The 72,089-nt window shown below is 42.7% G+C and overlaps 2 protein-coding genes across 5 annotated transcripts in view; one reads left to right on the top strand and one right to left on the bottom strand.

Annotated features, from left to right (window-relative positions):
• Nucleotides 1-6,300, top strand: part of RIMS3 (regulating synaptic membrane exocytosis 3) — a 159,685-nt gene extending 153,385 nt beyond the window's left edge. The window contains exons 6-7 of the mRNA XM_088460590.1: nucleotides 4,631-4,770; nucleotides 6,088-6,300. Coding sequence (XP_088316716.1) covers nucleotides 4,631-4,770; nucleotides 6,088-6,300 — 353 coding nt within the window. The remainder of the gene's footprint in view (nucleotides 1-4,630; nucleotides 4,771-6,087) is intronic.
• A 10,496-nt stretch (nucleotides 6,301-16,796) lies between these two features.
• On the bottom strand, nucleotides 16,797-46,161 carry SMAP2 (small ArfGAP2). 4 transcript variants are annotated; one of them, XM_088462704.1, is made up of 10 exons: nucleotides 45,971-46,161; nucleotides 28,928-29,061; nucleotides 28,727-28,812; nucleotides 28,009-28,087; nucleotides 26,739-26,822; nucleotides 24,211-24,292; nucleotides 22,804-22,910; nucleotides 20,897-21,059; nucleotides 20,374-20,693; nucleotides 16,797-20,147 (listed from the first exon to the last, which is right to left on the bottom strand). In XM_088462704.1, the coding sequence occupies exons 1-10, from the start codon at nucleotides 46,071-46,073 to the stop codon at nucleotides 20,031-20,033; spliced, it is 1,275 nt and encodes a 424-aa protein (XP_088318830.1). In that variant the 5' UTR covers nucleotides 46,074-46,161; the 3' UTR covers nucleotides 16,797-20,030. The 4 variants fall into 4 exon arrangements, with proteins under 4 accessions (XP_088318830.1, XP_088318838.1, XP_088318848.1 ...); XM_088462712.1 differs by having other exon boundaries at nucleotides 24,211-24,289; XM_088462722.1 differs by lacking the exon at nucleotides 26,739-26,822.
• Nucleotides 46,162-72,089: the final 25,928 nt, after the last annotated feature.

Below are 72,089 nucleotides of genomic sequence, written 5' to 3'. Positions count from 1 at the left end.
ACCGCGGGTTTACGATCGCCCCCCCCCGGGTGTACGATCTGGCCCGACCCCCCTCCTTCTGGCCGGCGCATCTCCTTACCCCGGCTCACCTGTTTTCGACCGGTGAATCCGGGTCACATGTTTGCAGTGCCCCAGAGCTCTTAGCTCCGTGGCTCGGCAGTACAGACACAGTAGGGAGGGATCTGAATAGATCCTTCTGCTGTGGCTGCCTTGTAAATCTTCGCAGGCTGCCGTGTAAACAGCAGCCTGTGAAGATTATTGGGGCTGAACGCCAAGTAAGTGAAAATGTTAATTTTCACATGCTTTAGTGAAAAATAAGCGATGATGAATAGGCCCCTGACACTGTTTGCTCGCCCATATGTTGGATTCTTGGTCATTGAGGTACTGTAGTAATTCCCACATGCGACTCACTATAGCATGCTCCTGCCAGCTTCAGCGAGTTTCCCTACCTTTGCCTGTTATCTCATCTTCCCTGTCTGTAGTGTTCCAGTAATTATCATTAGAGGGGGGACTACTGGTATCCACATTATAGGATATTTGCCTACTTTTGAAAAAGCATTTCAGGGAGATTGTGAAAGCAGCACCTATGAGCGCAGCGGTAAAGTAGACGTGTACTGCTATATCTGAGGGGTGTGCCATAAATTGGATTTACATTCAAATGTAAATGAGCCCCAGAGCAGTTAGTAATATCTACTTGTCGTTGAAAACACACTGATACTTTTAAAAAAAATGCATGTGGCCATAGGGATCATTGTGCCTTATACCCAATGCAGGGAAATTATACTGATGATCCCATTTGATTGTACATATCTCTAGGGATTTTTTAATATAACAGCTTCTTAATGGGAGTAAGGTACAATCAGGGAGATTGCTGGGCTCTTCAGGGAGATTACTACTATGTCAGGGAGTCTCCCTGACAATCAGGGAGAGTTGGCAAGTATGCTATATAGTGATAATCAGCTCTGGCTTTGTAGCTGAGCGGTTGGTTGTATAAAACAATTATAATTTGCATTAGCAGTGCTGGTCCAATCTGAAGAGAGCAAACACACATCCTCACCATTTCTATAAACACATTAAACATTTTACTTAATCAAAACATACCTACTTCCCCACACTCACTGGTTCAAAGAAATGTTATTCTAAATGTACAATAAATATATTCTGCTTTTCTGTTCTTAATCCAACATAGTCCCGTACTGACTGATTTTACCACCCAAACATGTAGATAAAGAAATGTTGAAAACAAAAAAAAACCCTAAGTGAAAAAACCCCATCCACAGCCCTAAATAAACAACATGGAGATTCTTGTTGACTTCCAATCTGAATGGTTGGACCAGCCAATCAGTCAAAAAGGTGGGAAGTGTTGGAAACCTCATGTATCTGATGGACAGTCCAACCATTTAGACGAGGAATCTAGGAGACAGTTTTATTCTCATAGTGCCTCTACTGACCCTGAATTTTGGCCTTTGAATGCTGGGTATAAATCTCAGGCACAATTACAATTAGGACAAGAAAAGACAGACCTGGCGGTGCAGCGTTTGCAACCCTCAAACAAAGAATATATCAAATTGTTAATGCCATAACATGTGAGCAATTACAAACCACCCTCTAGAAATCCTGCATTTGGCCCTGCCTGCACTTGTTCTCTTTTCAGCAAGGATGACTAACAGAAATTTAGAGGGCTGTTGTATCAATTACCTGATATTATCATCATCTTTTATTTATATGGCGCCACAAGGGTTTCACAGCGCCTTACAAAGTACGTAAACAAATGAGCACACAAGACAAGTACATAAACAAATGAGCACACAAGAAAAACAGTTATCAACTGTACAAACAATGCAGGACAAATACACGATTTATACATTGCTGCATAACACTTAAATAAGCAGAATGGCGTCAGTAACCAAGGGTTAGGTGCTGTTGTAAATTAAAGCAAGAGTAAGAGAGGGAGAAGCACATGAGGGAAGAGGGCCTTGCTCATGAGAGCTTACATTCTAAAGGGGAGAGGGCAGACAAACAGGGGTGACACAGATGGGTTGGATTGTGAGGAAGGAACATGGAGTAGTGGATTAGGATGAGAGCTGGAAAGCTTTGAGGAAGAAAGGGGTCTTGAGAGCCCATTTCAAGGTTAGGAGCCATAAAGCAAAGTTAACATGGAATTTTGAGTTAAGGCCAGGGGGACGAGGAAAGTCAGCTAATCGAGGAATTTGGAAAAGGCAACTGATATGAGCATTGAATGCAAATAATGAAGTGGAGAGTTTAGTAGGTAAGAGATGGTGGGAGTGACCAGATGATAGAAGTACCCCAACACCAACACTGTGGCAACCTCCAAGCCAGGGAGTGTGAGGCTCCCAAAGGAGATAGCTGCAGGAGAAGTGGTGTCAGATGGGTAAGTCCAGGATTTGGTGATGACTAGGAGATTGAAGGCATTGAATATGAAGCCATAATGGACAGGGACCAGTTAATTATAGCCAGGACTGGCATTCCAGAGGAGACAGGAGAGGGGGACAGAGTTGGGAGGAGAGAGGAGATTGTTAGGGTTGCAGTAGTGTGGGGTTGAGATTGATTTAGAGTAGGGGGATAAGGAGAGTGTGGGTATGTGGTGGGCTTCTGAGTGAGTAAGGTTGACTGCAGGTGGTGGGCAAGGTGGAAGTTTAGTGTGGTGTGGGTTGCGAAAAAGAGATGTAACTTGGAGAAAAGGGAGGGTACAGGGCTTATGAGTTATGGGAGATGCAGTGTAGAGTACTAGATGGGATGAAGGGAGATAGAGGAGAGGAGGGAGGGAGAGGAGAAAGTGGAGGAGACTATGGAGGGAGAAAAGAAATGGGAACTGGTGGTATAGAGGAAAGTATTATGTAGCTTCTGAGTGAGAGGGGGGGTATAGGAAAAGAGATACATTGCGTACTGTAGATGAGGGATGGGGGGGAAGAAAACAGCAGAAGTAGTGAGATACAGGAATAGTACAGTGAAAATGTATGAAGATCAGATAAAAGGAAGAACAGTGTTAGTAGATGTAAAGGCACAACTACAAGAGTATATAATAAACAAAATGAGTTTAGAGCTGTTAAAGTTGCAGGACTCTAAATTACGGATAAAGCATTCTTACAGATGAGGTGGTGTTTAAAAATGGTAGATACTACAGTGGTGTATAGATAAATTGGCAGTGGTATAGGAATAATATAAACAGTGTAGGGTCAAAAAACATACATTCAAATTTTAAAATGCAGCAACCCAGTTGTTTGCAATGTTCACTGAAGCAGGCTCTTGGCAAAAGGTGTGTTCAGGTTATAATGAAAGCTGGTGGCTGAGTTGCAGGGTATCCAGAAGCTCAGAATATCCTTTTCAATTGTTTTCAAGCTGTAAAGAGTTCTTTTTTAAATGTTGTCCTCCTGTTTAACTCTTGTCTAACTCTTTAAATTATGCTGTGCATATAATACCACTTAGAAAAAAAACCACTTTGAAATAAAAACCTACGCAGCCTTGTAACTGGGTATATAGATATCTGTTATTGCCCTTTCACTAAACAATAGGCAAACTATTATGAAACAAAAATAGATCTTTAGTAATTTAATTTCTCTTTATGCTTCTCACTTCATCCTCTGGTCTCTCTCAGTGGACATCAGCTCCCACCCATTGCAATGAATACTCCTTGGAGCTTGTGTTCTCCTATCTTTTGTTCCATCTCTAAATCTGGCCATACACTGCACGATATTCATGCAAACCATCTGATAAAACGTGTATGCTCCAGACTGATAATAGTTTGCAGCCTGAAAACAGATGAAAATGGTAGTTTGGTTATCAAATCTGTACGAGCCACACGACCATTATTCAGCTTATTCCTGGTAGTGAATGGAAATTGTCTCCATCCATGTGCACTGCCAACCCAAAAACATAAAATAAAAGCTTAGGACTGCCTGAGCAGTCCACTGTTAAAAAGGTGCGTCTTGATCCTGCCGCACCAAACGAACACCTGAATGCCTATGACTAGGGGCGGGGTATATATGGAGGTGGACCTGACGCATCCTAGGAGCTAAAGCTTTAACTGTTCGGTGCCTGGATCTCTCCAACCATAATATCCCCATGGTATCCCTGTGGATCCCTAAAGAAGAAATGGTGGTTTGGTTATCAAATCTGTACGAGCAACACAACCATTATTCAGCTAATTCCAGGTAGTGAATGGAGATCATCTCCATACATTGTGCAGTGTATGGAGGCGCTCTGAGTATCAGCCCATCCCTCCTCCTCATCTGTGTCCACTATTATGCAGTCTATGACCACTTAACTTCTCCAACATGTTATTCCTGCGCTAGAACAACCTACTTTCCTTCTGCCTCCCCTTACTTCCTGCACCCACCCTACACTGTAATCCATGTGCACAATGACACCAAAATGCTCTTGACTCAAACTTCTGCTCAGCTTGACTTCACGCTCTTTGCTGTCACCTATAACTGATAGTATTGCTAAGCCAGTTTACACACGCACAGCATTCTGGGGCTCCCTTGCAGTGTCAGTGGGCACAGGGCTCAATAAGCTACACAGGGTTTCTCAGCTCTTATGTTGGTAGTTACACCTTTAGCATAGAGTATTATAGAGTCCTTGATTGTTTGTTACTGTCTCCTATGCACAGCTCCATACATCAAAGCCTACCTAATAGAGAATGGAGCTTGTCTGTCCAAGAAGAAGACTAGAACAGCTAAGAAAACATGGGACCCAGTGTATCAACAAGTTCTCCTATTTGATGAAGGACCTCAAGGGAAGGTATTGCAGGTAAGTAATCATTTGTGGCTTTTTTTGGAGGGAGGGGGAGAGATAAATGTGCAATGGTTATGTCTGGTACTAAAATACAATATTATCTGGTGCCATTTATTGCATAACCACAAAAGCACCAAAAGACAACACAGTATCCTATGATTAAGGAACAAAGTGCCTAAATATAGAATTGCATTAATTAAGGATTATTTAGTAAAATATTTTCCAAATGAATTAACTATGACAGTTCAAAGAACATTAACCATATGGAGACAATTCCCTGTAAAAAAGAAATCAGAATAATTTGCAGCATCACTAAAAGAATAATGAAGGTAAGTCATTAACAAGACACTGGAACCTACATAATGAAAATCACTAACCTGGAATTGTATAGCATTCCTTAGTTAATCTTCTATATCCAGAAATAGGTGTTGCAACAGAATCACTTCTACAGACATATAGGATAAAAAGAAAGGGCCTATTTAGTGTAAGTGGTCAATTCTCATATGGGGGCAGATGTACTAAAATGACAAAATTGAGCGCTGTAGAAAAAAAAAAAAAAAAAAGTGTTAGCTAAAAGGCATAATAATCACAGTACTAAAAACAATTAATGTTTATAGTCTTTTCAGACTAGTTGTAGGAGTTGGTGACTCAAGCAATAATCAGTCCCGATAATATTCGCACTTAGAGTCACCAACTCCTACAATTAGTCTGAAAAGACTATAAACATTGTTTTTAGTACCGTGATTATTAGGCCTTTTATCTAACACTTTTTTTGCAGCGCTCAATTTTATCATTTTGTATTGAACCCTTTCCATTTGAGCTGCTAGACCATAAGCGCAAGACACTCTTCCTATTTTTATTGGCAGATGTACTAAGCTTTGGAGAGATATAAAGTGGATGGAGATAAACTACCAACGAATCAGCTCCTGTCAGTTTCATACACAGACTGTTACATGGCAGTTAGGAGCTGCCATGTTAGTCTGGTACATTATTGCTCTCCATTTGATCACGCTCCAAGTCTCAGTACTGTACATCTCCATGGTCTCTCTCTCTCAATTTTCTGCATACACATAAGCTCCTTTAGATTTCCGTAGCCGTCACAAAAGGAGCAAATAATTATAGGGAACATGTTTCTTCTTCCTGGTTACTCTCCAGACCAATATATAATAATTACTGGCACTATTTTAGTTGATGGATGCATTTATGTCTCTTGTTTCATCCAAAGTCACATTTCCAGCCCTCAGTCAGGCCCAAGCATGCATTACAATACACGACTAATTTCAGGATACATGTGAGATTGCTTAGCTATTAACATGAATGTGTTTTCCATAGGTGATTGTGTGGGGAGACTATGGCAGAATGGACCACAAATGCTTCATGGGGATGGCACAGATCCTACTTGAAGAGCTTGATCTAAGTTCCTGTGTCACAGGGTGGTACAAACTCTTTCCCACTTCTTCACTGGCAGATTCCAGCATTGGTCCTCTCACCCGTCGACTATCACAGTCCTCACTGGAAAGTTCCACCAGTCCATCCTGCACTTAACATGTGGAGGAAGAAAGTTATGTTACAATGTTCCCTCCTTTTCCTGAAGCAAAATCAATCACGTTCCTCATTAGAGCACCAAACATACACTACAAATCGGGTTGCAGACTCCGCGTGTCTGTTCAGGGCTCTAGAAAAGGGAGGGAGTTATCAGGGAGGACCCCGTGCACAATAAGTATAATCCTTCCAATTAAACGCTTCAGCAAAAGGAAAAAAAATATATTTATGTCTTTCACTTATAGACTGTTATAATATATTTAATAAAAAATATACTAGAGGTTAACCAAACAAAGACACTCCAAGCAGAATATACACCACTATGTTATTATTGTCACCTTGAAAGGGCTGCAAGGCTGACAAATTAGCTGCCTTGACAACCTTTACCCTGCTGGAGTAAATGTATACCAATGCAGAAGTCATGTATGACAAAACTAAAATGAAGCACACTGAATAGCACATCAATGCCAAATTGTATTCAATTCCCAGAGTTATAGCACTCCCTTCCATTTGCGGGTATCTGCTCCCTGTTCTCCAAAGCAGTGCCCTACCCTTCCCAAGGGGTCATACACCTTTTCATTTCATACCACCTAGGCTCCTGAGGCAGGAAGAGAACTGGTGATATCATAATATTTCATACAAAACTATATATACAATCGAGACTGAATGCATTTACATATATCTATATTGCAGAATGATATTTTTTCAGGTATGTTTTTTTTTACTTTTTTGTTTAAAATGGAATGTAGCATTTCAACGTGCAATTTTATTTCTGAGGTTGAACAAAAAGAATTGCAGAAAGACGACTAACTACTTCTCTTCTATGCGTTCTTTTTGAAGCACGGATAAGCATATTTTTTTATATATACACATAACTGCATGTAGCTTTTTCTGTAATAACACAATGCATCTAACTCATACATGTATTATCTTTTGTTTTTTTTCAAGTGCATTAATGACTTATTTTTTAGCTGTGCTACACTTCTAAACACATTAGTGTCAGGAAGATTTACGGACTTCTTTTGCACAAAGATATTGTTTGTTGCAAACAATTGTGGACCATCTAGGAATGTAGAGTTTTATGTGCCAATATGTCTGATAGTGCATTTGTAAGACTCACAGTGCTGACGGAAAGTGGAGACAGCATTATCTTTTTGTCAGTGGGATATCAGTTATTCTACATATGCATAATTGCAGCATTATACATAATGTATGTATATATATATATATTCTATATTATATAATGGACAGCGTCCAGCTGTGACAGAGTAGGAGCTGCAATTATCATAAAATGTCACAGGTGTGGAGTCCAGGAGCAAACATGTAGCAACAGATCTTACTTCTTAAACAGTGTCTACTGTAACAACTCAGGGCTGCAATCTCTAGTGGACAAACAGATGGAGAGAAGGTCCCGATTCTTCTCTATCATTGGGATTAGAGTCATTTATGTCTGAAGTAGTATATATCCCTTCACTACAACCACAACACAAAGCCTGCAGGATGTGGTTTTCACAAAGACAGCGGAATGGAGTCCTATGTAAGCCTTCAAAGACCAATACATGGACTGATAGGGAAACTACATAAGCATTGCAAGGACTCAGCAAGGTTGAGCATGCAAGGCAAAAATGTATTCGAGAAAAGATAGCCACACCACTACATAGTAAGTATAGAACTCTAGAACCTAGTTTTTTTCTGACAACCAATGCAAAAAACACTAGTGTCAACAGCATATATAATATTGGGTAGGCATCATACACTAGTGGCTGAATGAATCCATAATGGTACATTATTCATTTTAATTGAAGTACCTTTGTTGGAACAACATATCGGTAGTGGCAGACATCAGAAGAATCTACACAAATGATTATACATAAAAATGTAAAATCTTAATTACTTTGCACTTTAGTTTTATTTAAGGATTTCCTAAGGCTTTATACATCCTGTGAAATTAAGACAAGAGAAAAGGCACAATGGCATATGTGGAAATAACATACATAGTGATTTATGTATAGCATAATAGTAGCAGGAATCCTACATACCTATAATAGCAGAAAAAATAAAGACTGACTGCTCAACTGCCAGACTACAGAGCAGTCCTGTCATTCCTTTACTATAAAGACATTAGTGCTGCAGCATTATCACTAGTATGGAGAATGATGAAGACAATCTATGCTTGTTCTGCTGTGGTCATTGTGTCCAGTTTATCGTGTCTGTGGGGATTATTTACTAACAAAGAGCAAATGTGCAGAGTCAATGTCAACCAAGCATTTGGTTTTATTGTCTAATGCAGTAAATTAATGCACTAGATTAACACACTAGAGTTACCATGTGCACTTTTGCGGTTAGTTAACAACATCCTGTATGTTATAAAATGTGTTTGTTTCACTGTAGTTCGCACAATGTTACTGTTAGTTGTATAGGGAAAGTCTCTTTAAAAAACACGACTCTCCTGTTAGCATTACATGTGTACTACTAGCTAGTTTGTTTATATAGATTTGCCATCATCTATCACTGGTTCAGCTGTCATTTGTACGTAAGGTGTAGACATGTTCTCTCTTCTAGAAACTCTACAACTATTTATACCACACTCTCGTGCTTAATTCTTTTTCCAAGTCCCAATGTGACAGATGTTCACCTCAAAAGAGCAAAATCTATGTCAGGCACATTCCCTTGTATAGGTATGATCTGTATTTCTTGTGGTACACTGTAATGTTGCAACATACCAAATGTTTTTTTTTAAATACCACAGATGCTATAAGCTATAGGCAATTTCTAAGTAAATGTCCTCTCCTCCTGGAAAGTATTCTGCACCAGTAAACCTTCATGAAGTATTGGAGAGCTTAGAGAAGATATATCAGCCCAAAAGAGAAAAACATATTTATAGATCTAATTTCACTACATAAAACAATATTCTAAAATCTCAATAGATAAGTAAATTATCAATAACTTTTTAATAAAGTTAGCAGATGCATTGTTCCATTGAAATCTCTAGCTGGTACTTTACTTTTGTAGGACAACAAATCACAAAATCTTCACCGATTATTATAGATCTATCCATTGCTGACATCTCCAATAGCGCTCATCAGGGTAAGCACAATATGAATTCTCCTAATAAGAGCTTACAAACGGATGTGGATAAAGACAAATATGCAGGAAATTTGTTTTCTGTTCATAACATGTTATGCTACAGGTTGAGTCTCCCATATCCAAATATTCCGAAATACTGATTTTTTTTTTTTGGCATCACTCAGATAATGAAACCTTTGATTTATTGATGGTTCAATGCTTTGTCGATGGCACAAATGATTAAAAATAATGTATAAAATGACCTACAGGCTGTGTATATATGAAACATATATGAATTTCATGTATGTACACAAACTTTGCTTGAGCCACAAAATTATTGAAAATATTGTATAAAATTACCTGCAGGCTGTGTTTATAAGGTGTACATAACACATATGTATTCTGTGTGTATATCGGGGTCCCATTCCCAAGATATTTCATTATTAAATGCAAATATTCCAAAATACGGAAAATTCCGTTATCCAAAATACCACGAGTCCAAAGCATTTTAGATATGGGAGACTCAACCTGTACAGGTTGAGTCTCCCATATCCAAAATGCTTGGGACCAGGGGTATTTTGGAATATTTGCATATCATAATGAAATATCTTGGGAATGGGACCCCGATATACACACAGAATACATATGTGTTATGTACACCTTATAAACACAGCCTGCAGGTAATTTTATACAATATTTTCAATAATTTTGTGGCTCAAGCAAAGTTTGTGTACAGAAATGAAATTCATTTATGTTTCATATACACCTTATACACACAGCCTGAAGGTAATTTTATACAATATTTTTAATAATTTGTGCCTTAGACAAAGTTTCTGTACATTGAACCATCAAAAATCAAAGGTTTCATTATCTCAGTCATGCCAAAATTATTCCGTATTTCAGAATATGTGGATATGGGAGACTCAACCTGCACTATACTTTTCTAGGCAATTCTAGAAGAAAAATGTGATTGTACAAAAGTCAAAGAAAAATCATTTTCTCTACATATTTGAACACAGTCTTAACTTATGAAAGCCAAATGTTAAAATAAATTATTGACATTTGTCTACCTAAAGGCATGTGTAAATAAAATCAGACCAAGACTAGTTCATAAATAAAATACACATAATTAAATATTATTTATAGTATAAACTACCCTTAGCAGCAATAACTACTTTTCTTCAACTTTAGTTTTTTTTTTTTTATCAGTCTTCTTGCAGTTATTTTGACTTTTTCCAGGTGTAGTGCACTTTTGAAAAAACATTTAATACACAACTAGCTTCTAAATCTCTTTGCAAGTTCTTGCATGGTTTATCTAGACAAATAACTAAACAGCAGTTTGTCAGTTGGAGGTGTTTTATGTTTTTATCTGCATTTCTGTTTTGGTAACACCGCTTCGGTTTTGAGGGAGTACATTTGAAACACTAGATTTACTGATTCCAGTGCTTTCTTTCTGGCTCATACATTTAAAATTACAAAAAATGTACATTGTCAATTAATTTGCACAGACCTGTAATTCAGGTGTTCACAGTATTGCACAAATGTAGCTAACTATTCTGTTTTTCTTCCTTTACACAGAGAAAGATTTATATTAGTATAAAAGACACTAATATAAGAGAAACATTGCCTATATGTAAACAGCAAAGTTGGATCATAGCAGCAAGAAAACAAACATTTTAAATGAATGCCCTTCATTTTACTGTACCTCACACCAAATCTGCTGCCCCAGATGGGCACAATCCTGATATCACAGTATACTTACAGTATGTCCTAAAAACGGAGAATGCTCTGTAGGTATAAATACACCTGATAAGGCTGAAACAATATGGCTTCAGTGCACGGCCGATTAGGAGGTTGATTTCTCAATCCTTCTAAAGAGAACAAATGGAGGTGTTACCCACAACAGCCAAACAGATTATCTCTCTCATTTATCTAGTTCATTCTATTAAATGATAGCTAGAGTCTGATCGTTGCTAAAGTAATCTGTTAACATCTCCACTTGTCCATGTTTGGTCTTCCATTTACTTTACTGTACAATGATGCTAGGGCACCATAAAAAAGAAAAAAAAAGAAAAATCCAAGAATCATAGGCATGCTTTATTGCTGCATTGGATTATACGCATATGCTATATCAAGTAATTTCTATTGACTGTTTTACAGTTTATGCGGGCATTTTTCAAATGTCACAGCTTTGCATCACTTACAAAAAAATAGAATAAAACCAGATACTGTTATCCTATGATAAAAGTAATAACAATGATCAGACTGTTCTATTGTGTGTTTTCCTTCTGTTTTTTGTCATGTTTTAAAATGCAGCTTGCTACAGTTTGTGCGTTTTTCCAAACATTGAGTCTGTAGGATGGGATTTAAAAATGCATAATAGGTTTATAACCCAAGATAGCAAAACAAGGGTATGACAAATTAATTTAAAAAAATGTCATAGCATGCACTGTTTTTTATTTACCCATTTAATGAATACCCACCTGTGAAAAGTAGTGCTATGAACCAGATTGTTTACAAAAGTCGTACATTTTAAGCAGAGTAATTATACAGAATACTTCAATATAGATCACAAACATAGTAAATTAAATTGTGAACATTTATATTTATTTTTTTATTTACAGGCTTATGTGAATGATTATTCTTATATCTAGCAAGATTAAATAGCAACGGATGAGAATTCAGACCTTTGCAAAGTGACGATAAGTGCAACCAGTTTTAATAGGGAAAAAAAATAAAAAATTTAGATCAACTGTTCTTGTTCACGTTGCAAAAACAAGCGCAGTATCGCATCCCATAAGTGTTGCATTTAGAAGCACAGTAAATCTAAGACTTTCCTTAACTATTGCCCTAATTTTGCAGGAAAGCCATCCCAAGATCAATAGGACTTTTTTGAACTTACTGAGTAAAGTGTCCCCATAAATTATGCTGGGTACACACTTTAAGCAGCCCAGCGGCTGACCAAGTACCCAATTTGGTAAGCTATGCGCACTTATCAATGGGCCGCTCGATATGTCTGGCCAGACATCACACCTGCGTGGGCATTTAAATGTGCATGGCAAGTTGTGATGTCGGTGGTTCCTTCGGCCAGTGTATGGGTGTACGCTGGGTCACCCGCAACACACTGGCAGATGTACCGATATATCGTCATCGGTTATGCTGCAGGGCCGACCTGATCTCTTTATACACGGACATATGCACTGTCATTAGTTGGCTGTACGAACGACATATCGCATAGTGTGTATGTACAATTGGAGGCACCCACTTTGTGAGCTAAATCAGTTATTATGAGAAAGCTGCCTATTCACTAAGAATTAGCGACATCTCTGTGGCTTTTGATGGACACTGTGCTGCTTCACACTCACCTTAATGTTTAGTTTTTTCATGGTAAATACAAATTTTAAATATTTGTTTATAAGAGCATAGATACATGAGGGATTTTTATTGTGCAGTTGGTACATAGGAAATATTTTGAATCCCTGGGCCTGCCCCAAGAAATTAGGGACAGTTGGCATTTGTGGCCTGGATGTCAGTAATCCTAGTGGACAGACTGAAAATCATTGCAACTACTTGCTTAAAATAAAGAGAAAAAAAAGGCAAGCAAAAACACATTTCCTATCAGAACTCAGTAGCCTGTCCATATCTAAACAGCTTAAGAATAGACTTGTGTTGGAATTATAGAAGAATAAAGCACCTAACCCTGCTGATCTTGGTGGCATTTGCAGTCTGTTGTAGCAGGACCACCGTAAATTAGATGAAGGTATTACAGGTGCACTTGCGATGGTCCGTAACTCCCACAGCAGGAGCCCAGCTGATGGTAGCAGCACATATTGTTTTGGATTCTCATTAAAACTTCCATATAGGCTTGGTAACTAATGCCTTGCAATTAAATTGAATGCAGGGAATAGAAAAGTAGCAATGTCTACTGCTTTTCACAGGTGCCTCATACAATATGAAACTCAGCAAAAAAAAAAAAAAAATAGTTATGCAGTTTTTTTTTACTTTGTCAGCAAAAGACATGGGAAAGAAAGGAAAGGAGGAGGTGGGTGACCCGAACAGAGAAGTATTGAAAAGGTTTATGGACAACTACTGCTTATTCTTCTTCAGAAAAGACAATTTACTATAACAAGTTGTGAGGCTGGACAAAAACCTGAGGTGTTGGACAGAATTGTTAATGCTAGTTTCCGACACTTGCTCAAAAAAATGTTCCTGAAGTAGAAAAGTATATAGATTTTTTTCTTGCTTAGGTTAACGAAATTAGTAGAGTCAAATCGGCATAATTGAAACATTTTAATAAGACATTTTTGAATTTACATACTCGTATATACCCTGCTGCCTTACAGAATTGACAGTGTATAAATCACTCAATAGCCAAATACAGCTTTAAAATATTAACTGCTGCCAGAAACAATATAGCGATATGAATTTATTAATATAAAGACAGACTATGGCAGTTTACTTTCATACGTTGCACCAGCAGTTTGCACAGAACAGTATGTTTTAGGACAAATTAACAAGGAAAACTAAAAACTTTAGTTAGCACAAGCAGTTCTAGCCGCCAAACAGGCTGAAACCGGTCTCACCCACGTCACAAACCAGCGCCTTAACAAGAATAGTAACACAGTAGCAAGAAGAGTTGATGCAGTCAATAAGGTAACAAGAAAAATGACAATCCCTGGATAAAATGAAAAAGGATAAAAAAATAAATAAAAAATGATTCATATAGCTCTGAATGACACGTACTGCCTCTTCTACATACAGAAGTGCCCTCCTTTCTGGCTCACTGTTGAATGTCTGTAACGCTTTAAAGCTTTGAATGTGGTATCACAAGGTTTGATACCCGCTTCTATTTGTAACGCTTTGTGTATGGCAAAAAAAATAAAAAATACATGTATATTTAAAAGAAAAAAAGACCAAGTATGTGATGGATAATGTTTGTACTACAGCAAATGAAAAATTGATTGTTTATGATTAAAAATGGGAAACCTGCATTTTCTACTTGTGCCCTGTAATGTTTTATAGATGTGGTCTTTCCTGTCAAATCCTAGTATTTTTGTGGTTTTCAAGCAGCAGGACTGATGACAAAAAAAAAATGCACGATTCTTTTTGTAAAATATTCTCGGCAATTTTTGAAAGAGGAAATATAATGTGAGCACATTTGGATGGTCAGCTTGTAACGCATGTATTCTGGTAACCAGAGATTAATAAACCTAATTTAAACAAAATTACTTGTCTCATGTCAGATGTGGCCTGCTATGTATACTCATTGTTTGTTGCAACTCAAAATTGGAATAAAGAACATAAAAAAATGTCTTTAAAAGGTTTTCAAAAGTCCAAGCATAATACATTATTAAAATTGGGTTAAAGATTGATTGTTTTTTTCTTAATAACAATTAATATATTTTAAAAATACCAATTAACTTAATTACTCCAACCCCAGTCATATTATTATCACTCTTCCACTCCACGCGTCCTACATAGAGCAGAAGAGTGTTTGCCGTGCAGCTCCCAGAACAGCCTGAATTTTTTGCGGCGTGGTTTCAACAGATGGCAGAAACATTTTATTTATTCTGGAACATGTTGATATGAATCACGTAGTTGCTTCAGATTTGGCGGCTGTACATTCCAATTGTGATTCTCCTGTTCCACCTCATCCCAGAAGTGTTCTACTGGATTGAAATGTGAGGATTGTGGGGAGTCATTTCAGTAAATTGAATTGTCAGGTTTGTGGGACCAGCTCTAAATGACATGCACATTGTGAAATGTTGGTCATCCTGCTGGATTTAGGCAATAGACTGTGGCCATTAAGGGATGCACATGGTCAGCAATAATACTCAGATAGGCTGCTCAGTTGGTTTTAAGGGTTCTAATGTGTGCTAATATCACTACACCACCACCAGGATGATCCAGACAGGCAGAATAAATCCATGTTGGTTACACCAAACTCTGACCTTACCATCTGCACATTGCAGCAAAAAGACAGATGTCAGACCAGATGATGTCTTCCGACTCTTCAACTGTGCTTTTGTTGGTTCTGTGCCCTCTGCAGCCCCAGTTTCTTGTTCTTAGCTGAATGTTATGGAACCCTTTGGGGCATATCCAATACCTAATTGGATATGCCCCAAAGGGTTCCATAACATTCAGCTAAGAACAAGAAACTGGGGCTGCAGAGGGTACAAGACCAACAAAAGCACAGTTGAAGAGTCGGAAGACATCATCTGCACCTAGCGAGTTCACCAAAAATCTTGCATCTGCATATCCATATTTTAAGGAAAAATTGTCAGCACTTGCTCTGGAACCCTTTGGACACCCCACCCCCCAGTGACTAAGTAGGCAATTGGAAGTTTCCAAATAGCTTAATTAGTCTCTAATTCCTCCTCCTCCGTCTCTTCTTCAGTGCCATAGATAGCTTCCATGGACCGGGCACAGGACAGGTGCTACTAACCTTGCATCCCACTACCGTTCGCGCAGCACCCGCACACCCTACCCCTAAACCCTGCACCCGCTTCCTGTACACCCTACACTAAAGCCAACATGCTCCCGTTCAACGCACACAGCATCGGCACCTGTTCGCAGGCTGAGTGGGAAAAAAAAAAAAAACACACACACCTCCCAGTGGACTCTGCCCACAAAAAACCTTGCCACCAATTTTTTTATTAAATTGGATACTGCAGGTATCGGGAGCGTGCATACGCGCAATAGTCAAAAATTAGTTGCAAGATCCACAAAAGTTTTTGAGGGCAAAACCTTGCGGCCAACTGGATATACCCCTAAGTGGTCTTCTGCTGCTGTAGCCCATCCAGTTCAAGGATCAACATGCTTTTCATTCAGATATGCTCTTCTGCATACTACTGTTGTAAGGCAATGTTATTTCAGTTACTGTTCCCTTCCTGTCAGCTTGAACCAAGTCTGGCCATTCTCATCCAACAACTCTCATTAAGGTCACTGGTTGTTTATTGCTTTGTGCACAATTTTCTGTAAACTCAAGAGACCTTTGTGTGCGAAAACCATCAGTTTCTGATATACTCACACTACCCATTCTGGTGTTTGGTCTGAATATTAACTGAACCCATTTGACAGTGTCTGCATGCTTTTATGCACTGACTTACTGCCACATGATTGGCTAATTAGAAATTTGCATTAACAAGCCTAATAAAAGGGAGGACCACTGAGTGTATAGACACTGCTAGACTTCACAGATAATTTTTTCACCGACTTCCCGTGGTATATGTGTACGTAGTTATGTAGATTTAAAATAGGAGGTGCTGGCAATGACTAATGTAAAAACAGATTTAACCAACTTTCTGTGTTGCATGCAAGGTTATTAGCAAAGCTTGCACAATGAATAAAAAGGAAAAAAAACAGGAGGGCCCCCCCCAGAATTCCCCTACCCCACGCCCGAAAACAAACAAACAAAAAAAACAGAATTCTGCCATTGTTTAATGACCATTTTAATTCGGAATGTACATATACACAGATGTGTAGCTGCCTCTGTAAATGATTTTCACATTTTAGGTGAGCAAGAATCAAATACACAAGAAACCATCATTTTACAATACATTGTTAGAAAAAAAAGCAGCAGACATTAAAAAAAAAAAAAAATTCCAGAGATTAACAGAACAAAAAAAAATATATATATATATTTATAGATCTGTAAGATTATCTGCATTAGATGTGTTTATAACTTAGATGCTCCTGATAATATTGAAAGGTTAAATAAAAATGACCAAAAATAAAATACCAAACACACAAACACAGGTTAGCAAACAACTTAAAAAAAAACAAAAAAAACCTGTTGTTACATGTGTTAAAGCTACAGAAAGTGCAAATATTTCACATTCAGAATATGTATTTATTTCCCAGCACATATGGTACATGAAGTCCTTTAGTTTGAAGGAATTTGGTTCAGCTGATTAGCTAACAATACAAATAATACAAGAACATTAATCATCTAGATGCCCTGCATGCTAAAAACCCTGCTTACCCAGGAAACTGCCATACCAACAGCACCGTGGCTGTCTATTCTACGGTTACAATCCTGCAAACCTTCTGGTCCGTTTTTAAGAAAATAAATGAAAAACTTGAATCTCTGTGTAATATGTGGTTGGGGAATGAGAATCAAGTAATGATAGAGGCAGTTGGATGTCAGGGACACTTCGATCAAGTAAAAAAAAAAAAAGGTCCCACGACTGATTCCACATCAAATGTTGCTTATCAAGATGTAACAGGATCATGTTTGTCCTGTGGATCTTTTCTGTAACACTAAGTGAATAGATCCTTAAAAACGAAAACAGAATCAAAATCAAGCTCAGACACATGCACACAAACACACACACAGTTTCAGTCCCAAAGTGGTCGTGGCTGACAAGTGTAATGCCAGCCATAAGTGCAGTGATTTGTATGGAATGAACAGGAAAAGCCGGCCTCTAATCAATGTGACATCAGACCACTTATGAGATAGGAATAAAATGCAGATATGCCAGTGAGCTACAGCTGCTAGTCTACCAGCACTAGGGCAGAATATGAAAATGCTGTTACACAGGCTCAGGAAGCCTTACCCTTTACAGTCTGTCACCATTGATTGCTACTAGAGTAAGGACCATAAAGCAAAAATGCATATAATGAAGTTGAACTAGCAAAATAACTGGGCATTTACCATGCACTCAGATTAGTAATTATGCATGTAAAATGTGACTAGATGAAAATGAAATAAGCATAGCAAATAACATCGCTGTACATCTTCGAGGGGGCAGCTTCACTAAACTTCAAATAGATTTGAGGGTTCCAAGCATGTATTTGTAAAACTATTATTAGTACATAGCACTGCAAACATTTCTGTTCAATGCATAAGAGGCTTATGCATGACCACATGCACAATGGATATTTTTGAATCTGTCAGTCTACTATAGGTTTCAACACGCTGGATAAGAGAATCTGAGAAGATAGCTTCATATACAGAACGCATGTCCAAGATCCAGATAAGACTGGGCGCCAGCTCTGTGACCCAAACACACATTTTATCTGCACACAGCCATCCGTCACATCATGTAATACAACATACGGGAAGGCTGGCATTTCCATTTACCAGAAAGGACCAGTGAGCCACCCTTGAGGGTTCGGCACTTCACTTTTAAATAGGATATTTAATATCTCTATTTAGAGTGCCGTGATAGCAACAGGTTCAAGCTATTGTGGGCACACTTTAAAACTCCCTACAGAAAAGGCTACGAACAGCACCAAATCCCATTAGAACATTACAGTCAGATTAAAATAATAAAAAAAAAAAAAAAACATTCTTTAAACAACTGAAATAAGGCATCACCCATATATGAATGATAACGTAAACAGGGTGAATGAATATCATTTGCATGACAGCTTCCCCCCATATTTTTTCTTACATTTAATAAAGTTAGATAATATGGCCCATGCACCAACAAATGTTATTTTAGAAGTATATACTATTTATTCTATATTATACAAATCCTTTAGCCTAAACTTTTCCCTACCACAAGTTAGATCCCTCTTCAAAGTACATCACACATTCCATATCAGAGAGATAAAAGTTACCAGCTAAAATAAAACATATCACTACTTCCATTACGCTCAGCAGCAGAATAATTAAAATCTGAATGTAAAAATATGGGGCTATGAAAGTGGAGTAAGCAGAAAATCCCCTTATTACATTAGACTAACTCTGGTTTCCATATAAATTAGTTAGTTAGTATAGCTTTAAAGAATTCTAAAAATAATACCATGTTTAAAAAAAATTGTCAAAATAAAATACTCAAAAAAACGTTTCATTAAATGCAAGAAATCTACTCCAAAATGGGGTAGTGTGTTAATATTGGATGCAACTGGCATTCTACAATAAGCAACTAGCATTATAGAATAAGGAATAATTTAAGGAGTGTGGTGGAAAAACAAAGCAAAATTCTGAAAACAAAATCTGTAATTAATTTTCTTAAAATGTGTGGCCAATTTTACACTAAATTAATATTTGGGGAGATATTATTCCACTTTCAAAGGTAAAAGCAACAGAGTATAAATAAAAAAAACAAAGGCATTTGATGGAAAATAAAAACTAAACACCTTCTTCATCAATATGTGATCTGACCTGACAAACATATGCATGCAGCCCTGCATAGAGCAGCTATGTTAGTACATTTCCAGACTTCATTCCAGGAGAACAGACATGGGTGACATCTACTTCCAGTTGTGTTACAGGGACAGAGGACATTTAGACTTGCCTGCAGATCTACAGAGCTTGCTGGTGCAGAATTGTAATAAAGGTCTCTAACACTGCGCACATTGCATTGAGCTGGTTTCAGTATCACTGGTGCACATACACCAGCTTATTGACATTTGAATGCATTGCACCCTTGTTATTCATTTTCATACAGCACTACTTAATGCATGGCTCGACTTGGGGAAATGTTTGTAGAAATTTTCAGAAGCACTCAGCATTGCCTTATACTTCAGGGTACTGGCAATGGTAGGATCAAGGACAATTTGTTTACCTGTATAACTAGATTCAGGCTGATAGGAATATTAGTGGATAGCTCTTTAGAAAAAAGGTAAATGAATATGCTTGTATACCGCCAATTAGGGACCAGCTGGGCTGGAGAAAGGAGTGGAGTAAGTTCAGAGTGAGCAGAGAATGCCCATTTTCATTTCCACATCGGTGAGCTGAGGGTCTGGTTAGGTGCCTGGTTGGCAGTAGGCTGTCCATATCCTGCCATGCCTCCCACACCGAAAAAGGTCATCCCTGCCATTTGTTGGGAAACCTGGAGAAAAAAAAAAGAAAAAAAAAAAAAGGAAAGAAAAGATCAGAAGTATGCATTCATTGTGATGAGATATCTAAAGTACACAAAAAAAACAATGAAACAAATAAAAATAATCAAATAAATGATAAAAGTGTCTAAAATTTCAAACAAAGAATTAAATAAAGTGGGTAGCAGTGAAAGCTTTGACTACCATTGTATCTCATGACTACTTCCCTATATATATTACCTGAGTAACATTCCACTGTAGTTGCTGTCCTGGCTGCATCCCATACATTGGTTGTGCCACAGCACCCATGCCAGTTACATATCCTGCATGCTGCGCCATCATTCCATTTGGAACACCCATGACTGCTGCCTGCATTCCGCCTACATACCCAGCTGGAACAGCCATGGGGGCAACCATTCCTGTGTGGGATGGCTGGGTTATGATCCCCATTGGTGATGCCATCATACCACCCATAACACTACCAGGAGTTGAAACTGCTGCTGGAAAGCCAGTGTAAGCATTTGGGTAGGCCATTTGTGCTGGTGCCATGAAGAGGGCTCCTGCAAAAATAATTGAAGTGTAGGTTAGAGAAACCGTTACAATTATGAATGCTTTTCTATGTCATTGTAAAACTATGCCGCTTCGATGCAAACAAAATATTATATCCAGATTTGGCCAAGTTCTTTAATTTTAAAGGTAAAGCTATCCACAAATACCTAGTAATCAGTATTACAGTCGGCCAGGCCACTCCTCACATTCTTACCTTGAGCTGGAATCTGAGGAGTCTGAGGCCCATACAGAGATAGGATTGAGTCCTTGGAAAGTTGCTTCTTTGCGCCTTCTTCCGTTTTCCCTCCCGACTCTGGGAATAGGTTGAGATTCTCTGGGACAGATCCTGAACTGGTCACTGGCATGGTGCTGACACCCTGGGGGACATGATAAACAGAACCCACAGCTGAGCAGTTAGGCCTCCAGAACTTTGTTAATAAGACATCTTACTAATTCTGAAAGCAGTGTGTGAACTGCAAAAGGCTCTCCCAGCATTACCATATATTCTACAAAATGCTATTAATCCAAGTTTATTGCTATCATTTTCTACCACAGCTTGGTTATTGGGGTAACAGCATTAATATTAATGGCGATATTTTATTTTACATGACCAATATGACAAAAGGGGTCAAGAAATTCTCTAAGCAGAATGCCTCATTGCCACATGATTTTCTTAACAACTTATAAATCATGTATTATTTTGCTTAAACATACAAGCAGCCTAGTCTTTATTTATGATCAATATTTGCTCTATTATACCGAGCGCTTCTTTCTACACATTTGTTTATTTTAGCTATTTCTTTCTATAAAGGGAATTCTCACACCAGGATACTCATGCCATGAGCCCCTTTCTCCATCATCTTTTCCAATAAATACAAAACGGGTACTAATTCAGAATTAAAATACATTTATTTTTATTTAAATAACTCGCCTCCTAAAAAAGCTCCCTGTTGCATACTCCAAAATTTGCAGGACTTCAGCCAGTAGCATGACAGGGTTAACATTGTTTCTCCACAATCCTCTGTTTGCTTATAATGCATGCGTAGTCCAGGGTTAACTGCCCACGCATTGGCATATCTATAATGGGAACAGGGTGTGCATGGCACACTGGTCCTTGGGTCCAGGGGACCACACCGCACAGTAGACTCTGGCACAAGAGCTGTCACAGCTGGCTAAGATTTGGCAAGCAGCTAGGTTTCTCTGGACCGGTTTCTGACAAACCACACACAGCAAGGGGAGTATATTTGTAACTCTCTATTTGAGAGAAAAAGTTAAAGCGGCAGACTTCAGGGATAAATCACTTAATTTAGTTTTAGGACTTTGGAAATCGGCATACCAGGATTATCCTCTGTTTATTGATTTGTACATGATTTTTTTTTTTTACTGGCCCCAGTGCTGTATTTTTATAGCTTAATTCTGGGCATTTCAGCATGTCTTATACATCAGAAAAGTTTATTTTTTTTATTTTTCTTATCCTGGGATACTATACAATGGCTTTAGGTATAATGGTCTCTGATGAAAGAGCACAGCAGAGGTGCGTGATACATTAGGGCAATGCAAATAAACAACACTGCCTGATTATATAGGACACAGCTAAATCCAGAAATAAGACAATATTTATGACAAGTGGATTTATAGCAGCCACTAAGTTAAAACCATTGGATGCTTAAAACACCCTTCAGCTGGTGTGACTGGACTGTGCCATATAACCTGTACTCTACACAGAAGCACTGCAGGTTCACAGGCTACAGTCACCATTTCCCCTGCATGATGTACACAATGTCACTATGCTGGGATAGTGAGATTAGCATCACGCAGCACAGTGTAACAATATCATATGTTAGACAGGCAAATGACTCTCTTAATAACATTTACCTTCAAACAACTAACGCGAAACAGAATACTGGCACATAGGCTGCTACAGAGGACACTAATAACCATCTGCTCTCGTCCTAGCTAACAATCTTTAAAAAAGGTTAAAGACCATATACGTCTAGTGCCCTCCAGGGAACCACTTGGAATACTTTATAATGGCTTAATGCCATTGCTGAAATCAGAACAGACAGTCCTGGAAGTAGATAGTAAAGTAGCATACTGCACAAAACTGTGTGTGAGGTTTACCTGGCTGGATTTGGAGCCAGACAAAGATGTGGAGCCAAATAAGTCCAATTCCTTCTCCAAGCTGGTGTTGGACTTACCATTGGGAACAGCAGTGGCCACTGGGGTATCTGAAAGAACAAACAAACAACACAGGAAAAGAGGTAAAATTATTAATGAGTAGAATGTTCTTTGCAAGCACGAATTATTGATGTTTCAAGCACGAGCTTGGCTCCAGTCCAAGTGACAATGACACTATTGTGCAGTTATTGTTTGTGAATGACTCATCCAGGAGTGAAAATAGAGGGGACACATGGCCCAGAACTAGAGACCTAATGACTGCTTATTGTATTGTTCCTTAGAGCAGATTTATGTATTCATTAGACAAAATAAGAAATGTGCGTCTGTTCGGCAGCTTAGAATTACTACTACTATGAAAATATAACAAATAAGAACAGTCGGCGCTCATAGGGGGGGAAATGGATGTTAAACCACTAGCTGCCCTCTCAGGAAATATCCCCACTTCCTCAAACAGATACAACAAAGTAGATAAAGCACTCTGTGGTAAAGGGTTCTGATGTTTAAGTGTCAACCAAAGGTTATGACTGAGATTATCTATATGTCAGTCAACTTGAAATAAGGTCTTTGTAGCACACTGGTGGGCGAAAACTTCAGGCTGGGTGTTCTGGATAAGGGTCCTTGAACCGTGAAAGTCTGGTTATGAAGTGAAGTTCCCTGGAACCATACAACGTATGTCTCTCCAATTATATGTGACAGAGTCTATTCTTACTGACAAACTGGTGGGCGACAACTTGAGGCTGGATGTTCAAGAACTGTTAAACAACAGAGGATATGTATCCCAGGTGGGCAAGAACTGTCGGCAGGGTATTCATAAACGCAGTACCTTGTAATGTTTGAACTAGTTGGCATAAACTGTGGGCAGGTTGTTGCATATAACGAACCGTAACCAGGATAAATGTAAACGAGGCCTCGTTTACATTTCAGTTCCAGGGAACTTCACTTCATAACCAGACTTTCACGGTTCAAGGACCCTTATCCAGAACACCCAGCCTCAAGTTTTCGCCCACCAGTGTGCTACAAAGACCTTAATTCAAGTTGACTGACATATAGATAATCTCAGTCATAACCTTTGGTTGACACTTAAACATCAGAACCCTTTACCACAGAGCGCTTTATCTATTTTGTTGTAACTACTACGAAAATAGTTAAACAAATTACAAAGTGCCTGGGATAAAGACATCAGCCTTTTAGATTACAGACACACATGTAATACTACAAAGATGCTGACTACACTATCATGTACAATAGTTTTATGGCTATGTCATGGGAATTCACCCTTCTGATGTCCCATCCATCCACTCTCCAATGAGAACAAAACAAATGGCATACACTGATTAACAGTCAGCTCACCGAGACCTAGGAGGTCCATAACTGGCTCCAATGTCTTTTTGGGTGATATCTTAGGAAGCTGAGGCTCATCCTTCTTATGCTGCTGAAGAGATAGTAAGACAAGTTAGCACACGCAACTAAAAACCACAATATAAATCACTTACATCAAGAATGGAAACTGGTACAAGAGTGCACGACAGAAAGAAAAAAACCTCTCTCCACAGTGTCACCAACTTGCACCACTTGCCCTATATTACTTTAGGCATATAAAACATCCAGTGCTTTACACAATTGCAAGTTACAGGCAGTGGGGAAACGCAGAATGCAACATAATAACACTGGTCAGAGCAGACCTGGCGAATGGTGTTGAGAGAAGGCAGCAAGCAGATGTAACAAATAGTAACTAATAAAGTAACCTTTGTACACAATGAAAATGAGAAAAGTAGCAGTCCTGGTCCATTTCAGTAGCTGATGGAAACAAGGGTGCAGAAGCCTGACTCGTTTCCCTGTCTATTTCTGGGGAGGTTTCATCAAAGGCAGATGCTGATACTTTTCCATCTGCATCTAGCGACGATCAATAGGACCTAAATATATATGTGCGCTATTGCAGTAGGGGAAAATAAGATCGCCGACAATGAAGTAACCCCAGGTCACACCAGGATATTTATCCATTATCAGGAGGTGACTTTCTATACTTGAAACAAACATATGCGGCTACTAAGTGTTGTAAAAACTGGATAGCATGGTTCTAATTTAACAAGACTAATGGCAAAGTTGATTTGCATGCATGCTTTGCTTCCAACTACATATATGGCCACAACATTTTTTGGATTATTCTTAATAAAAGTTTTTATTTTATATGTGAATTTTTTTATTGTTATATTTGTTACTTGATGCAATTTCTGATGATACATTTATTATATAAAAATTAGCTCTGATGCATCATCAGAAAATTATGATTATGTTGATTTAGTTGGCTGTTTTGGAGGAGTTACATGCTCCTTTTAAGGCCCCCACACATGGAGCGATATAGCGGCTGATCCGATGGATTGGAACGATATTGCAGCTATATCATTCCGTGTGTGGACATGATGTCATCTGCTGTGCGCTGCCGTGGAGTCGTCAGTCACTCCTCCAGATCTTTCTGCATGCACAAGAGATCTATAGAATCGACGAACGATCCCATGTTGGTCTATGCCGGGGGGAGGGAGGGGGAAGGTGGCATATTGGGAGGTCGGGCACCAAATCACTCCGTGTGTGGGGACGACCCAATATGTCGGCCATCGGATCCTTTATCGCATCGCTGGGTACACATCGTACAGTGTGTAGCCAGCTTTAGAGACTGGTGTATATTAACAATATATTAGTGTTATGATTTTTTTTTTATAAACTCATGTTAGAAAAGTTTGAATTAGATCAAGAACATCTATTTCTATCATAAAACATCACAATCTTTGGAAAAAATATTAGACAGTTAAGTGGTCAATAATATAACAGTTGTCAAAAAACTTGTCCCTGGTATCGTTATTTTATTTTAATAACAACAAATAATTAGCAATCCGGCACTGCATAGTTTTGTGGCACCTTACAAATAAATGCTATACAGTACAAGTTTCCATACTTTGCATAGAACAGGACATTTGCACCATCTGTTCTTACTTTCTGGGATTGACAAAAAATTAATGTTAAGAATACAGAATAATTAATGATATTACTAATAGCTTTAGTGAACATGTTATTACAGAGTTTACACACAGACTGTACATCACGTATGTTTGTACAATTGCATCTATTTCATGACTGTGGTTACTGAAAGCGTTATAGCTTCAAATTGGCAGATTGGGGTATTCATGAAAGTAGGCTATCCCCAGTAAAGAGCCCTCAGAGGAGGACGACAATATATTTTAATTGACATTAAAGAATAGAGACTGCAAATATGGGGAGCACCACCAGGTTGACAAATGAACACTGAACACAGCTAACCTGAAAAAAAAAAACCTGTCATTCAGGCTCATATGAGATATTTAGCACGGGACAGTTGGGATGAAGACGATCAGAATGCTGGCACCGAAATCCCGACACCAGTCAGAACCCCTGCGCCACCAACTTGACAGTAAGTAATGGAGTTAGGTTTAAGCACTAGGGGGAGGGGTAGGGTTAGGCACTGGAGGTGGAGGTTAGGTTTAGGCTGCTTTGGGTTAGTTTTATGGGTAGGGTTAGGATGTGTCGGTAGCCTAACCTTGTCAGGAATCAGACCTCCGGGATCCCGAGCACCGACATCCCGTACCCAACCTACTTAGCATAAATGATTCTTCAAACAATGGATAAGGAGGCAAGTGACAATTTGTATCATGCAAAATATACTGACAACGGCAGTATATGTAAGACGAACAGTGAAAATTAGGTGTGCCCGTATGATTGTATAGTCATAACATATGATATTTTAATCTGGTTATGCTCCTCCATGGACCACCCTTTTAATATTAGCATGGGTGATGGACTGTTATTACTGGTGTAATAATAGGTCATACATGAGCCGGATTACTTACCAATTTAACCTTCTCAAAAACAACAGGCTCAGACTTTATGTCAGGAGCAGACTCAGACTTCTTCCACTTGTGTTCTCGCTCTTTCTGTTTAAAAGACATACCAATTCTAAGCACCCACGTTAGTACACTGCTTTCTGACCCCCAATCTTGGTGCAGTGAGAGGCAGAATATAAAGGGAAGGCTGAAGCAATACTCTATTGTGCTGCCCCTAAAGCCTCCTTGCATTAGGAAAGACTGCGGTATTTATTTTGAGGTTTGCAGATTGTCAGCTATGTCTATATACTGTAGTGAGAAATGCATTATTATATATCTATCTATCTATATATATATATTAAAAAAAAATCAGACACTTGCCAAAACTATAAAAGCACACACCTTAATGCACACTACAAGTAGGAAGCACATTTAGATAGTCCTTTAGAATGCTATCTTAACTCTTTAAAAGTAGACTTAGTTACACCCAATGTAGGCAGACATTTTGTGGGGGCTGGACTAATATTCATGAGAATGCAACATATCAACTAACTAGGAACCAGTACCTCATGTAGTTGGCTATAAGGCAGAGGTTCCCAAACCTGGTCCTCAAGGCACCCTAACAGTCCAGGTTTTAAGGATAACCATACTTAGACACAGGTGACTTAATTAGTACCTCAGTCTTTTGATTCAACCATCTGTGCTCAACCATGGATATCCTTAAAACCTAGACTGTTAGGGTGCTTTGAGGACTGAGTTTGGTAACCTCCTTTGGGTACTTGAACAACTACAATATGCTCCCCGATTATTGCACTACTTTAGGAAAATAAATATTTTCCATGTATTTGCAAATAGGATGCCTCTGAGAAGTCTAGCTGGGTACACACTAGACAATATATTGGACGATTTGCCGTTTTGGGGCAAATCAGAACGACAAATCGTCCAGTGTGTAAGCACTATTGCGCAGTCCCATGCGTCATATCGTCAGATCTGCCTGCAGTGCAGACATATCTCAAGATCTGGCACACGACACCATGCTTCTGAATGCAGCAGGGGAACACCAGATCATGCAGTGTGTATGGCCCGTCCAATATATTGTGCCATCGCTGGGTACACACATCATCTGGAGTGTACCCATGAATGTAAGGCAGTTATTGCTCACTTACAACAAAGCATATGTCTGTATGTTTGTGAGTACTATGTAGCCCCTGTCCTCTAGCACTTATATAGGTGCCAGGAGCGGTGATCCTTTCACTGTTTGTAGTTTATCTCAAGAACATGCATGTCAGTTACTTACTCTAAATGCGTTAAGGTCCACACTACGATCCATGTATTTTTTCTTTTCATATTTCTCTCTAATAAATATTTCTACCGCTCTGCAAAAGTTAAGTTAAGGAAAAAGGGCAGGCAGTACTTTATATGGGCTCGATTCAATATATTGCGAAGTAAATAGCGCACTATTCAATTCTGTGTGCTGTTAGGTTGGGGAATGCCCATTCTCTCACCTCTCGCTCCTTGAGCAGGGCGTTTAGTCGCAAGAACGGGCATTCTCCGACTAAACTTCCCGGTGTGATGCTGATTTGGCGCTAAGGGCAGAAAACAGCATCGTGCCTGTACTTTTGTCGGATTTCTGCTCGCACCCCTGGAGGGATGCGAGAAGGAATCCTTAACAGCGCGCTGAATTGAATAGCGCTGGGAGCTCCCTCCCGGCACTATTTACTTCACGATCAATAGAATCGAGCACTATGTGAGGAGTTCAATTTCGACAACCTTATTTATTGATTTTCAAGAAGGAAACAAAACATTGTTCACCTCCAGCAAGTTGCAGAGCCTCAGGGCTCCAGTGCCTGTAACCTGCATGCTTGGGGAGATACTCACCCCACTGATGCTTCAGCGCCCATGAGTAGCCAAGCTCATCATAGGAGTTCACAGCAGGAAGAGGATTGGATAAGTCACAGCTTTACTACTATTTTATGGGGGTAAAGGAAGGTATAAAGCAAGCATGCAAAGGATACTGGTCTGTCTGTGGCCGAATAAAGCTTTCTGGCACAAATGCTTCATACAGTCTTTTTGCTTTCCCATTCCCCATCTCTTCCATGCACTGGAGGGGGAAAAAAAAAAGAAAGAAAATCCATGAGTTATTAAATAAAAGGACATTTATAGAATCCGCATCTCTGTTTCTCAAACTGAGCAGCGACATTTCCATGTGTTATCACCTGTATTTGTTCCTGTGTCCACTGGTCCAAATTTACAGATTTGACCCGGGATATGTGGACTCCAAGGTTCCTGTGGACACCAGCACAGCGGATGCAGACAAATACCCCAATATTCCAAGAGGCCCATCTTGGCCCTGGCAGGAGACAGACCGATAACGTCAGCGTGAAAGCAGGCTATACTATGTGCAGAACATAAACGGTGTATCACAATAGATGGATCTCACAAACACTTTGCTTATCATTACTGGAATATCTGCTTTGCTGAGCAAATGTGTGCTAATTCTGCAACCTGCAGGAAGTGAGATATCTTGTGACCACTGACAGCTGCAACAAAAAACGGAAACTAAAGAGGAAAAGAAGTGACAGAATATTCAATGTCTTTAGTACAAAGTAACATGCAGCCTCATATGACATCTCCAAAGCAATCTTGTGTGGCAGGAGTTATCTATATTCCTCAAGGATGTGCTTTTAAACCCTTACTGTGCAGTTTGTAAAAGCCTTGCTGTGAAAAGGTCAGGGGTCACAAACATGAGCCGCACTACATAGGAAAGGTAGGTCAATCCACAACTCAGCAGCAATCATTACTAAATGAAATACACACACAATACTGTGTACAGTGGTCCTTACTGTCTGACGTTGGGTATGGCAGAGCTTGGGATGTAGTCATAATGCCTGCGCTCAGAATGCCTGTGCTGGAATCCCGACTTCAGTCAGAATCACCACGCCAGCATCCCAATGGTAATTAGTGGAAGGGTTAGGCACTAGGGAGAGGCCAGTGGTTTCCAAACTTTTTAGAATCACGGCGCTCTAGAGTAGCAGCATTTTTTTCACGGCACCCCTGGGCCAAAAAATTCTCATTGAGAAATTCAGCAAAAATGAGATTAAGTAAATTGTGCTTATAAGTCACCCATAGGTTCAGTTATATGGTGGTTGAGAGAGCTGCACTTCTTTTTGTCCACGTATTCTTTGACTGGCAGCCATTAGCACTGGTTTTACGTATCACAATGACTAAAAATAATTTTAATTGGTACTGGACCACCAACCTGAGGAACCCCTGCAAGTGCCCTGAGGAACCCAAATTGGGAATGGGCACTAGGGGAGGAGGGTTAGGTTTAGGCTGCGGAAGGGGGGAGGTTAGGTTTAGAAATAGAGTTAGGATACTTACAGACAGGTGTCGGTATCCTAACCCTGTTGGGATTCTAACCACCGGCATCCCATACACAACCCCACAGCTTTGGTATAGCAATATGGAATAAATAATTGTTGTACATCTGGCCACCCCGAATAACTAAGGTAATGAATTACTCCCTTGTATTCAAGTAGGAATGTCCCTAGATAAAATATTACTTGGATGGTTTGAGACCAGGATACTCCTAACACACAACTTCAGTATACTCAATTATATCTTTTTTAAATGCTGTGTGCAGCGGACATTTATCATTAGCTTGTTTGTCTAGTGTAAATCCAAATGTTATTCATAAACGCAAAACAGTACCAGCCATATCATGAAGAAAACGTCAGAATACTTGTTTGGTGAATTATCATTTGAAAGTAGAATTTAAAGAGTTATGTTTTCTTCTGATGAGCAATATACCACTGATTATGATATTAAAACACTTACTTACATAGAGGGTACATTTTTCACGTTAACTTGAATTGCTTAAGTTTTCTTTTAAACTACACTGAGCCTATTTTGGCACTTTTTCCATTGGTCGCTTGCCAACATCAATGCCTGTCATTTTGCTGTACAATACACACAGATCATACCATTTAAAAAAACAAACAAAAAAAACCACAAACATTTATTTTCCTAACAGAGGACTGGAACACACAGTACTTTCCAAGTGACAATATAAGGCAGAAGTTATGACTAAATGATCCAGTAAATAAAACAAAAGCACAGTAAGCCTGTGGGATGCGTCAGACATGATAATGGAAGACCCACATTTTAAGACTAAAGAATTTCATCTACAAAGGTCTCACTTGACATGAACTCAGAATGTACATACACTATAACATGCAAGTAATTTCAGAGATTAATGCTGGGTATACAATGGCCGATATATCATTCATACAGCCGACCAACGATATATCGTACCTACCAATGGCCATTGTGTACACACTATATATATGTGAACTACACTGTTCACAGATATATCTGATTGATGCAATATATCTTGCACCGTTCACATCTGCCGATGTATACACAGGTCTGCCCGACCAAACAATATATCGCCGACAGAATCCATTGAACATGATGTCACAAGTAGGTGGACATATTCAAATGGAGTCTGCTGTGCTGATATATTGGGTGGACGATTGGTAAGTGGTTGGATTGGTCGTCCAATCGGCTGATCCATTGGCCCAGTGTGTACCACACATTAGGGACCTATTTCTTAAAATTTTAGCTAAATCACTGAAGATTAACATTTCATATCACAATGATTTGGAATGCTTTTCACCGTGACACAGGCTCTGTTAATATAAGAGCCCTTCCCAGAGATGAGGAAAGAGGCAGTGATAGCTAATGCTTTCACTTCCTTCCAGGTCTGTACTCGGCCATGCATCTGCCCATGTATGGCCATCATGTTGCACATATGTAAAGCAAAAACCCGGTCATGGTCATCGGGAACAACTCTATACCACTACAGAGAATGGCTGCTGTGATATTTGTACTTTGGATAGCAGGAGATATCTACGATAGAAAAGTATTAGTTTGACAAACGGGCCCCTAAATACTGCATAAAAAAAAAAAAAAACAGCTTCAAATTTCAGGAAGAAAAACAGTCTTTATTTGGAAGTAGTATAAGGCCTGTAAATGTCACATTGTTAAGAACTCAAGGCTGGTACACGCTATACAATTAACGGGCTTCTCAGCCGATAATGGGCTGATCAGGACGATGATTGTATAGTGTGTACCTGTGCAGGAGCGTTAGCTGATAAACGACTTCGAACACTTATGCTGGATACACACTGGCCGATCAATTGATCGGCCAATATATATCGTGCCCCCGTCGGCCAGTGTGTACAGACGATATGTCTGCAGGCACATCTGTCTATCGGCAAGTGTGTATGGGTGATCAGCCGATCGCCCGTACACAGGGGCGCCGAGAGGGGGAGAGAGCGGGTACTAATTACCTGGGCCCGGCACTGCTCCCCCTCCCTCTTAGGTCACAGCAGCCCAGCACACGCTGCTGTCTGCTGGGCTGCACTGGGAGACTGTCTGAGGCTGCTAAAGCAGCAGCCGATGCAATCTCCTATACCAAAGGGGAGGAGCGAACACGCTAACTGCGCCTCCCACTGGCTGTGCGCCAGGCTGAGACGCACACAGCGCATGGTTTTTTTTAAAGGGGCGTGGCCAAGCCTTCCACAATTAGGTCCCGCCCCCAGGCAGGCTCTACCCGCTGCAGCATGCAGATGATGGTCGTTCAGTGTGTATGAACGACCATCATCTGCAGATATGCAAACCAAAAAACCCTCAATAAGGCGCTGTTAGAAATAAGAAATATCGCAGCACTATATAAATAGTTATCAATGCAGATGGTGTCAGCTAAAAAATATATTTAACAAAGCTCAATAAAACAAAACACATTTACAAATTTAACAACAGGGTAACCACACCATATTTGATGTAAATCAAGCCACAGGAATGAATGGTATGACAAATGACCTGTAAATATAAAGCCAGCATGGGAAATCAGTCCTATTAAGCTGGAGTCCAGAATCAATACCCTCCGTATAGGAGGTCTCCTATTATGCTTGGAAGCTGAAGGACGGAATCCCAATTAGAATGAGCTGGTATTAAACAAATTGCGGGTACCCCAGGAATGTCCCATATGAGAGCCGATAGTGAAAATATAATTGCTCTTTCACCATAAGTAATGCGTCCTGAAGAGTCAAGGGTAGACAATTAACTCCAGCCCTGGACGCTGGACCTGCATGTGGCAGTGCTGACAGTGAGTTCCAGAGGAGTTGTGAGGCGGCTAGTAACATGCAGCTACCGGACGTGGCCCGCAATGCTGAAATCCTGTAGAAAGGTCAGATGAGGCAAAAGGTGTTGCCGGTGAAGCAATAAACCATACGGCTGCAGCGATGCACGTGGTGTCTCCTGTATAGTTCAGATGCAACAGCTGCAGTGGCTGACGCATTTCCCCGTGGCTCCTCCCACGGCTTCGTAAGAGGCATATGCCGCTAGCTACAAGGTTGCAGAATAAATAGGTCCTCTAATTGAAACAAGAATCAGTTGTGGCAATCTATTCAATTGTATCTACAATAGGAAGCTATAGTCAGGATAAACAGAAGATTGCTACAGAGTGTCGATGCTTTGAGGATCCTAAAAAGCTATTAATAATATAGAAAGCAATCCGTTTGAGATTGTGAAAATAAATAACATTAGATTTCTAGAGAAACTAAATGGTAACACACGAATGAACATAAACCTATATGTTGTGTGTAGAATGTCCATATGTGTATAAATGTATATTAATTGGGACAATCAACTGATAAGAAAAAGAATTAATGGGCAAGAGGAAAGAAAAACCACAAGATTCTAAAAAAAAAATAATGGGAATGAAAACTAAGATAATGAACCAGAATCATGTATATAGGATAACTATTTAGAAAATAGAATTGAGTTCCAAACTTTCATTGAGCCCTTCAGGATAAAGGGAGCTCAATCTAAACATCCAGAAAATTTCCTGTTTGCAAAGTCTCTGAAATCTCATCCCCCCTCTAATATTGGGTGGCATGATCTCCGACCACCAACCTAAGACAATGGGGGTCTGAATTGTCTACTTCACTAAAATGCCAAAATACACTGTGTTTCTGATAGCGGTTAATGATGTTCTGGTGGTGCTCCATAAAGCGGAGCTTCAATGCCCTCATAGTCCGACCCATATAGACCAAATTGCAATCGCATTTTAACATACTGCATGACATTTCGAGTCACAATTAATAAAGGATTCAAGCTCATATATCCTATCCTCACTTTTGCAATATATGGACTTGGTATTGTTATTCACAAAGCGTTAGGTGGTGCATCTTGCTTTTCCACATTTATAAAAGCTTTCCTTTTGGGGAACAAATGTGTTAACCAATTGCTAAGGCCCGAATTAAGTTTCTCAGTAGGCTTGAGAAAACTAGGTGCCAACACAGTTTTTAACTATTTGGTTTTTTTTTATAAATGACCAGCGGTTTCTCAGGAATACATGTTTTTTAATACATTGTCATGTTTGAGAATTTCATAATTTTTGATAATTTTTCTAATCTCTGAGGATGAACAATTGTATTTAGAAATAAAAGCCAAACTTCTATCAGATTCTTGTAAGATTTATAATCCATCTTTCTGGTTTTATTTTTGCTTGAACCTGCCAAAAGGGAAGGTCTGTCAACTAATGTGACTTCTTCCAAGGCCTTGGTTAGAAGCTTTTCAGGATAGCACCGATCTCTAAAAGAGTTAAGGCGATCTTTGGCTTGATTGTCAAAAGTCTCAACATGGGGCGTGGTCTGGTGGCCATCATGAATGGACGCGTCTGTGTCTAGCTCCTGCTGGGTCTCTGATTTATTGGCCATTGGACTTCATGTTGGAGTCTGACTTGCGGCGCTGACTGTGTCCGACGACCCCGGCTGCCTTGCCCTGCACAGCGACCTATTCTGGGAGCGGGGGGACGCCTGAGAGACCTCCCAAGAGTTGAGGCCTAGTTGTCGGCCTTGAAGCCGGGGCCTCGATTTCTGGGCCGCCGCACGGAGCGACACCCCGGTGGTGCCGAACATTATTAACCCACCTGTGATCCCGTTGTGTCCTCTCTGCCCGCTGACAGCCCTGCTACATTCCGCGTATGTATACATCCGGAGCGGGGAAACAGGACTCACGGCCGCTCCTCCTCTGTATGGTCGCGGCGCTTGCCGCCGGATGGTGCTGCCGGGTGCTGCTGCTGCCGCTGAGTGATTCACTCATCTCCCCCCAGGCTCTTCTAGATCCGGTGACCTCGTTGGATGCGGCGGGTGTACCGCTGACGCTGGGGCCCGTGCACCCGCGGGACGCCGTCATTTTGATCGCAGGAGACCTACTTGGGTCCTTTTCAATTGCTACTCCTAAGGTATAGGGGGCATCAGTTGCGGAGCCGGGAGGTGTTTTGCCTCTGCAGGTTGTGACAGGCCCCCTTGCTGCAGTCGAGATCTGAAGGCAGGGACGCTGCTGTTGGAGGATATGGGTGTGCTGTTTGCGTCTGGTCCGGCCATCTAGAGTCTGAGAGACATTTGCAAGGTATTGGAGTAAATTTTTTTTTTTTTTTTTTTCTTTTTGGGTGCTGACGACCTGTCAGTACACTGATATTGGAAATATACTACTTTACAATACTGCTCCCTCACTATCAAGTGTAAAGCTCTGATTCTTAGTGCTCTGGCTCCCTCGTGTGGCAGTTTGTGGTAACTCTATTCTATAAATATCCATTTAAGCTGACCTGCTATTTCTGCCGACGCAGCGCTTCATCTGGGCCTCATTGTTCTATCTGACGCATAACGTCGCACCTTCATGCCCCAGTTTGGAGGAGATATGTCTATGCCCGGCAAGATGTGGCCAACTTGATGAGAAAGATGCCCATTAGACCATGATCACATTGTGTTGAGGGGAACCTGTATCATGACACCGCCCATACCAGTTTGTCTCAATTGAAACACCACACAGCACTACCTAATGGGGAGACGCAGCGTTACTAAAAAATCTTCAGCCACTCCAGCTAAGCCTACTAAGACCTCAGCTTTCCACACTCTATTTGGAGTCGCATCCACCCCTACGTCAGACCCTATTGCAACCAGGTCTTCCCCAATGGCTTCCGGTAGCTCGGAGGGTTGTCAGACTCCTGAACTTCACTCTCCTCATTTGTCGCCCTCTACACAGAATAGGAATTCGGAAATTAGTGACATTTTAACTCATCTCCGCTCACTGCCGACACGACAGGATATTCAACAAGATTTGCAATCGTTGGAACAACGTCTACAGGAGTCCGTTAAGGTCCATCTGGCGGCTTTCCAATCAGATCTGACAAAAGTGGCGGAATGAGTTGAATCACTAGAAGAGCATCGAGATGAGGTTGTTGATAAAATCGCTGATCTGGATGCTGTTTGTCGTCGCCAATCTAAAGTGTTGATTGATATGCAGCGCCGATTAGTTGACATCGACAATAGGGGACGCCGGAACAATCTAAGAGTTAGAGGTGTTCCAGAGGACATACCACAACAAGGTCTAGTAGATGTACTAACAAAAATTTTTAATGAGTTGTTGGAGGCGGCACCAGACTCTCAGATTCACTTTGATCGAGCACATCGAGCGTTACGCCCTAAAGGCATGCCATCGGAAAAGCCACGGGATATTATAGGTCGTCTACATTATTACACGATTAAGGAGGATATATTGAAAAAGGCCCGTTTAGCCGACAATAATGAATTTAATGGTCATTCTATACAAATATACCAGGACTTATCTTGGCATACGCTACACCAGAGGCGACTACTCCGGCCACTTCTTGAAGAGTTGCGGAAAAAGAATATTAAGTTTCGTAGGGGATTTCCTCTAAGTGTTCAAGTATTCCATGAGGGGGTTCTCTGTATCCTTAAAGATTATGAGGATGTTCCGCAATTTTGTTCAACGTTGGGCCTTCCTACAATATCACTTCCAAATTGGTGCGACCCTGTGGAACCATCTGTTGCTCTCGTTGCTAAGAAGGAACCTTGGCAGAAGAATAAATCTTCCAGACGAAGGTCGCATCATTCTCCTGATGACGACACCCTGGCAGCCACTTGAGTTACAACATTTTATTAGATAGTGATGTACCCTACAGTATTTCTTGCTGTGATTACTACTTTCACTGTGTTATATTATGGGTGTTACCTTAATTGCTATATTTTTTTTATATGTTTCCTTCGCTGTGTTTTCTTTATTATATTATACTGAATATTTCAGATAGAAATCTTTGATTGAGATTCATGTTGAGTTTAGACGTAATAATTTGGTGTCAATTCCCCCTTTCTCTGCTGTACATATGTTGACCGTGTCCCCATATGGGTTTTACGCGGCTTCTTATGCAGAGAGTTATACATGTTTGCTTGTTAAATGTGTATTAATATTAGGTTTGCTCAGCAGTATGGGCTTTCCCATGGTGCTGTTTTTTGTTAATTTGTTTAATTTGTTTATGTCTTCGTCTTTGTCTGATCCCTTATCCCAATGTTTTTTCCTACGCCCATTTCCTCCCCCTTTTCTTCAGAAGTCGGTGTGCATGTCTCGGACAAGTGAGACAATCCATACGGCACAGAGGCTTCGTCTGTGGGTCTGTAATAGTTATTTTATTTATGGCTAATCTGTTGTTTTCCAATAATGTAAAAGGCCTTAACATCCCGGAGAAACGATCTAGTCTTCTTCATTTACTTCATGTAGATAAGGTTGATGTAGCTTTCTTACAGGAGACACATTTCAAAAGAGATGCTGCCCCTAATTTACTTTCCCGGCATTACACTTCTGGGTTTTTTAATAATTATTCCGGTGCCAAGGCCAGGGGGGTTGCCGTCCTATTCTCCAAAGTTTTGAACTTATCTGATGTTCAAGAGGTACCTATAGGTGATGGTAGGGGTCTACTTGTCAAAGTAACGATAGCTGGACAGCGGTACACTTTTGTAAATCTATACTTCCCTAATACAGGCCAATCACGTTTTTTACGCGAGTCCTTGGAAACAATTGAACACCATATAGAGGGTATATTTATTGTGGGGGGTGATTTTAATTGGGCTCTAGAACCCCAGTTGGATACCTCTTCTGGTACTCCCAGATCATCCCGTAAGGAGTCCCGTAAGTTTAGAACGATCTTACATGAGTTTCAATTAATGGATACCTGGCGGTTGCAGCATCCTGCCGAGAGAGATTATACATTTTACTCTCCTCCTCATAAGTCATTTTCTCGAATTGATTATTTTTTTATAGGTCATGCTCATTTAGATTTATTAATAGACACGGAAATTGGTCAGATAACGGGCTCAGATCACGCTCCTATTTCCTTGAGATTGAGAGTCAGGCATCCATCACACCGTCACTGGCGTTGGACATTTAATGAACAATTTCTTAAAGACACTAGTTATCGAGCTCAATTGCTAGAGAGTATTGATCAATATATAGAGTCCAACGTTACTGACAATGTTTCTCCGATTTCAATATGGGAAGCCCATAAGTGTGTTATCAGGGGCAGATGTATACAATTGGGATCGCTTATTAAAAAGCAGAGAACAGAACGTAGGGATTCTTTACTTTTTAAAATTAAAACGCTAGAAGAGACACATAAAGGAACTCTTGCTCCTGATGTATATGTAGAATTACAAAGAGCTAGAGAATCTCTTAATACTCTATTGAATGAGGGAGCTAAGAAAGCTTTTAGACGCTGTCGCCACAAATATTATCAATGGGGTAATAAACCAGGGAAGGTTTTGGCGAAAGCACTCCGGGAACAGAGATCTCAAACATATATTCAAAAACTTAAAAAATAAGTCAGGTACTCTTTGCTTCTCTGACTCGGAGATTGCGAATGTATTTCAAAAATATTATACTGATCTCTATAATTTGACTTCGACCCGATCTCCATCTGAATGTATGCGACATGAATTGGAGGTGCAGAGATATTTAGACGACATTCGGTTTCCGGCTCTCTCTACTGAGGTGCTGCAGGCATTAGATTTACCTTTTACGGAGGTTGAATTGTTGGATGCTTTTAAAGCGACCCCAAGTGGGAAAAGCCCCGGACCCGATGGGTTCCCAGTCACTTATTATAAGGCCTTCCAGGATCAGTTGCTCCCCCTTCTTTTACGTGCCTGTAATGCTGTCTCGGATGAGACCCCTTTCTCTGGCCAGTCCCTGGGTGCTCATATTACGGTCATACCCAAAGAAGGGAAAGATCCATGTAGTCCTGAAAGTTATAGACCTATTTCTCTTCTTAATGTGGCTATTAAGTTACATGCTAAGCTTATAGCCAACCGTCTCAAGCAATGGTTACCCAACATAGTTCATTCTGATCAGGTTGGTTTTGTGATGGGAAGAGAAGCCAAAGATAATACTATTAAAGTTATTGATCTGATAGAATATGCTAACACAACTAAGATACCGATGGTACTTCTCTCCACAGACGCTGAAAAAGCTTTCGATCGGGTGGACTGGTGTTTTATGTTGGCAGTTTTGAGGCGGTTGGGTTTGGGTGAAATTTCCCTCCAAAAAATTATGTCACTATACAGAGCGCCCTCGGCACGGGTTAGGGTCAATGGGGTTTTGTCAGACACCATACATATAGCCAATGGTACGAGACAGGGTTGTCCACTTTCGCCCCTACTTTTTGTAATTTGTATGGAAGCTTTGGCGAGGGCAATCAGAAGTAACCCTAATATTACTGGCCTTCAGATTGGTTCTCAAGAATATCGCCTTGCTCTTTTTGCAGACGACTTGCTGGCAGTAGTAACAAATCCTGTGACCTCTCTCCCTAATTTGATGGAGGAGTTTGATAGATTTGGCAAGCTTTCAAATTTCAAAATAAATTATACCAAGTCCACAGCGTTAAACATTACCGCTTCAACGGAGACAGTTTCAGCTCTTCAGGCCTCGTTCCCATTTCCTTGGCATCCCACTCAGCTGAAATATTTGGGGATATTTATACCTAGCAGTTTATCCAAGTTATATGATTTAAACTACGTCCCCCTTCTCAGAAAGATCCGATCTGATTTTTCTAGATGGCTCCCGGGGAAACTGTCGTGGCTGGGTAGAATGAATGTGGTAAAAATGAATGTACTCCCCAGATTACTTTATTTATTTCAAACTATACCTACAGCTTTACCGCCCCGCTTTCTTTCATTAGTTCACAATGTTCTGAGGGATTTTGTGTGGAATGGTAGGAGGCCGAGGTTTAAGCATCAAGTCCTGTTTAGACGTACATTGCAAGGAGGTAGAAAACTTCCTATGGTTACAGCATACTACCAGGTCACGGTTCTTAACAGAATTGTGGATTGGTTTCGTAGCTCGCGAGAGAAACAATGGGTTGCTATTGAATCTGCTTCTACGAATTTATATTGATCAGTTATTCCGTGGTGTAATAGAATGGTCAGTTCGGATCATCCTAACGTGGGACCGACTCTTAAGTTATGGTGGAGGCTGAGGGGGAGGCCTGGTGTCTCTTCCTTGGTGTCCCCCCTTACCCCCTTTATACATAACCCTTGTTTTACACCCGGAACCACAAGTCATGTTGCGGCCAAATGGAGAACCTTAGGTGTCACTAGGTTGGGAGGATTGGTCTCTGAAGGGGTAATTAAACCTTATGCCACCTTAGCTAATGAGTTACAGTTGACTAAACAAGATTACTGGTTCTATCTGCAAATACGTTCTTTTGTGTCCTCTTTAGGTGGAGGTGCCCAGGTGGGGAGAGCCCTGACACCGCCCCTAAACATGCTGTTTCCGTTATTTATCAAATTCTCCTTTCCACTTCTCTCCCGGTCACGGTGACATACCAAGATGCTTGGGATAAAGATATGGCCTCTAAGGGAATACAAGGCTACAGGATCATTATTTCACATTTGGTGGGATTGTCAGTTAATTACCCCATTTTGGGAGGCAATTATTGCTTTGGCGTCAGAAATTCTTGGTTTTCCGGTCCCCTCTGGCCCAGATTTCTGGTTATTATCCCACTCTGACATTCCCATTTCTCAATACAAACAATCCCTTTTGAGGCACATGAATAATGCAGCGAGGGCAGTACTTCCAGTTAGGTGGAGCTCCCATTGTCCACCCACCGAGTGGGATTGGTGTCAAAAATTAGATTTCTATATGTACATGGATGACATATTCCACTCTGCCCCAGAAACACAGTCTGATTTCACTACCCGGTGGCTTAATTGGTTGGAATTCAAACTTTCTCCGTCTTATAAGGAGCTCATCCCTCAGTCCTCATGCTAATGTTATTTTTTAGCTTCATAAGAGACCAATAGATATTTGTTTGGGTGTGAATGCTGTGCTACTACGCACTCACTTTATTAACAGGTAGCAATTTGTATGTTTCCCAGGCTTGTCCTGTATGCACATCCTCTCACTTTGGCTTTTTCCTCTCCCTTTTCCCCTTGTCTTTCCCTCCCTTCTCTGTATTGTCTTTAAATTGTGTTTTTGTTTCGTTTTAAATATGTTGATTTATGTGTATTGTTGTTGCAATTTACAATGTAAGAACAAGTATTCTTTTGTATAAGTATATCTGTTGGAAATGCAAATATGTCTTTCATTGAAAATTTAAATAAAGAATTTATAAAAAAAAAAAAAAAAAAAAAAAAAGTCTCAACATGCGTACAATTGCACCTAATTCTCAACAATTGCCTTTTGGGTATATTGTTCTTCCAAGGCACTGGTAAAATGGAGGTAAGAATTAGAATTAACCTCTTTTTGATAATTGGAACATATAATCTGCGTATCTATTACCTGGAGGGTCACATCCAGGAAGGAGATTGAGTCCCTATGGAAAGTGTGTGAAGGAAAGGTTGAAAGAATTAATGTTGAGTGAATCTACAAAAAGATTCCCATCCCAAACGAAAAAAAAAAAAAAAAGTCATCGATATAACGGCCATAGAAGACCAGGTTCACACCAAACGTAGCCCCCCCCAACACACACACACACATGGCTCTCCTCAAACACACCGAGGTAGAGATTGGCGTAACTGGGTGCGAACCTGGTCCCCATGGCCGTGCCTGTGAGCTGTAAATAAAAAGAATCTAAAAAAAGAAAATAATTGAGAGAAAGAATGAACCGTATAGCAATGGGGATGAAATCCCTATGTTGGTCACTAAGATCACTGGAAGCATTGAGAATGGTAGAAATAGCAGACAAACCCAATTCATGTGGAATATTAGTATATAACAAAGAAACATCAAATGTGAGAAAGGCATAAGACCCTTTCCATTTGATGTCTTGAACAGCAGTGAGAAATTGTGTGGTATCTCTGATGTGTGATCTTAGCTGGCTAACATAGGGTTGAAGAAAGTGATCCACATAAAAGAAAGATTGGAAGTGAGAGAGTCGCCCAGGCGGTGAAGTGAGGGATTTGTGGTTCCCCTGTTCATTTTTAAATGTATTTTGTTTTATTGAGCTTCATTAAATAATTTTTTAGCTGACACCATCTGCACTGATAACTATTTGTATAGTCCAGCGCTGTGCACGATCATCTGCAGATATACCGCTATAGTGAGTATCCACCTTTATGCTATTGTCAGAAAGAGTGATTGGAATCTGATGCGTTGCACACGCTCTCATTCCCGACCTTCAGATCCCGTTAAAGAGATCTGAAGGAAGTACACACTGAGCTAGAAATTGCACCCCGATCCAATAGAGTGTTTAACATATCGGCAGAATTTATCTGCAAGTGTGTACCCAGCATCAGTGACATAAAAATATATGCATAAAATGCAGCCTTAAGCCAGGCATAAATGATGCAATTATCACATAATTGCATAGTGTATAGCCACGATTGATAAGCGATGATCGGATAGTCATGAAAAATCTTCTAACATACCAGACTGATCCGATCATTGGGCGGCCACATATGACAGTGTATGTGCTGCTGCGGCCAGCTGCCCCACATTTCACCTGTTCTTTCACAGGGGAGAATCTGGAAAATGTTTCCTCCCCAGGGGAGGAAGCCAGATATTGTGTGGCCATACACCGTGACATATGATATATCTCTGCGTATGGCCGCAATATCAGCTGGGTTACAGGCTCTCAGGTAAACTGCCTGTCCGTTTATCTGACAATGTATGCACAGCATTACTAAACAGCACACCCAAAGCATGTTAGGCTACTTCCTGTATTTTATCTGTACAAGAAGCCCAGACACAATCCTTATTTGAAAAAAATAATGTACACAATGTCATGCTAAACTAGAATATTTCAGCAAATATTCAACTGTGCAAAAGCTGAAGAAATTTTTTTCCTGAGAATGTTTACAGATGAAAAGTCTTCCAGCAGAAGAGATCTTTGGGAATTTAATAATCAACAAATTAAACAAGCATAACAAAGGGGAGTGAGGAAGTGTTCATGATTTAGAACAGGGATGGGGAACCTCAGGCCCGGGGGCCGTATAAGGCCCCCGGAATCATTTGGTCTGGCCCTTTTAGTTTTTTTCTGCTAGCCTCTTCTGGCTAGCAAGGTGTCTAGAATGGCACCCTGCAGCCAGAATCCATGCAGCAGTGCCGTCTGGAGCATACTTAAGATGCTTCAGACAGTCACACCGCTGCACCGTAGAGCTCCCCGGACCATCCTCAGTGATTGCTGTAATCACCAGCGATTGTGGCCTGCCCTGTGTAATGTCACACAGAGGGGGCGCAGCCTGCACCAGGCCCGCAAATAATATTCTATATATTAAAACGGCCCTCGGCAGAAAAAAGGTTCCCCACCCCTGATATAAGAAGAATAGATTATTCTAGACACCAGATGCAATTTTCAGCCTAGGTCAGTACCAGAAAGAAACATATATTGAGAAGAATTGGTATACATACAAATCAGATGCAATTTTCATATTGCCATCAACACATATAAAGGCTCGATCAAACTAGGTGAGATTATCTCACACATGGACTCAAAACGTGTCGTCGAGGGGGGTCGAATTGCCGTGCGTCATCGACATTTCTATGCTGTTGAAACTGCAATTCTCCCCCTTCACTCCTAATTAGATCGAGCCCAAAGAACACATTTGTATTATTTTCCACAATAGAGCTGAATGTTGTCAGTGAATAGGTTAATGAATTCTAAACAAGGCCATAAAATACAAGTTTCTTGCAGTGACAGACAATGTGTACAGTCAACACAGAGCACCCGATTCCTGCAAAGCCACACAAGGAAATGGTTGTTTTTAACCCTGATAAAAGAACTCTGCCCCAGCAACTGAAATTGATACATTTGCTTTAGAGTAATAATTCCTGAAGGACACTGATCAAAGAAATGTGTCGTGTCCAGCCCCCCCGACAAACAGTGAATCACTGGATGTATCATTTCCCAGTAAATGTGCTCCCTGTAGGATAGTGTGGGCTTCTGCTGATTTGCTTCTTTTTTAGACTGTACGTATTCTCAGTAAAAAAATGTAAGGACCATTTTAACCATGAAAATATATTTTTGCCACCTTAAATATAGGGCAAAAAACACTGGTCACAAGCGGAATGTGTATGTAATGCCGGCTGTCGGGATGCCTCCTGTCAGAATACCGACAGCGGCATCCCAATGCCTGGTGTCCCGACAGGGGTCGGGTAAGTATACTTTCAGTCACCCCTTCCCCCCCCCCGCACCCTAACCCTCCCCGTTAGTGCCTAAACCTAAGTCTCCGCTCTTCGTGCCTCAACCTAACTCTCCCCCCTTCATGCCTAAACCTAACCCTCCCCCCTAGGGGTGCCTAAACTTAGCCCCCCTCCCCCCCATGCAAAACCTAACTTGCTACACTCCCTAAACCTAACCTCCCTCGGCTAACGCTGAGGGCGCCCCGGACTTACCTCATTCGGGCTAGCGTCACGACATCCGGATTAAGATAGGCGTTGAAATACCGATGCCTATCTTAAGTCCCTTGTCGGGATTCCCCTGTCGGTATTGATACTGGCAGCATTGCGGCTGCCGGTCTCAGACCTACATCCCTCACAAGCAGGTGTGTAATGATGTACAGTACATATAAATTAGGACATAGGGTAATTAGCAATAGCAGCAGGATGGATAATAGGAAGGGTGTCATGAGTTATCTATTGAAACTATGATGAAAATAAACCTTTACATTAATTTTAAGGTAATCTAATTAACTGATAATAAATATTAACAGCTCTATAATTTATTAATTTTAATTTGCATGAGCAGGAAGGAAAATGTAAAGGTTACCAACACAGGGTTTGTTGGTGGACTTTATATGGAGCTTGTATTACTGTGATATGGGTTATCATTTAACTGCATGTAAGATGTTAGGTTGGTTTATCTGTGTGGGAGAGGGGAGTGGGCCCTGTGCTGTGACACTCTGCTATGCACAGCTATAGATAGTAAATGAAAGTGTCAGCATTTGTAATCAGAGCTGTACAAATCCCATTAGTTATGTAGCCAAAAAACATTACTGTCCCACCTAATCTTCATCAGTTATTTCTGTTAATGTCAAGTGATCTGACTCCTATTGGCACATAAATTATACATTATTTATCAACCCCTGGGTATAATAATTGATGCACTGGAGCTATAGAAAAGCTGTTCTAAACCACCAAATTATCCTGGTTACATGCTATTCCCACAGTCCAGACACCCTGCCATTGGTCCTGAATTTGAATACACACCATTCCCATCTGCTAGAGACATTTATTTATGGACAATTACTTATATAGCACCAGCAATAGGTCTAGATACACATTATTCCCTGCTGCTAAGGACATGGGTAGTGAGTCTAGGTACACACAGCTCAACTACTGAGGCCATGGTGTATAGGTACACACAGCTCTAATATCTGGGAGAAAGAAGTTTATAAACACACAATGTATCTTTCCTGGTGATCTTGTGCAGCAGTATAGATACACACACACACTTCATCTCTCTTGAGGACATGGGAGTTTAAGTACACACAATCCCATTTCCTAGGGACATAGGTAGTCTACTGGGCACTTGTGGATCTTGGTACACAACATTCCCATCAACTGATCGACAAGACACGTCCCATTTCCTGGCAACATGGGTAGGGGTTCTAAGTACAATCTCCTGGCCCTAGGACAGGGGGACATAGATAGAGTTTAGGAACATACAATTGCTCTCTCCTGGTGATACGGGCAGTGGGTCTATGTAATGTACACAGCATTCCCATATCCTGTAGTATATGTACACCACACACTATTCCCATCTCCTGAGATCGCAGACAAGGGGCCTAGTCACACACCATTGCCATCCTTAGGGTACAGATAAGATACAGATGTGACAACATGCCCTGAATACTAGGGCACCGCACAGTCAGCTGGGGCTCTGACACAAAACCTTGGGATACCTTTTGCATGGCAGTCAGCACAGAATTTGTTTTCCTCCCGCAGTAGCAGTTCAGACAGCACAGCCTGGTACCGCTCTACGTCCCGCACCGACTTCCCGGTCATCTTCCCGGGAGACAGTAAGATGGCTCCCCGTGGCTGCTGCGCCTCTCACTTCCTGTTTCCGGGTCTCCTCCTCCTCCCCGGCCTCTGTGTCACCGCTGTGTACTCACACAGCGCACTGTCCAGGAGGCAGCCAATCAGGAGAGCGGAATGCACGCCCACAAGATAAAAATTATGAATGGACATTGACGTCACTTAGCAACCTGGATGCCAGGCTGCAGCCTGCGAGAAGAACCGGAATAATAAACTAAAGCCATCAGTCCGCATCTCTGATATTGGCATTTTGGAATATATGATTTATCATTTATAAAGTACAAGAAGCATGCTATTAGGTAACTATCTTCAAAATGATATATTGATAAAAATAATTATAAATGGGGAAGTGACATGGTATATTACATATCTTCCAACATTTCAGTTAAAAAACAGTACAGGGGCGTGGCCATAGATAAAGGGGGCGTGCCCATTGGTACTCTACACTGGAGGTAGCTGATGACGTCAGGGTACAAAGACTGAAGGGGACATATCCACTTCCCTGGAGGGGGCTGGTTGGTTACTGTTGCTGTTCACTTTGAAGTTCATCTCTATATGTCACTGGGGGCTTTGTTTTATGAGTGCCTACGAACAAGCTGTGCTTTTTTCTCTTACCCGCTGCTAGTGCTGCTGGCAAGTAGTTGGACTCTGGGGCTGATTCAGACTTGGGAATAGAGTGAGATATCTCTCTCAACTGATCATCTTGGTGAAACCATGCTGCAGTGCAGGTGGGGCAGATTTAAAATGTGCAGAGAGATTTAGATTTGGGAGGGAGGTGTCCAAACTGACATCTAAATTGTACAGTAATAATAAAGCTGTGCAGTATTTGTGGGCTACATGCAAAATCAGCCAGTATTTAACCCACATGTAAAAAAATGTATGTATTTACACCCCTTGCAGTGAAATATGGTTTGTTCAGGTTCACAGTAGAGAGATATCTCACTCTGGGCCTGATTCAGACCCAGTCGCAAGCGCAGAGCGCTCACAACCGGTTAGATGGTGGCCTACAGCGCATGCGCAAGACCCGGCTAGCGACGGGCAATCCGTCGCTCTGGGTCTCGCACTACAGGGGGCGAGCTGTCGATGTTGAGCGACAGCTCGCCCCCTTTGGTGGGCGGGCGGAGGGGGTGGCTGCCCAAACGGAGGCGTTCCTATGAGAACGCCTGCCATTTGGGGGCGGCCCCACTGACATCACGAGTGATGTCAGCGGAGAGATTCCGGCTCTGTTAGATGGTCTTGACCATCGCGACCATCAGCCTGGCCGCTCGCTATAGCTGTGGGTGTTCACCCACAGCTATGCGAGCGGCCAGGAGGCCGCACGAAAAAAAAAAAACGCCCTGATTCAGAGCGAGCGCTCTTTCAGAGCGTTCGGCTCTGAATCAGGGCCTCTATTTCCATCTCTGAATCAGACCCTCTCTTCCTTAGGTTCCTTCAATACACACTGGCGCTGGCTGGTTCATACTGTGGAGCTGATGTATTATAGCGGCAATTATCGTGCCGCTATAACTCTTTCTGCTTCGCCTCTTTACTGAGGCAAAGCAGGAAGCATTAATGATGAGATGTATTAAAATCTCATCGTCCTGAGGGGGCGAGTGTAAACTCCCCCCTCCGACGATTCCTGGCTGAGCACACAGCGCACCAGCCTAGTGCTGATGCGCTGTGTCTCACTCCCAGCCGGCTCCACTGGGCAGATTTCGCAAGCAGCGCTGTCTCTACTGTGATGATAGGGCATCTCCAAGCTGCAGCTGTTGATATCGATAGCTGCAGCTGGAGGAACGGTCAGTCAAACTGACCGTTCATACATTGCCCTGCCAATCTGCATAGCGTCCCTGACAATTACTGCCCAGCCCCCCATTAATACATGGGGGAGAAGCAGTATCAGCGCACATAACGTGTGCCGATGCTGCTTCGGCAGTTAATACATCTGCCCCTTTGTGTATAAACACAGACTCCCTCTACACCTGCTGGTTTAAAACTTACAGTCTAACACTGCCTTGCCCTTCTGTACACCGGCACTGGTGTGATGACGTCAGCGTCAGTACTGACAGCAGAGAATCATGGAAGACGGAGCCACCTCTCAGCAGTGCTGCGGGAGTCCTGTTTCCCAGCAGCGCTGGTAGAGAAATCGGGAGATTGTCCCCACCCGGTACAAACGGTACAGCCCCTTTTTGTCGGTACAGACCATTAAAAATGGTACTGTACCGGCTAAAACGGTATAGTTGGAAGGTATGATATATACCCTTTTGCCTATATTTAAAAAAAACATTGCCGTCCACAAACAGTCCCTGCTTGTCAATCACTTTGCAAATAAATCTTCTCTGTGACATCATGGCAAGACCATTGTGATAATTTGTGCAGTACAAATCCATGCATGTGCAATTCAAAAACATCAGCCATTTGCAAAAACATTGGCAGTCCGTCAATCTCTGAATCAGGCGCCAAATTCGTATGTTTTGGACATGCAAATTTGGCGCTCGTGCATACACAAAGTGCATTTGTTATTCACAATTGGGCTCCGTTTTTTTATTTCATACCATTAGTGCTGACCATCGATGGTGAAACCACTCACAATCGTGCTCGCCATCGATGCTTTCCAAACCATTGATGATCAATGGTCAACCCTAGTTAAGATAACGGGCCTGATTCAGACCCGCTCCCGAGTGCACAGCGCTCGCAAGCGGGTGAATGGTCCCCCACTGGGCATGCGCACGCCGGCTCCGGCGTACGCATGGGCGAGACCCGATCAGCGACAGGCACTCCGTCGCCACGGGTTTCGCACCAAAGCGGGTCAGCTGTCGATTGTGACAGCTTGCCCCGTTTTGGAGGCGGGCAGGGGGGTGGCTGGCCAAACGGAGGCGTTCCCGAAGGAACGCCTGCCGTTTGGGGGCGGCCCCACTGATATCACGAGTGATGTCAGTGGTGAGCTTCCGGCTCTATTAGAGCCGAAAGCTCACTGGGGCTTGCGGGAATGAGACCCTACCACAAGGGTCTCGTCACAAGCCCCGATGGTCGTGACCATCACGACCATCACCTGGCCACTCGCTAAAGCTGTGGGTGGTCACCCACAGCTATGCGAGTGGCCAGGAGGCCGACTTAAAAAAAAAAACAAGCACGCCCTGATTCAGAGCGAGCGCTCTTAAAGAGCGTCCGGCTCTGAATCAGGCCCAGAGTTCATAAAGTGAATGCTTACAAAATAATTTCTAGGTTCATACTTGGCTGAGCAACTTCATGTGGAAATGTAATAGGCCACCTAGTGTCTCTTCTACTGGTACATCCTGCCCTCCACTGGCTGTTGGAGTTATTTTCCCTCTATCTTGTGTAACCAACTGTGGGCCTGATCCAGAGGTGGACGCAGTGTAGATGCCACATGCAGTTGGCCCATGTTGTAAGTCTGCACATGCATCCAAGTTGCACCGTACATGTGTCCTGATCATTGACGTAACTAAGGGAGGTCGAGCAGGGAAGGTGCACTGGGCGCAGCTGCAATCCCAGCAGAGGGGGGGGTACCGCTGGCCAGGGCAGCGTATCCTTTCGTTGCACAATGTAGCTCCCTACTCTGTAATTCACTAAGTCCCTGCGGGTCCTGTGTGAGGTGGCCAGGTCTGTGCTGCCTTCATTGGTGTTTTTTTCTCCCCCTCTATCCTGTGCCATGCTGCCACTGACTGCTGCCTGGCGGCCGGGGTGGTGATCATGCAGGTCCGGTGGTATTGGCTGGGCCAGATGCTACTGCTGCTGCTGCCCTCAGTTGTCGCGTCCTCCGGCTGGTGAGAGGCTGCGATCTCCATGGGGCTCCTCATCAAGCCGCACTCCCTCAGCATGGTGCCCCGCCATAGCCAGGAGCAAGGAGGCTTCTCCAGGACCGCACAGAGCAACTGACCTCACCAGGCCAAGAGGTATAACCCTGGGGAAGGGGCTCAGCTGCTGCAGAACATCACTTACTTTCTAACAGTTATTCCTAGCATTAAATGGATTTTGGCCCTGATTCAGAGCCGGACACTCTGACAGAGCGCTTGCTCTGAATCAGGGCCGTCCCTCTTACTTTTTGGAGCGGCCTCCTGGCTGCTCGCATAGCTGTGGGTGACCACCCACAGCTATAGTGAGCGGCCAAAATGATGGTCGCGATGGTTAAGACCATCGCGACCATCGCGCTTGCGACGAGACCCTTGTGGTAGGGTCTCGTCTGCCGCAAGCCCTGGAGTGCTTTTGGCTCTATCAGAGCCAAAAGCACTCCCACTGACATCACTAGTGATGTCAGTGGGGCCGGCCCCAGACGGTAGGCGTTCCCATGGGAACGCCTCCGTCTGGGCAGCCACGCCCCGGCACGCCCACCAAAGGGCGTGCTGTCACTCACCATAGACAGCACGCCCCCTTTGGTGCGAGACCCATAACGTCGGTATTCGGGTCTCGCGCATGCGCACGAAGGAACCGCCTCCGTCGTGCGCCTGCGTACTTGGGCAACATCGACCCGCTTGCGAGCGCTCAGCGCTCGTGAGCAGGTCTGAATCAGGCCCTTTGTTTCCTACTGTCTATCCTTTGTGTTTCCCTTTGTCTGTCTCCTCAGTCTCTCTCCAGCCCCTCAGTGTCTTACTCTCCTGCCCCTCGGCCTCTTTCTCTCCTGCCCCTCAGTTTCTCTCTCTCCTGTTCCTCGGCCTCTTTCTCTCCAGCTCTCTAGAGTAGCAGGGGGCAGGATGGGAGTAGCAGTGGAAGGCAGGGGGCAGGATGGGAGTGGTGGTGGGAAGCAGAGGATAGCATTGGGGTGGAAGGACTCGCTGGGATGGTCACAGTAAGCTGAAGGAGAATCTATGGGGGTCACCTCATCTCTGCTGCTCCCAGGTCCCAGCCGCTCTCTCCATCCATGAACAGCGCTGACTGCGGCAGCCTCACACAGAACAGACAGTGGAGTGTGACTGGAAAGCAGCACCTGGCGTGCCCTGCTCCTCCTACTTCCATCCACACCACAGCACGCCAGCGCCTACCCCTCTCCTGAGTGTCCTCTCCCTCTGCTCCCTGCATGGTTCAGCGGACCACCAGGGAGCAGCTCCAGGGTACAGCGCATCCCATTACATAGAGAAAAGGGGGTGGGAAGCAGTGGATGCTGAGGGATGGGGACATCAGTTAATATAGCTTACGGGTTGTGTTCCACAGGGGAACGCAAATCCCCGGAGCGAGGCAGCTGGCACTGGCTGACATATAAATCGGCCTGTGCCATGTAGAATGTACACTGCACTGGTGTAGCAATGGGCCCTGCGCCTCCACCCCCTTAATCGCCCCCAAGCCACTGCGGGGGCTGTTGTTACGCCACTGGTGCATGCGAATAAGCTGCACTGTGCATGCGCAGTGATCGCACTTCGATTAGGGATGCACAGAGGATCCCATCATAAAGTGACTGACAGGTTGTCAGCGTTTGGGGGTAGTAATAGGGAGTGGTCATTAAAATGCAGGCGTGCCTGTCCGTTTAAACGCTGTTACATGGGCGTGCATAAATTAGTCACAGAGAGTGCAGGCACAGCACTGCATGTCAGAAGAGCTCCGAAGGCTGCGGAAGGTCAGACCACCAGCAAGGATAAGGTGGCTGCCGTTGTGCGTCGTTATTACTGATATTTACGCAGGTATGCATCATTGCACGCAGGTAAGGACACAGCAGTGGGTGCCTTTATGCTCGGGTGATCTTTGCTAACATTACGCTAATAATTAGTGGTGGAATTGCCAATGGTAAAGAAAACAGGGACAGCTGCTTTTCAGAGAGAGTCGGACATAAAGTACGGGGGCACCTTTGGGGCCTATTGATGAATATGCTCTTGGGGAAAACTAGATCTATAACAAACGCTTTGATCAGGATGTACTTTTTCACATGGCTGTATTTTCATATTCTCTGCAGAAGTGTTATGTAAGACAGGTAAGGGCCATATTCATTTAGAGGTGAAAAGTCCATTATCGGCGATAATTTATGACGTAATTTTCACCTGTTTAAATTATCCCCATATTCAATTTCAAAGACTTTTTGACGGTGCGAAAAGTCCTTATTAAAAAATGGGGATACGTTTTCACCATATAATACATGGCGAAAAAAAGTGCAGAATTGGGATTTAGGGGAGCAGGCTTAAACAAAAATAGCCTGCAGCCCTGGGAGTGTAATTCCCAGGACTTTTCCATACTTTTCCATACTTACCTTTCCGCCGTGTCCCGTTTTAGCCGGATCCAAATTGAATACGGGGATAAGCGGGCGCGCGCCTGATACTTTATCCCCAGGAAAATCTCCGATGATGGCGAAAAGTCCAAGCTCGGACTTTTCACCTCAAATGGAATACAGGCCTAAATCTATTTACTTGGCACCTGTGCTGAATAAACATTTACAGTTCCTGGAAATAACTTATGAACTCTGGGCCTGATTCAGACCTGCTCGCTAGGAAGCGTTCGCACGCAGCCAGCTGGTTGTTTGCATTCTGCGCATGCGCACGCATCGCAATGCGCATGCATGAACCAGTGCAAGCGATCGGGAAGCGTAAGCTCGCTGTGCATAGACAGCCCCGCTGAATGAGTGACAGGAGAAGCCGTTTGTGGGTGGTGACAGGGGCAGGCCACTAGAAATGGGGGGGTGGAGGTGCGAATGCAGGCGTGCCTGAGCGTCTCAACGCCGTTTCAGGGAATGCATAATTAAGAGGCAGCATCATAGTACATGTCACTTGGTTGTATTTCACACTGAAGCACTCGCAGTGCTTGCTGCAGTGTATGGTCAGCCACAAGTGTTGCAAGCGATTCCGATTGTACTCAATGTACCAATGGTTGCATACACTTCCTGGAGATGACGTGTGCAAGTGGGCGTCTTAAGACAGGCTGGTGGGCGTCTGCGTACACAGAGCGATCGCACGCCAAGACATAGCGGGCGTGCTAATGCCTTGCTGTGATCACTTGCCTTGCCGAAATTTGCATGCGCATCTAGCGTGCGAACGCATCTAGCGGGTCTGAATCGAGCCCTCTGTTTCTGGCCACCAGGAAGCATAATGAGCACTAGCCATGGTAACATACCAGACCACACTACTGTGTCGTAGTGCAGGGTTTCTGTCTTGCTACAAGAATAGGTTAGATTCTATTAATCCCTCTCTGGATCTGCAACTGCACAGCACTGTGCACACTGGAACCTGGGCGTTGGGAAGTATACACTCAGCACAAACTGATGCATATGTGAGCTGGGAGTGGAGACCCCTAAGCCTCTCAGCCCCATAGCAATGGAACCCCATAGCCAATATAGGCCCTCATTCAGACCCTGACGCAAGTGGCCGTTCGCACGTTCGGCGTACGTGCCGAAAAATGTTAATTCAAGCGCTCGCTCGTAATTTCGTACGCAGCTAATCTTCCGCCCCATAGTCTCCCAACCCCTCCTCTAGCTAACGAGCGAGCCAAATTGCGAGCGTACAACTCCAATTTTGCATGCAGGGAACGCTCGTACAAGTACAAACCGGAAGTGGGCCTGTCAGATTTCGATTACCTGCTCGTTCATTCTCCATACATCCTTTAATCGTATCATGTCAATCAAGAGATCAATTAGCTTAATTGCTCTTCACATGTTTGAAATTCGTTTTTTTTTCATTTTCAATAAACTTTACTCTTGTCCGTGTTTGTTTTTTCACGCAGAATACGTACGGTTTAAACAATGGTTTCCTTTATCCAAAATACATGTTTTGGGCATTTTTCATATTGTTTTCTGTGTTTTGTCTGATGCATATTTTACTTGTTTCATTTTTTGGGTTAAATTAGCTAACGCATGTCACTGCATTAAGCCAATCATATCTCTCATTTGATTTTTTACCCTGTCGAACACATGACTCATACATTAACCAATAGAATGGTTCCTGTTATTTTTCCAAATACATTAGCCAATCAAAATTATTATCTGGTCTTTATTAAAACTGTTTTTTAAAAAATCCACCATTGCCATCATGAGAGCCTCTGCGTTCACCAGGCGGGAGCTTCTAATCCTGACAGAGGTAATGGACCGGCGGATAACCAGCCAGTCTCCCTCCATCACCAACAGAGAGAAGCGATCCGCCTATGCGGAGGTTCGCCGCCGCCTGCGCTCCTTCGGCTCATGCCGACAGATTGGCCAGCTGGAGCGCAGGTGGTCGGATCTCCAAAGACGGACGCCACGCTTGTTGGCATGTTTTCGCCAGCGTATAGCTGAAAGTAAGTTTTTTTTTTTTCGCTTTCCATTTTTATTTTGCGGCCCTATCTGCGTATGCATGTTTTCATTCTTGCCCTGTTTGTTTATTTACTACATATCAGCGTGTGCATGTTTTCATTCTTGCCCTGTTTGTTTATTTACTACATATCTGCGTGTGCATGTTTTTTTTTTTTTTTTAATAAAAATTTTGAGGATGTTTTCAAGTTTAAAAATTAATCATAACTTAAATTGTTATCCATCATTTAGGGGCAGAGCGCAGTCTACATCGGCAGCGACGCCGTCGGCCTCGTCCCCTATCCCCAACTCCCAGCCAATCCTCTTCTCCACACCCTACCCCTAATTCACCCTCCAACTCAGCCTGGCCAGACCCGGACGCCCATCCCTCTCCGATACTTCCCATCCCTCAAAATTCCCCCTCCCCTCAACCCCCCTCTCTCTTTTCATCACCCTCCCCTCCAACCACCCCTCTCTTTTACACCCCCTCCCCCCCTTCAGAAATCACCCCTCCTCCAACAGACCTGCATTTGCCGACCTCCGAGGAGGACGATGGTGGGGCTACAGGTTCAGACGTCATTGGCAACGGTATGTTTCCCTTTTTTTGGGGGGGGGGGGATGTTATCCCTTGCCTGTGCATTTTTCAAATTTGACTTTTTCATAATGGTTGTTATATATATCTTGATTTAAAAATGTCTATGATGTTTGCACCTTAAACATATCACACATGTCCAAACACTCATACTTGTATCTCTTGTTTACGGTACCCCCAAAAGTAGTTTTTCTGCGTACTTCTCTTTTTTTTTTCGGAGTCATTTTTATGAATTTACTTGGGCCAAGAATGTTGGCTTTGAATTGTAATGTTTGGCAAAATTGACACTTTTTATAAAGTTGTATTTCCTTAGGAAGTTGTTTGTCAATCTAAATTACTGATTTTTTTTATTAAGCGCCTCAATTTTTTAACCCACAGAGGACCAGAGGTGGCTGATGGAGGCAGCAGCATGTGTGCAGAGGCTGAGGGGCCATGTTATAGGCATGCTGCTGGTTCTCGATCACATGGCGGCGATTCTACGACCCTAATTTTTTTGTTTTTGCCAAATTTGGCCATGTTTTCTTCAAAATAAAAAAAAATTTTCGTTTAAAGTCTCATTCCTTATCTGTAAATATTATATTGTTTAACCTTACATAAGTCGACTAGTGCAGAAAGTATTTTAAAGTAATGTAACTTAGATTCTAGAAAGCTGAATTATGTAAGCTGGCACATTCAACACCTAACAATACTAATAGGTTTGTTGGGGTTTTTTTTGGGGGGGGGGTTGGTAAATATTAAATGAAACCTGTTTAGGCCGAGATTAGAAAACATACTGATTCAACATAATACCTTTGGGTGTTTGTTTTGAGCCACTAAGCATGGTAAAACGCTGCAAAATTTAAAACATTACAGGATTAGCCCTTAAGCAAGTTGGCATTTTTTGAACACGGTTACACTTGCATGTAATTTAGAAAGGAAAACTTTTTTTTAATGTAACCAACATTTATTTAATCAAAATTAAGAAACACAAAGTGATTAAGGACAATAAATACACACAGTGAAAACACTCTTCAAAAAACAGCCTACACACAAAATATTCATAATCTAAAAAATCAAGAACTGTTTGACGAAGTAGCATGCCAACATGATTCCACAAATGAGTTGACGACAAATTTGGTCCAGAAATTAAATCCAATGTGTCCACATGAAGTCATTTTTTTACGATCAGGTAGTAGTCATGGTATTCACAAAAAAAATTATGGAATAAAACACAAAAAAAAAAAAAAGTTAAAATTGTTAATTACATTATTACATGTCTACATTGTATCATATAACTTCATTTGGGACAATAATTACCTAAAAAATCGGGCCACCACATCATCGCGTATGGCCCCCCCACATACTGACCTCCGACCAACCTCGGGGGGGCCATCCTCAGGCAAGGCATCCTCTGGCTGCATTGGGACACCACTCCTTATGGCGATGTTATGAAATATCACACAGGACCACAATTTTCGAAACCATATCCGGCAAATACATGAGCTCGCCACCAGAGTGGTGGAGGCATCTGAATCTGCCTTTTAAAAGGCCGATACAGCGCTCCACCACTTGCCTGGTGGCTGTAAGTGCAGAATTAAAAACACTTTGTGGCCCTGGTGTGGGAGCCAAATAAGGAGTGAGCAGCCAGGGCGTGCAAGGGTAGCCACTGTCTCCTGTGAAAAAGAAGTTACAAAATCAGGATCACTGTGTATCAAGCTTTGCATTGGTATCTAAAAAAGGTCTCAACTTACCCAGAAGCCACGCATCACCAGCTTGTAGGTTGTTTAATTTATGCCAAATCCCTGATTGCCGGATGACGAATGAGTCATGTGCACTCCCGGGTAATTTTGCATTCAGGGACAGGATCTGGAGGGAGGCATCACATACCACCATTACATTCAGTGAGTGATAGTGTTTTCGGTTCCGAAAAATGGCCTCCAGCCGTGCTGGAGGCTGAAGTGGTATGTGAGTACCATCCACAACCCCTATGATGTGTGGGAAGCCAGCTATTTGGTAAAAATTGGCCTTTGCCACACTAAGGGAACCCATATCCAAAGGCATTTGAATAAAATGATGGAGGTGCTTGAAAAGGGCCTCCATCACTGCTCTCAGGATCCTTGAAAAGGAGGATTGGGAGATTCCCGCAACTATTCCCACCGTGGTTTGAAAGGATCCTGAGGCACAGAAATGTAACACCGCCATAAATTGCGTAAGTGGTGGTATTGCTGTAGGACTGTCAATTTGCCGCTCAAGATCACTCTCTATTAATGAGAGAGTGTCTATGATGATTTGGGGTGGAAGACGGTAGCGCCTTAACACATCATCGGGCATTCCAAAAAAGGTGACACGTGTTCTATATATCTGGGGCCTTGCACGCCTACGATGCCTATGCCCGGGACGAGATTGAGGTTGGTCGGCTTCCGGCAGCATGGCCACAATAATACGACCAACATCAACCTGAAATGGTAAGAATTGTAGTTAAGGTATGTTTCCCCAAAATTAAAAAAAAGATACTTATCTTTACGTTAAAATCCAAAGATGCTTACATGCCGGGGTATTGTCATGATTTCAAAAACCTACATTGCCAAAAAACATAAAAAAATTAGAATTCGGGTTGGCCATTTTGTAATCTTGTGTTTTTTGAAAATGGGCCAAAATAAAGGGGGTGAGCAAACATTACGAACAATAGTAAACCTACATTGAGAGGACTTCCACAATTTGCCCCCATAATTAATAAAAAAACAAATTTGAGCGCTAAATGGTTTGCATTTTGAACAGGGGAATAAAGCCTACAAAAGTGCGCTAAATGGTTCGCATTTTGAACAGGGGAATAAAGCCTACAAAGTGCGCTAAATGGTTCGCATTTTGAACAGGGGAATAAAGCCTACAAAAGTGCGCTAAATGGTTCGCATTTTGAACAGGGGAATAAAGCCTACAAAAGTGCACTAAATGGTTCGCATTTTGAACATCCCCAAAAACCAGAAAAAAAACCTTAATGAGTCCAAAATATGCGAAGAACAATACATGAACATTTTACAATCAAGTTAAAAACAAAACTTACCAATACACGATAAATAAGTCACAGAACAAAAACGTTGTTGGGGCACAGCCAAAAAAAACCTACAAGAAAAAATAAAAAAATATTATTTTGGACCCCAAAATAAAAAATGGTAGAACCAAATTTTACACAAGGATGACGGGTAAAAACTTACACAAAAAATACAACACAAATAAAATAACCAGAACAAAAAATGCGAACGGAAAGTTGTTATAAAAAAAACGCCTCGAACACACTCCAAAAAACTGACTCCAAACACTACTCCCTCCAACAAGACACTCCGAACCACGCAACCTCCAACAAACAACACCCGCTACCTCGCCTCGAGTCGCCAACAGCCAAAAATAGTGTTTTGTTTCCCGCGCAAATTAAGGACGGATCATAGGAACGCACAATCAATGATGCGGACGAAAAATAAGGACGCATGTATAAATACGTCACGGAAAAACACAAACGGTCTGGTGTAGTTCAAGTTTTGGATTGAAAAATGGCTACAGACCAGCCCAACAATGGCCAAGAGGCGGCCGGTAAGTATTTCTATCATTTATATTCAAGGATTATTTTGAATCAGAATATAGTGAAAGATTGACATCTCAATTTAAAATAATTTAATGTCAATAGGTGTTGAGGATGACATGGAAGAGGCTGCTGGGCCCAGTCTTCCCGCCAAAGCGCCAAAAAAGAAAAGGCAGCCACAATGGAGATGGAGGTTTTGGTTCAGAAGTGCGTGGACATCCTGCCACAGGCAGACAGGAATATGGGTGTAAGCCAGAAGTGGAGAATGTGGGAGGAGATAGCCAGTGCTGTCAATAGGGTGGGTGATTATGTCCGTCTAGCCCGGGATGTCAAACGGCGGTAAGTTAAAACCTAAATAAAAAAAAAGTATACAGGGCCAAATAATGCAGGAATAATGCCAACTTTTTCACCCACAGATGGCAAAACTTCAAATATCGCCGGAAGCAAAAACTGGCTGACAGGGCTAGGCACGCAAGGGGGACAGGTGGAGGTCCCACCCCTGTGTCATTGGAGCTGACAGATTTGGAAGAGCTGGCACAGGGGTGTGTGCAGGATGTGGAGGTGTTTGGCGTGTCCAACATGGATACAGACATGCCAGACTTTGCGGCTCCTCATGTTGTCCCAGGTAAATGTTGTGATGTAACCAACTCTGAAATGTTATTGTGACAATATGTAGATTCTAATGTGACTCTTTTCTCTTTTTTCTCACAGAGACACAGGCGGATGAGTCTGCTCCAGAGGGGAGCCTTGGCCGCAGAATTTCTGCTGGCTCTGCAGGGGAGGAACCAGTACATCCGGCTGAGGACCCTGCAGAAGCCAGTCCAGGGCAATCCCCCTCGCAGGCAGTGGCACTCCTCACAGAACTCAATTTTAAATCGGATTACCATACTGAGATTCTGCAGAGGATAGACGCCAGTCTGCTACGGGTGGCTGAGGCCCTGGAGCAAAATGCTGCGGCCAACGTGACCATTGGTCAGGCCCTGGCTGAAAATACCAGGGCCAACATCAGAATCGCCAATGCCCTGGAGCAGCTCGTTCGCCAGCACATGGTGGAGCCGACCTCCCTTCCTGCTGGAACATCAGGATCCTCCACCTCTGGCCCAACAACAGCCATTCCTCCAAATGTGCCTAGCCCTGTGCCTAGTCCAGAGGCCACAACATCTGTCTCTGGACAGGCCAGCCAGAGGACATCCCAGACCCGGTCTGGTGCCCACCCTCCCCCAGCCAAACGGGGAAAAAAACGATGACAGCACTGGCTAATTTTCCCACACTCCTTCTGTGCTTGCCCCATATTCCTTTCTAGCCAAAACTTCCCTCTCCTTTCTTGTGAATTGTTTTTAATTTGTTTGTTTAAGTTGCCCAAACCTTTTATGTTTGTCCAAATTTTTTGTTTTTTGTGCCTAACACTGGCCAAAAAGTGTTTTGGCAAAATGGCCCCGAAAACGTTTAAAACTTGTGTGTCAAATTAAAATTTTGAAAAATGATCTACATTGTATTGTGACATTATTTTATAAATGGTTTAGAGTTAATCCTGGCCCACAAGCCAAAAACAACCTCCAAAAAAAAAAAAAGTGTTTTTAAAAAAAGGGCTCTTTAAGGAACACTTTAAATTTTAAAAAAGGATGCAAATTCTCCTGGCCAAAGCAAAATGGTAAAATACACACAAACATGATGACATTATTGTTACAATAGCACAAAACCAAAATAAAAAATAAAAAAACATTCCTACAAATGTACGCTAATTGATTGTGAAATCCTGAAATTAGCAGCTGTGATTTCCACCTGCGTACGGTTTTGTGCTAACCAAAAAAACTCTTTTCAAAACACATTACAAGCTGGTTTTCAATTCAAAGTTGATTGTTTTTCTGACAAGCCGTGATTAATCGATGGAACATCGTGGAGGCCCGGGACGGAGGACAAGGCCATCGGCATTGTGGTCGAGTAATCCACACCCCAAGCTGTGCGAGCAGTTTGAACGGAAAGAGGATCAGCCAGTGACGTATGACTTGGTATGAACACATTTGACGTTCACATCTGAAAATTTATGTACGCCCCAAAAACGCCTCGCCACGCCGGCGTTTTTCCATCTCCACCCCCGTCAACGCCCAAAAACGGCCTGTTCTGTCAATCACATTTGACATGTCACTTCCTGTTCGCAATTTGACGAACGAGACAAAGAAAAGCTCGCAATCTGCCATACGCACATGCGCAGTGGAACACCGGCGCATGTGTGGTTTCCCAACATCGGAACGCAACGAGCGTACTGATGCTAACGAACGACTCTGAATGAGGGCCATAGTTTGCTTCTGTCTGTCAGAGTGAATCACCACATTCCTACTAATTGACACCCAGACATGTCAGGCTAGTAACACCATGCATTAACAAATGTATCAAATTATCATTTCACTCTCTGCAGCATCTCTCACTATTATTCCAGCGCCTTCCTCTTGGATACCTGACATAGCATCACTCATCCTTGCTAAAGTTAATAGGAAATGGAACATGTATATCACATATAAAACAAGCTGTCTGTTTTTTTTAAGGCTTTTTAGGAGATCTTTCCTGAAAGAATTGTTTTCATGGGCACCAAAGCATACCCCACTACCATTAGTCAGGCCCTTAAGGAATAAACTCATCCATATGTCACTGAAGGGTATCACCCATACCATTGTATCCACAGGGGTATTATTAATTGTGATTTTCTCATGCAGCTTTACATTTGGAACGCCACTCAGAAAATACTGGCACCAGGAACATTGTTTCTATTATGTGTATAAAAGCCACTGAGACTTCCGGTAAGTAGGGATGGCCATCGGTAGGTTTACCTATGGTACCATTGGTGATTGACCTCAATGGTATGAAACCATTGGTTGTGACCCATCGAAGGTTTCATCCACCGATGGTTATCCCTGCTTTAATACTGGCCAGGCAGCAGACCAATCAGGGAGTGTGGGTGGGGCTTTGCAGGTCATGTCGGGGGCCAAAGCTAGATTCTGTGCTCCGAAACATAGGGGAAAAAAAACATTGCTTGGCTCTATTCCATTGATGGCGGAGATCCAATGGATCTCCACCATCAAGGCAAAACCATCGGTCATCAGTGGTTAGGCCCGGGTTCTGGGGGATATGGCCACAGGAGGGGAGCACGGCAATGCCCCTTTGTTCAGTATGTTCCTATGACGCACGCTTCTACAAAGCGCACTGGTGGGCATGGTCAAGACATTGTGGCATGACGTGGTTACATCTACAGTACCCTACACTTCTGGCCCTAAAGAGGTAATCTGCTCCCTTTCCTTTACCCCCTGGTTTGCATGTTTCTCCTGTTTACACAAGTGGAAATAGAAAATAAAATTCAGGCAGAAATGTGGGAAAATCATACATGTTCTAATTTCTTGTGCTCTGTTCTAACCCCTGTTTGGCACTGTCACTTTTTTGGTACCTCTAATGTTTTCAACATTTTTATCTTGCACCTCTTTCCAAATGGCTTGACAGACCTAGGCCATAGTATATAAATAATATGGGAGGAAATTGTTTTATAAAGAGACCATCGCGACCAACGGAGTTTACGACGAGACCCTAGGGTAGGGTCTCACTTGTCGTAAGCCCCGGAGAGCTTCTGGCTCTGTCAGAGCCGGAAGCTCTCCACTGACATCACTAGTGATGTCAGTGGGGCCTGCCCCAAACGGCCTCCATTTGGGCTGCCACCCCCCCGGCCTGCCTTCCAAACGGGGCGAGCTGTCGATCAACATTGACAGCTCGCCCCCTTTGAAAAGAGACCCGCTACGACCGGCACTGTCGGTCGTAGTGGGTCTCACGCATGTGCACGAAGGAGCCGGCTCCCTCGTGTGCATGCGCACTTGACAAACATCGAGGCGGCCGTGCGACCGCACGGCCGCCTCTGAATGAAGGCCATTATGCCAGTATAATCTACTATTTTTCCTTTAAGGCTGATCCGTCATCTACACAAAACAGAGATATCTCCACAGGCAACATGTAAAGAAACATATGAGCCTGTGGCCCTGATTCAGAGACGGACGCTCTGAAAGAGAGCTCGCTCTGAATCTGGGCGGGTTTTTTTTTTGTGCGGCCTTCTGGCCGCTCGCATAGCTGTGGGTGACCACTCACAGCTATTTCGAGTGGCCAGGATGATGGTCACGATGGTCAAGACCATCGCGACCATCGGGCTTGCGACATGACCCTTGTGGTAGGGTCTCGTGGCCGCAAGCCCCAGAGAGCTTCTGGCTCTAATAGAGCCGGAAGCTCTCTCACTGACATCACTGGTGATGTCAGTGGGGCCACCTCAAACGGCAGGCGTTCACTTGGGAACGCCTCCGTTTGTGAAGCAACCCCCCGCCACGCTTACAAAACGGGGCGAGCTGTCGATCAACATCGACAGCCGCCCCTTTTGTAGTGAGCAATATAGCGAGAGATTTTCTCTCTCGCTCCAGGGCTTGCACACGTGCAGTGCGGCCGCTGCGCGTGCACAGAGCGCACCATCGACCCGCTTGCGAATGGGTCTGAATCAGGCCCTGTGTACTGTCACTGCACAGTTTCATCGCAAAGTCTACAATAAGTGGGACATTTTCTGAGCAGGTATGAATTATAATAAGAGCAAACATCCCATGTGCTGGCAGATGCATGCTCACTGTGATCATGGTGCGTAAAAGTCGCAAAAGCTCTACTGATTCCATAGCTGAAGAGTTCCAAACTTCCACTGGCATTAATGTAAGCACAAAAATTGTGCTGCGGAAGCTTAATGAAATGGGTTTCCATGGCCAAGCAGCTGCATGCAAGCCTCACATCAAGTCCAATGCCAGGCATCGGATGGAATGGTGTAAAGCACACTGACACTGGACTGTGGAGCCGTGGAACTGTGGAGTAACAAATTACACTTCTCTGGCAGTCAGAGATCTCCTGCAAAGTGCTAATTAGCACTTCAGATCGCAGTCCCCATTATTAACAATGGGGACTATGGGCCTGATTCAGAGCCGCTCGTAAGCGGCCGCTTGTTCGTTCCGAGCGATGTTTGCCCAACTGCGCAAGCGTACGGATCGTAATACGCATGCCCGAACCAGTCAGTGCGGCCGAAAATCGTTTGTTCGCTAAATAGCGAATGCCTGCTATTTTGAGTGACAGGAGGAGGCGTATGTGGGTGCTTGAAAACGGGGAGTGGAGATCCGAACGCAGGCGTGCTTAAAGGTCAAAACGGGCGTTTTATGGGTGGGCATAATTAATACAGCAGCATCATTGACCACGTCACTGGGTTATTTTCTAGTCAGAACTGCTCGCAAGATTGCGGTAGGAAAAACCAACCACAAGAATAGCGAGCAGTTCATACGCTGGTCGATGCACTCGATTAATCTAATAAATAGCGGACATGGCGTAGGATGCGAGCGGCCAGGGGGCGTAGTTATCCAAAAAATGACCAGAAGTTTTGTTAGCTCGTTCAGACATAGCGGCGTGAACAGACCGCAAAGAGCGAACGGTTCATTTGAATAGCTACCCCTTTTTTCTGAACGAACAACTGCAAATAGCGTCCGGCTCTGAATCAGGCCCTTTGATCTGACCCCTATGTACTAAACTCCAAGGGGCATATTCAACTGAGCATGAGGTTTAGCAAGGAAAAAGCCTTGCACCCAATTTTGGATTACGGCGTGTATGCACGCTCCCGATACCCGCGGTATCCAATTAAAGAAAAGTTGGTCACAGGGTTTTCAGCTCTGAAAACTCTGTGCCACGTAAAGAAAATAAATAAAAAAAAACTACACTTACCTGTCCGGGCGTCTCCGGTGGTCTCTGCGGCTCCTGGTGGCTTCCCCTCCATCTTCCTACTGGAGAGGGGGCTTGTGCGAGTCTCGATGGCTGCTGGGAGGCACAAGGGATGCTGGGAGATGTAGTTCTCCAGCGCCCATTACAGGGGGTATACATACACTAGGGGGACACACCAGGGGTCACACACACTCACTCATACACACTCACACGCTGACATACTCACCGCTGCTGTAGGAGACCGGGTCCCGATGCTGGATGCAGAAGACAGCACTTCGGAAGGTGAGCATTACAGACTAATTAAGCTAATTGAAAACTTCCAATTGCTTAATCATTCATTAGGAGGGGTGCCGCCGGGGTCCCAGAACATTTACCATCCATTTTTCCTTAAATTATGGATTTTTAGAAAAATTGGTCGTGCTCTGGAGGTGCGCAAAAAAAAACCTACCGGTGCTCAAAAAATCAAAAACCCTGCTCCTATTTGAATAGCAAAAATCCCGCACCTGCAGGCAAAACCACGTGGGTGCGGGATTTTTGTTTTTCTCGCGCCTAATTGAATCTGCTCCCAAAAAGCAATGCTTTTCTGATTTTAGTCCCAGTAGTTTACATCTTCAGATGGTGTAAACTACTGTTTGCCTATCAAGGCACCAGGGGCAGGAGAGAGATCTTTTAATCTCTCCCCCTGCTGCACCCGGCCAGTCCCAGAAGCTGACGCTGTGCACATGCATAGTGTCAGCTTCCCCTGGGGAAGTCTTTCACTTCTGTGAAATGCTGGGGATATAACAGCAATATCAGATAAACAGATATCAGTGATATCTCCTGTGTTAAGTGTGTTAATGAAAGTAATTGAGGAAAAATGTCCTTAAAACCATTATTTTAGTGTTGATGAATAGGCCCCTGAGACCAGTGGTGTAACTAGGCTATTTGGAGCCCAGGGCAAATCTAAGGCGAAAAATGGGCATGGTCACAAAAGGCATGGCCACTTAAAAATGGGGCGTGTCAACATGACACACACCCCTTTCTCATCACTCTGAACATTCCTTTCCATTCCATATGGACCTTAATGCAGTGCCCCTAATACAGTCCCCCCTATGCAGTGCCCCCAGTAGTGGTCCCTCTTATGCAGGCCCCCAGTAGTGGTCCCCTTTATGCAGGTCCCCAGTAGTGATCACCTTATGCAGTGCCCCATGTAGTGGTCCCCCTATGCAGTGCCCCCAGTAGTGCCCCTTATACAGTGCCCCCAGTAGTGGTCCCCCTTATGCAAGCCCCCAGTAGTGATCCCTCCTATCCAGTGCCCCTTATACAGTGCCCCCTGTAGTGATCCCCCCTATTCAGTGCCCCCCAGTAGTCCAGTACAGTGCCCCTTGTGCCCCCAGTAGTAAGCCCCTTATATAGTTCTCCCAGTAGTAGTCCCCCCATGCAGTGCCCCCAGTAGTGGTCCCCCAATGCAGTGGCCCCAGTAGTAGTCCCCCCCAGTAGTGGTCCCTCCTCTGATGCAGTGCCCCCAGTAGTAGCACCCCCAGTAGTAGTCCTCAGTAGAGGTCCCTCCCGATGTAGTGCCCCCAGTAGTAGTCCTCGACCCGATGCAGTACCCCCAGTAGTAGCCCTCCCAGTAGAGGTCCCCCCCTCGATGCAGAGCCCCCAGTAGTGCAGACAAACACACAAGTAAAAAAGAAAACACTTACCTGAATCCCGGCTCCTGCTCCCGCCGCCGTCCACACAGCAGTCCTCCCGGGCTGGCGCGCTCTGCATTATCGGAGAGACGTCATGATGTATCTATCCCATCATCTACTGCAGGAGCCTGAAGACGGAGCTCATGATTGAGCTCCAGCCCAGCTCTTGCAGCGGGCGCAGCAGCAGCCAATGAGAGTTTGTCTGACTCTCAGTGGCTGCTGAAACACACACATTGCCGCCGCGCTGGTGGCGAAGTGTGTGTAAATGTGTAGTGCGACCGCACTCACTGCGGTTTGCACTACACAGGCTAACTAGGACGGGCCGGTACACACACACACACACACACCCACGCCCCGGTGGCTCTGCCCTAGTTACGCCACTGCATCTTTGAAGCAGTTTCTCCAAACAAATACGGCCTCCTATGTGAGTGGGTGAGCAGTTGAGCACGCAACCACTTCTACCGTCATGGCTTCGACACATAACATGCTCAAAAGATGGACCATCTCGATTTGTGCACTAAGGGCTCTATTTATCAATATTTTCTTTACTAAAATAATGTGAAAATGGGTGTTTTCACATTATTTTAGCTTGATTGAAGTGTATTATAGGGCTTTTGGAGCAGTTATTGGGAAAAACTACTCCAAGCCCTTTAATTCCCATGTCATATTTGTAATGAGAAATGTGATCTGCTTAAAATTTACTAAGAGGGAATTGTGAAAAAATACAGGGTGGGAGCCCAGCTATAGCAACACCATCTGTATATGACATTAAGCAGGGCTCCCCGACTCCTGCTCTGCTCTGACAGGCAGAGCAGCACCAGAAGCCGGCCCCCTGTGATCAGCTTTAGCTGATCACTGCAAAAACAAAAAAAATATATAAAAAAAGTCCCTCAAACATTTACCTGCAGCTGGGGGTCCACTGATCGGTGATAGGTGAGCTCTCTCCTCCGGTCAGCTGGTCACTGGAGCTCCTGCACTGTGACCAGTATCTCAGTTTACAGCACAGCTGACCGGGGTCAAGGACCAGGAGCCCCAGAGACCACTGACCGTGAGAGCTCACCGATTGCCAAAGTAAGTGTCAGCTGGGGTCAAGAGCGGGGATGTCGAGGGTGGGGGGTAGAAGCTTGAAACTTAATAGCCAGTGTTTATTACAAAACATATATATTAATAATAGACATAGTCCAAAAGGTTCTCTCAATACAAAATATGTGTTCTTTAATACCCTTATATCATTAGCTTGTAAAATTGTGGTGCACAGCTGTCTGGTGAATAGACCATACAGGCCTGTAATTGGATTGATAACTGTGACTTTCCCAGTGAAGGGACCTCAGGTGTATTAGAATAAATTACTGAAAAGAACTGCGCATCAGAAACAGAGGGCCTGATTCAGAGCCGGAGGTTGGCCCGCAGTAGGTACGACCGTCCAAATGTCAAACCAAGCGCTCGCACGTGTGGTCGCTCGTAGCGAGTCTTCCGCCCCATATTTCCCCAACCCCTCCTCTAGCTAACGAGCATCCGAAATAGCGAGCGCACTTCTCGTTTTTTGTTGAAGTGTTCGCTCGCACAAGTACTATCGGAAGTAGGCCTGTCATTTGTCCATTGCCTTGTTTCTCGTTCGGGAAACATCCGTGAATCGATTGGTGCCAATCATTGCCTTAATTTACTTAATTGTTGTTCGAATGTTTTCAATCTTGTTTCTATTTTGAATGTCAATAAACTTTATTGTTTGTTTTTCGTTCATTTTGGTCCGTAGTTTCCGTCCGCTTTTAACGGCAAACTTGTTTATTTTAAATCGAAACGCTGTTTGTGCGTTTTTTGGGGGGTTTTATTTAGGTTTATAATATTGAAAATATTTTTTTTTTTTCCGGATTGTTGCAAACCCATCAAAATGCAGCAAGCCAATCCTAAATCACAATATATTTTTATGGGTTCACATGACTCACACATTAACCAATAGAATTGTTTGTGTTATTTATGAAAGTTCATTAGCCAATCAAAATTTAGGGGTCCCTGTAATAAAACTGATTTGTCTTAAAAAAAAACCATTGCCATCATGAGAGCCAGTGCTTTTACACGGCGTGAGCTGCTGGTGCTCACCGAAATCACTGATCGCCGTATAACGGATAGGCCGCCCCCTGTCACCAACATGGTCAAGCATCGGGCGTACGCGGAGGTGCGGCGCAGGCTGCGGACACTGGGATATCGTAGGACCATCGGACAATTGGAGTGCCAGTGGTCAGATTTACGACGCCGGTCCCCACACCTCCTTGCGCATCTTCGGATGAGGATCCGTCGGCGTAAGTGGATATTTGAATGTTTATATATCTATGACAATCTTGTTTTAATTATTGTATTTGCTCATGTAAATTTGCATTAATGCGTGTACATGTGTGCAGTATGCGTTTTTTTTGGCCTAAATGAGACCTTGTTAATGTGGTTTTTTTTTTCTTTTTTTTTCTTTTGGGTTAATGTATTACATTTTAATTGTTTTTTTGAATACATAATTGCTAATATTCCAAACTATACATCATTTAGTTGAGGAGCGGATCCAGAGACGGAGTCGGAGGCCTGCACAACCCCTCTCCCCAACTCCCACCATCTCCTCCCCTGCCCACTCCTCCCAAATTTCTCCACCCTCCCCTGACCTGGACATCCCTATTTCCCCTCCCTCTCCTGCTCCCCAAATCCAAATAACCCCTCCCTCCCCTGTCCTACCCATTGACCTTCCCACACCCTCCCCTGATGCACCCACTCTGGTTTATACTCCCTCCCCTTTATCCCCCCTGGAAATAAGTCCACCTTATTCAGATGTCCACTGGCCCACTTCATCTGAGGATGAGGATTTGTGCCTACCTGGCCCTGAAGCTGCAGGTATTTTGTTTTTCATGTGTGCAATTAATGTGTGAAAAGGTGCCCTATATGCATACACTGTTGTATCCCTGAATACAATCTAAGGCCAGTCCTTTTTTTTTTTCTTTTTTTTTGTTAAATCATTCTTTTTTTTTTTGTTGGGTGCTAATTATTTAAATTTTGCAACTCAAATTTTAACATTAAAATGTATTCATTTTTTTATGAGTTGTTTTTTTGGTGTTATTAAATTTTGCCGATTGCATTTTTCATAACAAAATAATTTATTAAAAATCCACATATGCCAGAGCCAAGTACAAGTTTCATTGTGCTTTTTAGATTTTTGGTCTAAAATCAAAAATCAAATTGTGTAAGGATTATTTCAGATGCCAAAGTGATTGTTCAACCCACTATTCTCATGTTCATGTTGTTGTAAGTTGTTTTTCAGTGTCAATTGGTAATTTAGGCAAGTTCATGTAACCACTATATTTGTGTTCAAACTTTAGCATGGTATGTTAACTAATTTTCGTTGAAAATCATGTTTTTATTTTTTTTGTGTATTATATTTTACATTTTTATTAAAACACAGATTTTTCTTTCAACAGACCCAAGGAGGCAGGAGCATCAAACTTTGGGCCACATTTTAGCCATGAGGGGCCATTTGGTGCAGCTACTTGTTTCAATGGACCATTTAATTTCTTTTTTGCGGCATTAATATGTTTTTCTTTTTCGTTTTTGTGAATAAAAAATTTTATTTTGCAAAAATCTTATTTATTGACTCAAACATTAGCTCACAAGGTCAATCAATGTGTTTGTTTTTGTTTGTTTTTATTGGGTTTTTGAATTTGCATATGAAAAGGCAAACAATGGCCCTGATTCAGAGCCATTCGTTAACAGCAGTACGCTCGTTGCGTTCCGATGTTGACTAACCGCGCATGCGTCGGTGTTACACTGCGCATGTGCGTACGGCAGATTGCGAGTTTTTTTTGACTCGTTCGTAAAATAGCGTACAGGAAGTGACATGTCAAATGTGATTGACAGAACAGGGCGTTTTTGGGTGTTGACGGGGGTGGAGATGGAAAAACGCAGGCGTGGCGAGGCGTTTTTGGGGCGTACATACATTATCAGATGCGAACGCCAAATGTGTTCGTACCAACTCATACGTCACTGGATGATCCTCTTTCCCTTCAAAATGCTCGCACATCTTAGGGTCTGGATTACTCGACCACATTGGCGATGGCCTTCTCCTCCGTTCCGGCACTCCACGATGTAGCATCGATTAATCACGGCTTGTCAGAAATTCAATTAGTGTTGGATTGAAAACCGGCTTGGTATGTGTTTGGAAATCAGTTTTTTGGGTTAGCACAAAACCGTACGCAGGTGGAAATCATAGCTGCTAATGTCAGGATTACACAATCAATTTGCGTACATTTGTGGGGGTTTATTTTGGACTCAATTTTTGGTTTTTGGCCTATTGTAACAATAATGTCATCATGTTTGTGGTTTTTTTGCCATTTTTTTTTTGCCTGGTGAATTTGCATCCTTATGTAAATTTTTAAACGTTCCTTAAAGAGCCCTTTTTTTTTTCATGTAAAATGTTGTTGTTGCACGTTGTTGCCTTGTGGGCCAGGATTAAATGTAACTCATTTTTACAATAATGTCAGAATACAAAGTTGTACATTTTTGGTAAATTTATTGCTATAAAAAAACAATTTCATGCACATATTTTACACAAACATTTTTTGCAGTGTTCATTCCAAAATATTTAATAATTGTGCAAACATAAAAGTTTTTGGAAACGTAAAGCTAAAAATTAAAAACAATTCACAAGAAAGGAGAGGGAAGTTTTGTCCAGAAAGGAATATGAGGCAAGCACAGAAGGAGTGTGGGAAAAGTAGCCAGTGCTGTCAACGTTTTTTCCCCAGTTTGGCTGGGGGAGGGAGGGCGCCAGACCGGGTCCGGGATGTCATCGGGCTGGCCTGTCCAGAGGCAGATGTTGTGACCTCTGGACTAGGCACAGGGCTAGGCACATTTGGAGGATTGGCTGATGTTGTGCCAGAGGTGGAGGATCCTGATGTTCCGGCAGGAAGGGAGGTCGGCTCCACCATGTGCTGGCGAACGAGCTGCTCCAGGGCATTGGCGATGCGGATGTTGGCCCTGGTATTTTCCGCCAATGGTCACGTTGGCCGCAGCATTTTGCTCCAGGGCCTCAGCCACCCGTACCAGACTGGCGTCCATCCTCTGCAGAATCTCCGTATGGAAATCCGATTTAAAATTGAGTTCTGTGAGGAGGGACACTGCCTGCGAGGGGGATTGCCCTGGACTGGCTTCTGCAGGGTCCTCAGCCGGATGTACTGGATCCTCCGCTGCAGAGCCAGCAGAAATTCTGCGGCCAAGGCTCCCCTCTGGAGCAGACTCATCCGCCTGTGTCTCTGTTGGAAAAATGAGAAAAGACTCACATTAGAATCTACATATTGGCACAATAACATTTCAGAGTTGTTTACATCACAATATTTACCTTGGACAACATGAGGAGCCGCAAAGTCTGGCATGTCCGTATCCATGTTGGACACGCCAAACACCTCCACAGCCTGCACACACCCCTGTGCCAGCTCTTCTAAATCATTCAACTCCAATGACAAAGGGGTGGGACCCCCACCTGTCCCCCTTGCATGCCTAGCCCTGTCAGCCATTTTTTGTTTCAGGCGATATTTGAAGTCTTGCCATCTGTTGGTGAAAAAGTAGCCATTATTAATGCATTCTTTACCCCAGTTTTTGTGGGTGGTCAAGTTTTAACTTACCGCCGTTTGACATCCCGGGCTAGATGGACAAAATCACCCACCCGATTGACCGCAACGGCTACCTCCTCCCACATTCTCCACTTCTGGCTTGCACTCATATTCCTGTCTGCCTGTGGCAGGATGTCCACACACTTCTGAACCACATGGCTTCTGAACCACTTCTGAACCAAAACCTCCATCTCCTTTCTTGTGAATTGTGGCTGCCTTTTCTTTTTGCCAGCTTTGGCCGGAATACTGGGCCCAGCATCCTCTTCCATGTCATCCTCCTCACCTATTTTTTTAAATGTTGAGAATTGTAAACTTCACAACTTGCACTATATTATGTTTCAAATTAATCATTGTTTACAAATGCCTGAAATACTTACCGCCAGACTGTTGCCCATTTTTTCCCTGGTCTGTAGCCATGTCTTAGCTCAAAACAAGACATACACCAGAATTTTTGGTTTGGCTCGTGACGTATTTATACATGCGTCCTTATTTTTCGGCTGCATCATTGATTGTGCGTTCCTATGATCCCTCCTTAATTTGTGCGGGAAACTAAACACTATTTATGGCTTGGGGCGTCTCGAGTCGAGGTGGCG

This window comes from Taudactylus pleione, unplaced genomic scaffold (genome assembly GCF_031769625.1).
Source record: "Taudactylus pleione unplaced genomic scaffold, aTauple2 ptg000007l, whole genome shotgun sequence".
Classification (NCBI taxonomy): Eukaryota; Metazoa; Chordata; class Amphibia; order Anura; family Myobatrachidae; genus Taudactylus; species Taudactylus pleione.
The sequence above is the reverse complement of the archived record's forward strand: the minus strand, read 5'-3'. Positions and strand labels throughout refer to the sequence as shown.

Coding starts and splice junctions, on each gene's coding strand:
- SMAP2 (XM_088462704.1), bottom strand. CDS start 46,073: ATGACCGGGAAGTCGGTGCGGGACGTAGAGCGGTACCAGGCTGTGCTG. Junction 24,293..26,738: donor TTTTTGAGAAGGTTAAATTG/GTAAGTAATCCG, acceptor CTATCTCTTCAG/CAGCATAAGAAGGATGAGCC. Junction 20,148..20,373: donor TACAGTGGAATGTTACTCAG/GTAATATATATA, acceptor TTTTTTCTCCAG/GTTTCCCAACAAATGGCAGG.